This window comes from Momordica charantia, assembly GCF_013281855.1.
Source record: "Momordica charantia cultivar OHB3-1 chromosome 8 unlocalized genomic scaffold, Mcharantia_2.0 BLBB01000008.1, whole genome shotgun sequence".
Lineage (NCBI taxonomy): Eukaryota > Viridiplantae > Streptophyta > Magnoliopsida > Cucurbitales > Cucurbitaceae > Momordica > Momordica charantia.
In genome coordinates, this window is record NW_028275166.1 from 31001503 (window position 1) to 31072684 (window position 71182).

The 71182-nt window shown below is 33.0% G+C and overlaps 6 protein-coding genes and 1 long non-coding RNA gene across 17 annotated transcripts; 4 read left to right on the forward strand and 3 right to left on the reverse strand.

The window, feature by feature from the left end:
- Positions 1-4025: 4025 nt before the first annotated feature.
- Positions 4026-9721, reverse strand: LOC111020874 (Metal-dependent phosphohydrolase). Of its 2 annotated transcripts, XM_022297666.2 has the most exons (8): positions 9407-9718; positions 8996-9120; positions 8821-8858; positions 8551-8661; positions 8353-8432; positions 6318-6354; positions 5750-5791; positions 4026-4515 (listed from the first exon to the last, which is right to left on the reverse strand). In XM_022297666.2, exons 1-8 carry the CDS (start codon positions 9548-9550, stop codon positions 4412-4414), a joined length of 681 nt encoding a protein of 226 aa, XP_022153358.1. In that variant the 5' UTR covers positions 9551-9718; the 3' UTR covers positions 4026-4411. The 2 variants fall into 2 exon arrangements, with proteins under 2 accessions (XP_022153358.1, XP_087983531.1); XM_088127405.1 differs by lacking the exon at positions 6318-6354 and having other exon boundaries at positions 9407-9721.
- Positions 9722-10756: 1035 nt separating this feature from the next.
- TPR1 (Tetratricopeptide repeat (TPR)-like superfamily protein) lies at positions 10757-14916 on the forward strand. The gene is made up of 5 exons (XM_022297693.2): positions 10757-11130; positions 11972-12151; positions 13489-13615; positions 13775-13888; positions 14656-14916. Exons 1-5 carry the CDS (start codon positions 10876-10878, stop codon positions 14769-14771), a joined length of 792 nt encoding a protein of 263 aa, XP_022153385.1. The 5' UTR covers positions 10757-10875; the 3' UTR covers positions 14772-14916.
- Positions 14917-16188: 1272 nt separating this feature from the next.
- Positions 16189-20565, forward strand: LOC111020872 (uncharacterized). 3 transcript variants are annotated; one of them, XR_015792783.1, is made up of 6 exons: positions 16189-16410; positions 17405-17598; positions 18623-18707; positions 19526-19591; positions 19685-19999; positions 20168-20565. XR_015792783.1 is itself a non-coding variant. In XM_022297665.2 (5 exons), exons 1-5 carry the CDS (start codon positions 16327-16329, stop codon positions 19775-19777), a joined length of 522 nt encoding a protein of 173 aa, XP_022153357.1. In that variant the 5' UTR covers positions 16189-16326; the 3' UTR covers positions 19778-20074. The 3 variants fall into 3 exon arrangements, 1 of the variants encoding a protein (XP_022153357.1); XR_015792784.1 differs by having other exon boundaries at positions 20173-20565; XM_022297665.2 differs by lacking the exon at positions 20168-20565 and having other exon boundaries at positions 19685-20074.
- A 1130-nt stretch (positions 20566-21695) lies between these two features.
- Positions 21696-30382, reverse strand: ATG18B (autophagy 18 B-like protein). Of its 7 annotated transcripts, XM_022297646.2 has the most exons (13): positions 30251-30348; positions 30051-30128; positions 28690-28763; positions 27873-27946; positions 27639-27748; positions 26937-27029; positions 26740-26831; positions 26327-26439; positions 25801-25920; positions 25245-25390; positions 24161-24277; positions 23511-23573; positions 21696-22101 (listed from the first exon to the last, which is right to left on the reverse strand). In XM_022297646.2, exons 1-13 carry the CDS (start codon positions 30307-30309, stop codon positions 21960-21962), a joined length of 1281 nt encoding a protein of 426 aa, XP_022153338.1. In that variant the 5' UTR covers positions 30310-30348; the 3' UTR covers positions 21696-21959. The 7 variants fall into 7 exon arrangements, with proteins under 7 accessions (XP_022153338.1, XP_022153339.1, XP_087983546.1 ...); XM_022297647.2 differs by lacking the exon at positions 30051-30128 and having other exon boundaries at positions 30251-30376; XM_088127420.1 differs by lacking the exon at positions 26937-27029.
- Positions 30383-45090: 14708 nt separating this feature from the next.
- LOC111020816 (S-adenosylmethionine decarboxylase proenzyme) lies at positions 45091-46774 on the forward strand. The gene has a single exon (XM_088127833.1). It carries the CDS (start codon positions 45281-45283, stop codon positions 46451-46453), a length of 1173 nt encoding a protein of 390 aa, XP_087983959.1. The 5' UTR covers positions 45091-45280; the 3' UTR covers positions 46454-46774.
- Positions 46775-50706: 3932 nt separating this feature from the next.
- LOC111020819 (putative GDP-L-fucose synthase 2) lies at positions 50707-52202 on the forward strand. 2 transcript variants are annotated; one of them, XM_088127089.1, is made up of 3 exons: positions 50707-50866; positions 51010-51977; positions 52064-52202. In XM_088127089.1, exons 1-2 carry the CDS (start codon positions 50845-50847, stop codon positions 51963-51965), a joined length of 978 nt encoding a protein of 325 aa, XP_087983215.1. In that variant the 5' UTR covers positions 50707-50844; the 3' UTR covers positions 51966-51977; positions 52064-52202. The 2 variants fall into 2 exon arrangements, with proteins under 2 accessions (XP_087983215.1, XP_087983214.1); XM_088127088.1 differs by having other exon boundaries at positions 51010-52202.
- Positions 52203-60649: 8447 nt separating this feature from the next.
- Positions 60650-61805, reverse strand: LOC111020878 (uncharacterized). Its single transcript, XR_002602756.2, has 2 exons — positions 61064-61805; positions 60650-60909 (listed from the first exon to the last, which is right to left on the reverse strand). It is a non-coding gene; the product is annotated as an uncharacterized LOC111020878 (long non-coding RNA).
- Positions 61806-71182: the final 9377 nt, after the last annotated feature.

Genomic DNA, 71182 nt, shown 5'->3' on the forward strand with positions numbered 1-71182 from the left:
GTTTGATGATTTATTTATAATAAGAAGAAGTTTAAATTAAGCAAAACATTATTAATTAAAAAAAAAACCATTATACCTACCGACACTTTTGTAATGGCCATTTTTAGTAGCTAACACGTGGAAGATTTCTACTGGTTGAGTAAAGTTGAAAATAAGAGAGAGAGAGAGAAAGTGGAGATTTTCAAGACCAAAATGGACAAGCAATAAGCATAATGCCTATTTTTTTAACTAAATATTTTTTTCTTACCTTCGCAAAAAAAAAATATTTTTTTTTCCCTTTTTCTCTTCGTCTTTATTATTATTTTTTTATTTTTATTAATGTCATCATGCTTATCGTGTTTTTAAAAATTATAATAGGACAAATTTGTCACCGGCAACGTGATTGGCCGGTTTGTTTAAAACACGCGTGGGCCCCACTACTTTTCTTTTCGTGGCATCTTTTGGTTGATTTTTTCTCTCTCTCTTTTCTATCATTTATTTTGATTTAATTACTCCAGGTTATAAAAAATTATCGGAACTTATCCGTCAGCTGTTGTTTTGCTGGTCACTATTAAATTTTTTATAAGTTAGAAAAAAAAATACAAAAAATATTATTCTTTTCTCTGTTTCTATAATGTTGACCATTAAATATTAAGTATGGTTGTTTTGTAATATATATATATATATTTTTTGTCCAACCGATTAATGGAGGTCATGTTGGAAAGAACCATTTTTTCAATTTTCTTTTTATAATAAGAAAAAAAAGAGAAGGGATAACACATTGGAAAATTTTGGGGAATTAAAATGATATTTTCTTGGAAAAGATTTCAAATTAATTTTTTCTTTTTTGATTAACAAGGTAAAAATAATAATAATAATTTTTTTTTAAGTACAACATGTGGAGTGGGGATCAAACTGACAATCTTTTAGTTGTATATGTCAATTATCGCTTATCTATGTTCATTTTGATAATGATAAAAGAAAATAGTATCACAAAACGAAAAATATACATTGGTGAAAAAAATATTTGTCTTATCTAACCTAATCTATTTTATACTATGACAAAAAATTGTATTCAGTCAATTAACATACAGAAGGGGGAGAAAAAGGTTAATATGTTGCCCTATTATTACATAATAGAATTTAGGTGTGGTTTGATAAATATTTTATTTTTAGTTTTTTGTTTTTAAAAATCACCCTTGTTTTTTTCCCGATTTTATTCATAAGTTTCCATCTCTCTTGAAAACATATTTAAATTTCTAGCCAAATTTCGAAAAAAAATAAAGTTTTAAAACTACTTTTTGTTTTGTTTTTTTCAAAAAAAAGGGCAAATTTAAAAACAAAAATAAAGTTTTAAAACTACTTTTTGTTTTCTTCAAAAAAAAATTGCTAGATTTAAAAAAAAAAAACTGTATAATAATACAAAAGAACACATAGATCAGTCAATGGGGCAGCAGGTTCGGCATCCACTAGAAAAGAGAGAATCCAATTCAGATAACCACGCCTCTGCGTGGCGAAGGTAATATTTTTAAGTCTAATCTTTAAAAATAGAAAAATACAAAAACGAAATCCTCATCAACCTTTAAGAGGCATTTACTTAAATGTATAAAATAAATATGTATTTTTAAATTTTAAAAAATAGCAATATTTAAATCAAACTAACATTTAAATGTAATAGGAAAAATTGCCTATTAAACTTTTTCTATCCAAACAGAACTGTCTTTTTTTTTAGTACACTGTCTCTTCTTACCTATAGGGTCGATTTGAAATGAGATATTCTTATATTTTTTATTAAAAAAAAAAAGAACCCTTGACTTTTTGTAATTTTTTTTTAAATATTAAATCTGTTGATGTTAAGCAATCCCTTAAGTTGAATCAAGTAAGTGGCTATCATTTTCTTGGCTTCTTTTGATTTAATTCAATGATAGGGTTCTCACAACAACTTCTAAATAAAAATAGTCCCCCCTTTAATCATTATAATGAAATTTTTATATATATATTTTTAATTATTTTCCAAACCTAAGTTTTAGATATTTACAAATCTCAAGGATGAAGTGCAAAACACATGGTCTATACATAAATATATGTTTAAATTTTATTTTCCTCACTCAACTTTAAAAGGTGTATTTTACTCTTAGAAAAATAATCATTTTCGACCTTACTTTTATATTAAGTTTAACATATTATTGCATAGCTTAGGTGAAGGGCGAAGAAGGCCCCCTTCTGGGATGGCCCGAGCCATCAGTGAGATACCACTCTGGAAGAGTTAGAATTTTAACCTCAAGACCTACTGGCAACATATATTGGAGAAGAGTATTGGGTAAGTAGATATTAGATGGCAAAATAATATACCAAGGACAAAAAATGTTACTTTTTGTAAGTTTACGAACCAAAATGATTATTACCTTTAAAGTTCAGTGACCAAAATAAGATTAAGCCGGTTAAAAATATACTTTTGGTCTCGTTAAAGTAATGATTTAGTTCATGAATTTTAATTTGTAACAATTTAGTCCATATCCTTTGAAATTGGTAACAATTTAGCTCATAAACTTTAATATATAACAAATATAGTCCTTATTAATTTAAAGTTTGTAAGGATTTAGTTCCCATGGTGAAAAATGTTAAAATTGAATAGGGTTTCTTATTTATGTAGATCGATAAACTAATAAACAACCAAAATGTTTTAATAAACTACAAAACACTAAATCGCTATATAATAAAAATCAATAGTTTTGACGAAGTTTTTTCACAGTAGGAACTAAATTTGTTACATAATAAAATTTAGGGACTAAATTTTCACAAATTTAAAAACATCGGGATTAAGTCGTTAGTTTTACTACAGTACCAAAAGTATTTTTTAACCATACCATAAATATAATAGGTTAACTATTTTTGAAAAATATATGAATGATGGTTGGTTGGTGTTAGACAATCTCTTTAGGTTGGAGGAGGAAAGTGACAAATGAGTGAGTTGTCTTTTTTAGCTACCTTTGGTCATATTCTAATAGAAGTCATTAAGAATTAAAAGATTACCAATCTTAAATTAAAGAGGAATTAAAAATGAAAAATCCAAACTAACCAAAAATAGAAAAATTCAACCATTTTTTATTTATACTAATTTAACTTGTTTAACTCCATAAAATCATAATTCAGAGTTTAAGAACACAATTAAAACATTCTAAATTGGTACTTTAATTTAAATTCTAAAATACGTGATATCATTTTTGGTTAATGAATTTAAACATTTTGTGGTGATAAAATGTTTCTTTTAAAAAATTAAGACATAAAATATTAATACTTTAAAAATTATACTAAATTGAAATTTATTAAAAGGAGCAAAATTTTTTATATATTTTTATTATTTATAATATTAAGGCATTGAATTTGGAGAGGTTTTATTTGTTGATAATTACCTTTCAAAATTCTAGAGAAAAATCACATCCAAATTTAGGTTAACTAGAAGTGACATTTACCAAAAATTATTCACCTACTACCTATGATTCAAAAAATGGTTAAAAGTTCACATCCCTAATATTGGATACATTTTATCTAACTCTCGAGACATTCTTTGTATTATTCTTCATGTTATTTTGCTAAATTTGATCACTCTCATCGTTGTTGGCACTTAAATCTCTTCTACGATTCAAAATTTTTAATCCTATAGATACCCTAAAAATATTTATAAAAGTTGGAAGACCGAAAAACAAAACATGTAAAATATTAAAGTCCATAACAAAAAAATACATAAAAGTTCAAATAGTTTAAACTTATTAATTATTATTTTGAAACTCTATGCCACCTGCCTTAAAATTAATTTTGATATGCTTTGCAGCACCAAATATTATAGGATCAAGCAACCGTCCCTTGAAATTAGTCAAGGTGCGCATAAGTTGACCTAGACACTCACGAATTTGAAAAAAAAAATTATTACTTTGCAACTACCTTCCTTACATTGACATTAATAATGCCTTCTATTGGAGAACTATTATTGGAGAACTATTATTGGAGAACTATTCATCTATTTCAAAAAGGACTCGAGAAGAAAGTTGAGAAATACTCTTTAGATTGACATCTACCCAAACTGAGGGCTTTACTTTCCCAAACACAACCATTCAAGCAATATGTATCAACGTGCTCGGGCTTGAGCAAATATTTCTCGACTTCAGATAATGTTACTCAAACTAGGTGTTCTGTCTTGAGTGTGGTTAGGAGAGGGAAAAGTCCAAGTACCTTGAATTACTTGAGAGTTGATGTAGTTTTTAATCTTTCATCTTCCAGTATAATTTCAATATTTGGTTCCTATATTAGGCCTTTGAGCAGGATGCAAATATGGTCTCTTGCAATTTAACAAAGTAGCTAACAATGGATCATTGATGAGAGTTTTGGCAATTCAACAAACTGTAACCTCGAATTTTGGCTGTAAACTGATATGTTAATTCTCTGGGAATTTGGCTGTTGTGCCATCATTAGCATCCCTTCTTCTCCTTGATACTATTTCAGACGCCCAAGCTCGTCCCAACTCTGTCTGAAACTTTCCTGCACGAAGAACAATGGAATAAGTAGTATTCGGAACCGCATAAAGATAAATAATAATCAGCAAGACCGCTGCCCATTGTAGAACTCAAGTGGTCAAACATTAGTATCTCCCCTCTCTTCTAGGTCGTAGGTTCTCGACCCGTTTTTCACTCTTAATATACCACACAATATTACTGTTTTTTTTTCCTTATTTCTTTTGACTCTCAAGTGAAACTCATACAATAGGTCTGGGAGTTTCATTGTTTCTGTCATGAGAACTGTTCTGAAACATATAAACAAGAAACAAACCACAAGAAACCTAGAACTATTTTAAAGTGATTTTGAAAGATAATGAGTTCGTTTGGTGAGGTTCCTGTTTCTTGTTTTTCGTTTTTAATTTTTGAGAAATACAAGTGTTTGGTAATTGTTTTTGCTTCTCATTTCTCATTTTTAAGAAATGTTTCCAAAATTTTTATTCTGTAAAAACTAAATCAAAATTTTAGAGATCAAAACAAGAAACAAGAAATACGATGGATTGTATTTCTTTAAAGAGGAAAAAGTCCAAGTATTTTCAAATAAGAAACAGTTACCAAACATATTCCTTGAATTACCCGAGAGTCGCTGTATTTTTCAGACAATAAATGGTTACCAAACATATTTCTGCTTCTTTTTTTAATAAAAAAGAAATAACAAGAATCAAGAAAGAGTTACTAAACGCAATTATGTTTTTTTTCAATGAAAAAGAGGAAACGAGAAATAAGAAACAAGAAAAATGACATCGTTACCGAATGAGCCCAAAGTTTTCTACTTTTGAGGAAAACAATAGTTCAGTAGCAACATATTTAGTTAACTAGTAATGGGAGTATACATAAATGCCACTTGGTTTTTTTCTTTATTATTATTTTTTTTAAAACATCTAGTACGTTGACTTGTAATGGGGTTGGCCCCACTAAGGCCTAACCCGTATAGATCAGATCTCAATAACTGAATAGACAGACAGAGAAAGGCTGGACAAGAACAGGTATTCATGTTCCAGACATACCATCTTATCCCAGGATTTGACAATGTGAAGCCAACAGAAAAGCACACACGTGAATGGTGGATTTCCACATTTAAGAACAAGTATTCATGTTCCTGATACTTGTTTTTTGAGATATCACTTTTGTTTCAAACAGTATTAATCATTTAATTTAGAATTAAATTAGTAAAGGAGAGACTTAATATATATAAGACAGGAAAAGATAAATAAATGTACCGGCAGTTGACTGAAAAAACTCATCCAAATCCTTCCCTTGCTCTGCACATGGAGAAATAACTTTGATTACCTCGATCCATTGTAGTAAAAGATTTTAACTAGACGAGATATTTAAGAATAAAATGATCTAATAACCCTATTGAAAGTCAAAGGGAAATATTACAAGAAATATGTAAATCCAGCAGGTAGCCGTAAAAAGTTAAAACAGAGGGTTATTTGAAAGATGATTGTAAAACCAAATTAAAAGGTTTAGGTAGATTGATCCCAGTCTGTGATATTAGCACATGATATTATTAAGAACATGAAAGAAACAAAAATATCGTGACAACCAACAAGACTGAAATATTCCATACATATTCCCCCCGATCTAACTTTGGCACTCATTTACTGAATTGTGGTGGGTAAGAAATTTTATTGGCAGGTGCAGGCATAAGTTGCTTAGATTATGTTGCCTTTTCTCGCGTTCTTGCTTTTCTTAATGAACCCAGTTGATTAGATGAACCGGCTAAGTTATGACCGAGAAAGAGTAAAAATATGTGTTGGTAGATACCAAGAAAAGAAGACTGACCATTTTCATATTCTAAAGCTTGAAGAATCATCTCCACCTGAAGGAAACCATGAAAAAGTAAATAAAGGCTGGCCACAGCAAGCATCAAATAGAACTTCTTTTCTTTTTTTTTTCTTTGATAAGAAACCGAACTTTTCATTTGAGAAAAATGAAAACAAAACAGAATTACAAGGGCATACAAAAACACAGCCCCGAAAAAGGAAGCTAGCCTAGAGAAAGGGCTTCCAATCCAAAAGAATATGACTTAGCTGATAATTACAGAATAAATTCGAAACAGACCCCCATAAAGAAACATTAAACCTAACAAGGTCCCAGACAAACTCCACTCTCTTTCCACCCCCTAACGATTCTATTGTTTCTTTCCTCTCAAATACCCCACAAAATTGCAAAGAACCCCACCCGCCAAAAGAAACTCCCTTTCTCGCGAAAGGGAGAATACAACAACACTTCCTCCACCATTGACACTCACTCTCTATGACGAGCCCAAGAAATATCAAATATCTCAAAGAACCGGCCCCAAATGTTCTGGGAAAACTGGCATTGCCATAAAATATGGTCAAGGTCCTCGGAATCCCGCTTACAAAGAACGCACCACTGCGGCCCCAAGTAAAAAGAAGAACGCTTCTGAATATGATCCATAGTGTTGACCTTCCAAAGTAAGACCTGCCACACAAAATTTTTATCTTCTTCGGTATCTTCACTTTCCACAGCACGGTAAACACCGTGGCCGCAGGGGGAGAAGTAGGGGAACATAAGAGTTTAAAGAAGGAACTAGAGGAGAAGCCCCTAGAAGGGTTAGGGGACGAAGCACGGAAGTCCTTCCTATCACAAAAGAGAGAAACTGCAGAGAGCAATAGAATCAACTCAGACATTTCTCAAGACTATCTATCAGTTAAGGATCGAGAGAGACCTAGAGATAAAGACAACCCATCCTCCCCATTCCCCAACACCGAGGCCACTGAGTGCAGCCTTTTGTGTGACAAATGAAAGATGCGAGGAAACAAAAGACAAAGAGGCTTTTCCCCCACCCAAGTGTCTTCCCAAAAATAAGTATCAGGACCATCCCCCACTGTACAAGTTAGGAATTGAGAGAAAAAAGGAAAACCTGTGGAAATAGCCTTCCAGGGGTTATTCGAACTAGCCTTAAGCCCTCCGCCAGCCACCCAATCAAAGGGATGAGGACCGTACTTACTCACAATGACCCTCCGCCACAAAGCATTAGGTTCATGGAAGAAATGCCACAACCATTTAGCCAGAAGCGCATCATTTTTGCGCCTCAAGTTCCCAATACCCAAACCTCCAGCCTTAGTCGACTTGACAACTGTCTCCCAATTAACTGCATGAGCCCCACCCCCCTCATCCACCCCCTCCCACAAAAAATCTCTCATGATTTTTTCCAAAGTCTTGCAAACCGCCACAGGAGCTTTAAAAAGAGAAAAATAGTACGTTGGGATTCTGCTTAAAACCGCTTGAATGAGAGTTAATCTCCCTCCTTTCAAGAAAAAACTTTTCTTCCACAACGATAAACGCTTCTGAAACTTCTCTAGCATTGGGTTCCAGAAACAAGAAATTCTTTGCAGCCAGCATAATAATCAAATACACCTATCATGTTTACTACCTGGTCACACTGCTACATTCCAATCATGCTCACATGGAACACTTAAAATATCTTATTCTATACCATTCTCGTACAAGTTTTGATCAACCAACTACTGCGACAGCAGCCTGCCACTTTTTGCCCATTTAAGCTATGCCTATGGGCTAGCTCCATTGTCTACTGCCAATAATAATTAGCTAATGTAGATGAGAAGTTATTTATCTCGACATCTCTATTTTTAGTATTTATATTTTTATAAATAACTTTGATAAGAAGTGATGAAATTATTGTGCATAGTATACATACAGCATAAGTGAAAAGTGCTTGTTTGAAAGAACTAAAAAAAAAACATCAGTGGGGTCAAGAAGTGATAAAGCATAGCAGATATTGAGCATAAATCTTAGCCATAACATACTAAGCTTACATAGCTTTTTTTACCTTATCAAGATCCTTCACAATTTCAGCTTCTGGCGAACTATTATTCTCATAATCCATCCACAATTCACCTATTTCCTTGGCTGCAATTTACAGCGTATTTAGCTAAGAAAAAACTTGTTGACAGCCAATATATGCAGGAAAAAATACATCCTGACCATTGGGATTGAATCTCAAGAAATGATTGGCTGAATGGCATACCTCTTGGACCACCACCAAGCAATTTGCACATGTGGTCCAATGCTTCTCGTTCTCTTCTATTCTTTTCCAACTTGGAAATCCCATCAAATGGGGTGATATCACCAACAATTGCTGTCCAAGCAATTCACAAGTCATGGACAAAAGTCATTTAATAATAACAGTCCCAACAATTCAAGATAAATATGTTAAGGCTATCACTTGTAAGTACAAATGAGATTGAAGTTGAAGCATCAAAGAATAGAAGAAAGAACACGAGAAAGTATATCTCACCTTCTGCAATGTCATGTACAATTGCCATTTTTATACACCTGAAGATATATACAAAATTACAAATGTAGTATCAAAACACCTTCCACACCATTGCAGGGGTGCTAAAACTCACAACAAATAATGAATAATGAAACAGTTAATACGAGCCAATAGTAAAAGGTGACGAATATCAAACTTGTCCCTATCGATGCCTGGAATATCCGAACTAATGAGCGCCATTATTCCCATTCGATACATATGATCTGCTATGGATTCCGGATCCTTGACTCTTCTCTGAATCCATCCAGTTCTTTTCGTTGTCTAATCCAGATTGCAAGAAAATAACAGAATCAAACATTTAAACATAGCCATCAAGCAAAACCGGGATGAACTTCATACAGAGAACTCCATAATGTTCGCCCAATGAAGACAGACCAAGAAAACATAGCTAATTAATTGGTTAATTATGTAAAGCCCCGAAATCGCCAGTACCCCCCATCTCTGAATTCTATTTTGCTTCCTTTTCCTCGCATTTTCATGAGGAACCCACATATCAAACAAGTACAACGAGCTAATGAATTGTTTAAAGGGCAGCATTTGAGCTTACCTTGAGGCGCTGACAGAGGGTGAGAAAATCGATAGCCGAAGAAGCGGAAGCTGCAATGTCAGCGGAAGAAGTTGCAGAAGGAGGAGGTTTAAGAGCAGCGCCGCCGTCGACGGCCGCCGATGACGGAGGAGCTTCACTTGCCATGGAACAAGCAGGCGATTCAGAGGAAGACTGAGATGAATCAGAGTTGAAGCTCCGGCTGAGTGCAGAAGACGGTTAGGAGAACCAGCAGAGACCGAATTCCACACACAAGATCGAGCTTCACTCTATTGACCTTAACAAATCACAATTATTCGATCCTAAAACATGTATGAGTTTTTTTTTTTAAATTAATAATTCAAGGAATGGTTGAATTTAGAAATTAGTGTTTTGATTGATTAAATTATATTGGGTCATTCTCTTTCAACACGAGCAACTTAGCAGTAAAAGCACCTAATATTTTCAGTAATGACTGGTTTGATAACATTCACATATTTTGTTTACAATTTTTAATAAATGGTACTAAAATTGTGTCATTTTGAAAATAACACATAATTAGAAATACTGTTCTACCATAATTGAATATAAAAGTATGATAAATGTTTAAAAATAATATGACAAAAATAATTCAATATTTAATTTCAAAAATTAATCTCATATAAAAACATGCTATTTTTTATTTTAAAATTGTAGATAACGAAAAATAATAAACCATAAACAATTATCAAATGTAATTATGATTCTATTAATTTTAAAGATAAAATAAGAAGATAAAGTTACTCCACCAACCCTACTAGAAAAAAATGTAGATTTATTTTAACTATGGTGTCACCCACTTATGATTTAATATCTTACTAGTTATCTTGATAACTAAATACAGTAATACCAGACACTTGTCCCATAAAATTAATCGACATGCGTGCTTACATATGATAATAAAAAGGGAAAAAAAGAGACAAAGTTCATTTCGATAGGATCGTCATTTAACTTTTGCACCGAACCATATACCTTGGAGCCATTGCAAGCTATCTTTTGTGCTTACTTTTGATGTTCCTTTTTCTTTTTTTTTTTTTCGAAAATGATTTACCTATATTTGTATTTTAAGTTATATGTATCGAATTTGATGTGATTTTCACTCTTTTTAAGGTAATATATAATTTTATCTTTTTTCATTTTCATAGTTTTTGTGTCTCTAACAATGACAGGAATTTTAAAAAAAAGGGAAAAAAAAGAACCTCGGTCGAGGGGCAAATATTCAGGTGATTTGGGCCTGCTTAGCCCAATATATCATCAGAATATACACGAAGGCCCAAAGGCCCAAAAGCCTAAAAGCCCAAAAGAATCTATTAAGAGGCTTCTGGAAGCCGAACGTCTCCGCTCTTCCAATTTTGTCGAGACTCGAGTCTCTTCTTCTCTTCCTAAAACCCAGAGTCTCTGAACCAAATCATTTCAAAATCTCTTCCGATTTGTCTGTTAATTTGTGGAAGAAAATGGTTCGTATAGAAATGGAGGAAACTGAGGACGCAGTTCCCAGTCCTCCGAAAGCCTCTGCATCGACCACAAAAACGATGGATTCAAGCGGCGGTGCTTCAACATCTAATGCGACCAAAGACCCATCCGATGGCTTCGAGACTGCCAGCGATGGGGAGCTTGGTGACAGTGGCGATGAGCGGCAAGAGCATCCTGATCAACATCCACAAGAGGAGGAGAAAATTCCCGAGCTCACCGAGGATGAGATTAAAGAGGTTTTCCCCACCTCTGAGCTTTGTTTAGTGCTGTTTTTTTGATTCGCAACAGTTTTATATTGCTTTTTGCGATCAGCATTATCGGAGTTGATGATCATGATTGAATTCTTCTTGTACCGGTATCAAATTTTTGACTCTATCTAAAGTAGTCCACGTTTTGATTTTCTGTTCCGTCGATTTTAACTTTATTTGAAGTCGCCTATTCTTTTTACCTCTTGGTAAGTAATGATGTTCAGGTTCTACATTGAAACTTTTTTATGAGAGTTGATGCATGCACATAAGATCATTTATAGTACAAATTGGAATGATTTATGTTTGTGGCGGTGCTACTTCTCCTGAATGTGAAAATGAATTACCTAATTATCGCCTTGATCATGATACCGCGGACTGTTGATTTTGTGTTTTCACAAGCGATGAGAAAAACCTGTTTAGAAATAACTTCAGTTTGTGGGGGATCAAGTGGTGGATAAAATGTGTTGGACCCCAGAGAACGGTAAATATCGTGTTACTTCGTGAATGTGTGGACCATTGGTTATTTGGTTCTTTCTTTTTTCCGGTGTAACTGTTTAGTATCTTGATTTTCCCAGTTGGTTTCAATATAAGTGGCTAAATTGCCCATGATCTACTGACATAATTCGTTAATAGCTTTATCTTAGAATATTTTAAAAAATATATATCAGAAATAGTTCTCTTCTATAGAAAAATCAATCATTTGATCATTTAAGCTGCTGAAATTTTCTTACTATCATGGTATGTTTTTTCTTTATGTGGATTTACAATTTTTTAAGCTCAGTTTTTCTTGAATCGTACGGATCTAATACTATTATTACATATCTGGCAGAAAGCCTTGGCTGAAGCAAATAGTGCAAAGTTAGCGGGCAATAAACTGTTTGGAGAAGGGAAATATGAGGAGGCTATATTAGAGTATGATCGTGCTTTGCAGATTGCTCCAGACATGCCCTCTGCAGTGGAGTTACGGTCTATATGCCATGGAAACCGTGGCGTGTGTTTTCTGAAACTAGTATGTGCTAGATCCTACATTGAAAAAGAATTGCAGTCTGTTTCCATTTTATAGACGTTATTCTCCATCCTTCTTGATGCATTACATGCATTACCATATTTTTATCATGTTTCTACAAATGTCAGTTGTCACTATAGGGTCAATAGGAGCTATTCCTACTTTTACTAACTGTCTACTTTGTTGCTTCTTCTTGGGGGTTGTGGACAAAAACATTTATAATTAATCTGATTTTTGCCAATTGGGGAGGTCTTTTGCAATCCACTTGCCCATTTTCGAGTAGAATTCTCTTTTACCCTTACCATTACAATAGGCATAGGAGAGCATTACTTATTAGTTATGTATTTAGTATTCAAAAGGGGTGAAAAACCACCCAACAAGCAAGCCAACCTATTCGGGAGGGCTGGGAACTCTCCCATACTCTATTTCCTACCAAAATAATGATATATCCAAGCACATGTCCCTCTCTGCCTGCCATATATACTGGTCCCAAAAGTTTTAACTAACTTATAGAGAATCAATTACCCTTTTTACCTTTCCTAGCATAAACATTCTTGATGGAAGCCTAACAGATTATTGGTTTGGTTTCAATATGTTAGTTTCTTATCCTTGAAAAGAAAAAAAAGATTGAAGCCACTTGAATCTTCAGAAGTCACTTGAAAATTAATGTTCTTCAACAAGTGAGGACCTTGAGGATTATTTTGATGTCTGTTCCACATCTGAAATTTTTCTTACATATTAGGCACTAAATATTATGCAATATCTTTTAACTTTTTGTCGTGTAAACTACGCGCGTTTTCAATTATGCACAAAACTGTCGTTTTTTTAACTGTTAAATAAGTTCCAAATGCAATTATACTAGTCCTTCGAGTTTGGCCTATTTTAGAGGTCGTCCAAAGGTCAATCCTCAGCCATTGTTTTTTTTAATACAACAAGTAGGGTGGAGGATTCGTACTCGTGACCTCTTGGTAAGAGAAATGTGCCAATTAGCATTGAGCTAAGCTTGTATTGGCCAATCCTCAGCCATTGTTGTGGATAGTAATAGTCAAATTCGGAAAATGACAGTTGTGCATATCAATCATGATTTATGCAATCCTCTATGTCTATGGAGAAAGTCTAGCATTTTCTGGTATTGGAAATTTTTTTTGGAGGTTGTCTTCTGAAATTACTTTGTTTGGTAAACATGATTTATGTCTGACTGCTGCCTTTTTCCATTAAGATAAATCGAAACTAGAACTTTCCTCTGAAATTTTGCTTCAATTCCACATTTTATTTCATGCCAGCAGGACAGTATGTGTTTGCATATTGTAATTAATTACATTGATGGTAAACTTTTGTAGGAAAAGTATAATGATACGATCAAGGAATGCACAAAGGCAATTGAACTGAATCCTGCATATATCAAAGCTTTGTCTAGAAGAGGAGAGGCTCATGAAAAGCTTGAAAATTTTGAGGAGGCTATTCATGGTAAACTCTGCTTTGCTTATAGTACTGTTATTATGGTCAGTCTGTATGGCAGTTGTTTTCTTTTGTTCTTTCCAGCATGTCCTTGAACTGTTAATAAGCACCCTTTCTCAATTTTTATTTACCAACACATGGGGTCATATATATTTCATTTACTTGAAGATATGAAAAAGATATTGGAATTGGATTCCTCAAATGTGCAAGCTAGAAAAGCCATTTGTCGCCTGGAACCACTGGCTGAACAAAAACGAGAAAAGATGAAGGAGGAGATGATTGGTAAGCCTTATACTGTTTTCCAATTTTCTTTTCTTTTCTTTTTTTCTTTTTTCATTCTTTTTTTTTAAAATATCATATTGATGAAGGAGGAGATGATTGGTAAGCCTTATACTGTTTTCCAATCTTCTTTTCTTTTCTTTTTTTTTTCTTTTTTCTTTCTTTTTTTTTAAATATCATATTTCATTCTTTTTTGTCTTCAGAACTCGCTTCACCTGCTATTGGAAATTTAGCCAACAAAGTTTACATTCTTAACTGAAAACTTTAAAAATAATAATTCTTTTACATTTATTTATTTAGAATGAACTAGAGGCATATTGGTGTAGTGGTATTGGGTATGGGTTTGGTGTTGAGGGACTTTGATACTCTGCCTAGTGCCTACTTAAGATATTAAGCTGAATGTTGTAAAGGTGAAGCTGACTCTAACCGTCACAGATGTAAAGAAAATACATGCCACCAGATATTTTTTGCATTCAGCATGTGTATATAGATGAGAAAATACGCTGGGCGTGGGTGCCCTTGGGTATAGGGGAGAAAAGTTCCGGCTCTCAATTATAAAAAATATATATATAGATAGATGAGCAAATATGCCTTTATTTATATATTATTATTTTTGAGATTTTCCCTTCCTCAATTTCTACCTACCCTTGTTTTAGTTTTCCCCCTGGGCCTGTTCTTTTAATGGAGAAGCTGTACATTTAGAACTTTGTGTTTTTACATCTTTAGTAGCCCTCAAGGAATCTGAAATGTTATAATTTCTGTTTGAGCAGGAAAGTTGAAAGATGTTGGCAACTCTTTGTTGGGTCGCTTTGGTATGAGCGTGGACAACTTCAAGGCTGTCAAAGATCCCAACACTGGTTCCTATTCAATTTCATTCCAGCGATAGTTTGTCTTATACTCGATTTGTCGATTTGTATTTACGTCCATCGTAAGAGAAAAGTATACGAAAAACCGATACCCGTATGAACTGGGGCATTGTTTATTCCTGGATTTAACGATTAATTATATAACTGATGGTAGTGTTTGAATTCTGGGATATGGTTTACTTCGTTTTGCAGATGGCAAATTGGTGCTGTTTTCCTGTGGATGGCACGTTATTTATTGGTTTATGCCTTGTGATTGTGGACTCTATTCATTTCTCTTCAATGACAAAGGTGTGATGCAAGCTTTCTTCTAGATTTTTTCGGTGTCTCGGGGCTGTAATTAGATACGAGTTAAATGTACTCTACTCGTAGCAGGAGATACCATCGTGACTTGACTTCGTGAGAAATGCCATCTTAAATCGTTTTTTTTAGTTTTCTATTGTTTTCCCTTTTTTCTTTTCAGTCTGTTCTACTTTAATTGGTTTTTAGTGAGCTCTTTTTTTCTTTCAAATATATATAATGTGAAATTTCGACTTGGACAAATTTTGATTATGTTTGCAAATGGAAAGAAACTAAAAATCTTGAGGGCATCTTTAAAATTTGCTAAATGATAAACCTCTCTTTTGTCAAATCGTTTAGGAAAAAAAAAATGCGAATGTTAATCCAAATATATCTCTACGGCTTCTTCCCACCTAATTTTTATAATGTAATATTCTAAAAAGAAGATAGTGATAATTTTTTTACAATTTTGAAGTATATTTCATTTGTCTATTACATCCTTTTTTTTTCACATTTCTCGTCTCATACGATGAAAAGTCCTATAGTGTGTTCGGAGAAAAGTAATTTTTAAATAAAATTTGCCAACAATCTTTTTTTTTTTTTGAAGACTTACTCGAGGGTGTGTTAAGTGATTTTAAAGTACTAAAAGTTATTTTAAAAAAATTTAAAATTTTCGGTGAAAAAGCAAAGAAGAAAAACTTAATTACTTTAAAAACCTTCTTTTTAAAAGAAAACAAGCAATCATATATATAAAATAAGGTTTTTAAAGAAAACAATCATATATATATATATAAAAGACTTACTTTAAAGTGGTTGAAACTATTATAGTTCATGGAGGTAAGATGATTATTAAAAAGCGCACAGAGAAATTATTAAATTTAAAGATACAACCTCAAATTTTGATTATATTTATTATCGAGGTAAAATATGTAATCATTAAATAATATTTATATTTATAGCATTAAGTTTAAATTTTACAAAAACATCATAATTTAAAAATTTATATAATCACGTGACAAAAGTCATTATTATGATTTAAGAAAAAAATTAAGTAACAATATTTTTATAAATATATATTTATTTTATGACCATTTATTTATTATTATTTCCCTTAAAAAAAAGGAAAAGTCTAAAATAAAATGCGAACAAATTTATCCTAAATTCTCTTTTACATCTCATGGTCTTACCAACCCCGATTTGCGCGTGAAATCAGATGCGCCATTGTTTCTCCTCCTCGCTTCATTCTGGTGCCCTGCTGCAATAGCTAACAATTTGCTTCTCCGAACCGGCAAAGCGAAGATGGCTAACCAAGGTGCGAAGAAGCGCAAGGAAGAGAATGTTCGTCACATGGCCAATCTCCGCCGCCTCATCATTGCCTGCAACGTAACGATTTCATTCAAATTTTGTTCAATTTTATATCCGTTTCATTATTGCTATTAGTAATTTAGTATTCGTGTTGATAATGAGTATACTTGTTGTAAGATTTTCTGGAGTCCAAATTCAATCGGATTTTCCTTAATTTTGACTTGGAATTCCGAGCTGGAAGCAATTTTAGGATGATGTGCTTGTTTCATTACGAAGCTTCAATCAATTGCGTCCTTGTGTTGATAATCGAGTTATACTTGTTATAGTCAAAATTTTAATCCATTTTGTTTTCTTTGCACACTTTTGAAATTTGACTTTGAATTCCGAGCTAGAGTAATTATAGAATGATGTTGATACTCGGTTGCGTCCATCCTAGACTTCGAATTCGGAGCTAAAGTAATTGTGGGATGATGCACTTGTTTCGTAAAGAAGCAACAATCGATTGCGTCCTCTGTTCGTCAGCTGAAAATTTCAATTATCAGATTGATTTTCAGTACTTTGATTTCTTAACAAAACGGATTCATACCGTAAAGTGTAAACATCCAATGGTGAAGGCAGTTTTTACTTATTTATTTATTGGGTAGAAATCTGCAAATGTATGATCTCTAGATCAGGCTGTTGTAAATTAAAGTCGAGCAGGTGTCAATGCATGCACGGGAGAAACATAGGAATGTAGGGTCTAGAGTATTCTCTTCACAGCAATATGAGATGACTCGATAACTTTAAGGATGAAGAACTAATTTAGGTTGTCTATGTTACATGCAGTACGCTTAGGGTTTATTTTTTATTTGCAAATTCTTATAAGGATTACTATTTTTTTGTGTCAAAGGGATAAGCACTCTTCTGTGAATATTCTGGAACTTCATCATGTAATTTAGTCATTTAGTTTAACTTTTTTTATTTGAACTGTAACCATCATTCATAAAGCCCAAGAGCACCGTGTTGCTTATTGGAACTGGTATGACTTCATTGTTTTGTTGTTTATTTTATGTAACTTGAGTTGTTTATGCAGGTTATCTATATCATGGTTCGGCTGCTGATTTTTCATTCAAGTTTCACTTGGAAACATTGGATTGGTCTGATTGTCACATCAGCAGCTTATTTTATTCCTTACAATCAACTTGCCAAAATGGCTAACCCAACCTACGGTGATGATGGTGAACTTCTAGATGGTGGGTTTGATATGAGTACGGGTGGAATTTGTGGGTATGTCTTCAGTCTTCTTCATGTTTATCATTAAATGTCAGTTTTGTGCATGTTTTTATCTTCTTTATATAGAGTATAATCTTTGAATACAGATCTGACTTATATAATTGTTCCGTGACCAAATCTTAAGTGAACCATAGCTCTGGAACTGGAACATGCTAAGAATTGGTATGATATTGTTAACCAAAGATCAAATCTTATTGGGGAAGCTGAAGGTATTTTCATGGTTGTCATTACAAAATTCAATACTAAATGTGAGAAATGGTAGTGATGTGCAAATTGGATTCACTGATCTCCAACTACAGTATTTTATCCTATTACAGTTCCCTCTCTGAATTAAATTTCCTTCCCTCGAGTTCATGACCCAAATTGACTTTCATTTATTGCATTGTAAATTGCTATTTAGTTTACTTGTCAATTGGATTATTGACTCTCAATAAAGACAATATACATAAATATCATGGTTGTTTGACCAGTTTCTTTACTATTATCTTTGTCTTTTCTTGCTTGAGGAAATCTCAAAATGGATATAAACATATAAGCAAGCTTGCAGGTAAAGAGGTATCAGGTTTAAATTTTTTGGGAAATGGTCCCGCTTCACTGATTGCTTTAAACAATTGATGTCAGTTAGATCATCAACATGACTTGTGTAGTCAATCCGTACTGCTATTTTTTACCTTACAAACAATTGATGTTAGTTAGATCATTAATGTGACTCGTAATTAAAGTAATTTATATGGTGATTGCTTTGGGATTTCTGGTAAAGCTACACCAGCTGTGGATCATAGATACCAGTCCTGTGAAGCCTCATGGCACTGACATTGTGTGAAAGATGCACCTGGGACAGGTGTCACTGCCATAGTGAGAGTTGAATAGGCAGAACTTGTATCGGGTTAAAATCCCATATCTCCTCTCTCTATAGTGGTTTGCATTATATCTATGTCTAGCCTTCCATCCATAACTAGTTTCTTGGTATTTCAATAATTATGTGAAACATTTTCATGGGTCATCTTGTTTTCTGCAGCTACTTGCATGACGTGATCTACATTACAAGCTTTGTGCAAATAATGTCAATTGTCTCTGGGAAGTTTTGGTATACCTACCTTGTGGTAAGTTCCATATAATTTTGAGACTGAACTTAAGACAGATTTAGTATAATATATAGCCTAGACCTCGCCATGTTATTTGGGTGTGAAATATTTGAACTTGGGGTCTTGTTCGATTCTGTCTTCATTTCTAAAGGATATAATTATTTAATGATTTCTTTATGGCTAAAAGAGGTATAAGCATCATCAGCATTATATATTTTTGGCAAAAATTGGTAGGAATTGTTGTACTGCGAGACTAGCATTTTTTTTTTAATATTATTATTATTTTTTTTATATACATGAGTCAGCTTGCGTGCAGCGAGGTTAGAACTTTCTTGAGACCAGATGACTAAAATATTGTTTCACAAAGTGCATTCGTATGGCTGCATAACTTTTCTCGACTGGATGATATATACCTCGTGCATTTGCTTAAAATTTGTATTTACTGCCATCGCTTCAAACTATTTCTATGCAGTGTTCTCGGCAATAAATACAAAAGAATCATTGCACTTGGCCTAGACTATCTGGCTAAATGCCAAATCATAATCCGTTAGTTTTTAACTGATGAATAACTAGAGTATTTGGCTGAATGACTACAAGAAGTCTCCAAATATTTTGAATCTTTCGTCAAGTTGAAAGTACTATGCCAATGATGCATCTTTCTGAAATGACTTTAATGTTACATATTTACATATATTTATAAATGTTGGTATATCTCTAAACAGGATTTTTATATTACTTATACTAATAAATGTCTGTGCATCTGACGGGAAGAATTCAAAATTATATGCTGTACGACCGACAAGTTATTTAATGCTCATTTGCTCTTTGTTTTGCAGATTCCAGCATTTGGGGCATACAAATCTTCTGGTTTTATTAGGGGACTCTTGTCGCAAGGTTCAGAGGTAATCAAACTCTACTCCAAACGTGATTTCTGAATTTAAAAATGGTCCAATCTTCTCTCTTTTCATTTTGGCGTATACCGGTGTGTCATATAGGATGTAGCTGAGGATGAGAAAACTCGCAAGAAGAGAGAAAAGATGGAGAAGAAAGCTTCAAGAGTGAAGTTTTTGAAGACCAAGAATAGATAATCTTCTTTTCGAAAATCAACAGAAGCAACTCGATGCAATCAATTTGACCATAGACGCTGTCAAGTTTTAGGTATCACTGGAAGTTAGTTTGAGCGAAAAGTTTGTGTATTGATCTGACTAAATATAACAGGAATAAGGGGCAGAAGTGTATCATTGTAACCTCCATTCTGTCAACTGAGCATTTAGAAGTGCCCTGTTTCCTCTTTCAAAATGACATCACAGGTTCACCACTTTTACAGCTTTGATTTCATTTTGAGGGATATATATCAAAACAATAGCTTGAAATTTTGTTCTTCATATACATTTTTGCTCCCCATTTCTAATTCTTGGACAATCTAAAGCTCAGCCACATAAAGATAGAGATTATAATTTGATTTTGTTATTTACCAGTAAAGACTAGATTTGTGAGGCACACCATTGGCATGGCAGTCATGCTCTTGAATAAAGCAGGCACAGGCAGGCTTTTTGAATCATGGTGGGTTCAAAAGATTTCATTCAATTTGCAAGGACCATTTGGTTGAATTGAAGGTATGCAAAAAATACTCTTTGCAAGTATTGTTTAGTGCCAATCGACCATTTTGTTCAAATAACAAATTTTCCTAGGAGAAGTTTCGCTCTAAAATTTAGAATTTTTTTACTTTTAAGATTAATGTGTCAAAATTCAGTGTACTGCCTCAATGGGGCAAGGATTCTCCATCTTAAAAGGGAGATGGAAAATATATATAGGCTTAAATACTATTTTGGTTCCTGTACTTAGCTTTGGTTTATTTTAGTCCATTACTTTCAAATTTTGTTCATTTTAATTCCTTTACTTTCAAAATGTCCATCCATTTTGGTCTATTTTGTTTCATTTTTATCTCATTTTTTTATCGTAATTTAGCATGACACTTCACTAATTAAATCTCTTTTGAAATGTAGCTATAAATTTGTAGTAAAGGTTTCTATCATCATTTATAAAATTTGTTACAATTTTATAAATAGGGATCAAAGTAGTCACTTTTAAAAATTAGATAACCAAAACATATGATTTAAAAGTATGGAGAACTAAAATGAATAAAAGCTAAAAGTATGTATGTATGTGTGTAAACTTCCAAAAATAAACCGAGAAAATCTTCGACTTATCTTACAGGAACTTTTATGGGGACGATAAATGATTTTAGGAGCGGAAATTGCTTTCCCCTGCTCCATTGACACCACTACATATAATAGTTTCATACATGTTTTACAAAAGTACTTTCACCTAAAAATCAACTAGTAAAAGTATTTCAATGAGTGCAGACTTGGCTCGATCAATTTCTCTCTTTCAAATGCTAACTTGAGTGTAGTTAAATTAGTTACCCTAGTAGGATATTTGGACAAATGATTGAGGTGGATGAAAAGATCTTAGTTTCTTTCTCACAAAGGAAGAAAGAAAAAGGTAAATCTATCTTAAACTTTCAAATCTGTACTATTTTGATCCTTCAGACTTTTAAAATATCCAAGTTTTTAAACTTTGAAAAGCAACTATTTTATTTTTGTCCCCAAGTTTTAAGACGACTATTTTAATCTTTTAACTTTCAAAAAAGAAAATCATTTGTTGTTATATTATTTTTCCTTTCCACCCAAAATTCGCTTATTGAATACTCAATTTCAATCTACATAGTTTGAATATTTCACATTAACACATTATTACATATACTCAAAACCATATTAATTTTTAGAATAAAATAAATAAAAGCCTGAGTGGTTACCTTTTCAAAAGTCCCAGAAACCAAAATAAAATAATCAAAGTTCAGGACCTATTTGAACCTAAAATTAATAAACAATAACTTCAAAAGATATTTTATTGGATTGCATTCAGAATACAGAATAATATTAAGTGACACCACACATGAATCATTTAAGCAGGAAATGGTAGGAAGAACAAAAGAAGTTACAGTGAAAAAAAATGGCACATTTCATTTTAATTTACATATATATATATATATACACGTATTCCACGTTATAATCAACAAATTCCACTAATTCTACTGTTATTTCCTTTTTCTATTTACGGAATCTTTTTAAAAGTCTAACCGTATTAGACTTTCTTCTGAAGTTGCCCAGGCTGATTAGTTTGTGCACGAGGGAGCCTTAGCTTCGTCAATGGCGACACTCGCTGTTTTAAACAACAATCTTCTTGAAAGTTAACGAGGAAACGAACTCATGAAATAATGTCGTTATTGGAGATCGCAGTCAACAGATTAAATTCGCGATCCAAACTTCTCGAGAACTCGTTCTGGTTATTGAGACTCAAGTTATACTCCTGGAAGTAACCACAGTAGGTTATGATTGATAGTGTGATCCTGCATCAAAATCCAAAAATTCAAATTCAAAATATTAAATCAAATTTTAAAAAATAAATAAATAAAAAAAGATGGTATGATATGACAATTGACACCCCAAGAAAACAGGCTATTTTTAAGAACCATAAGAAGAAACAGAGAATTTTCTAACTTGTTTGACAGCCTATTCTACCAGATACCAATTCAATCTTCAGTTCGCACCATTGCATGGCCCTCTTCGATAGTGGAAAATAATTCCAATTGTTGATCGCTTTGATCCGTGATCAGTCTAGGCGTAGATGTTCTTATTTGGGCATAAGGAACTTGAGACTTCATCATGCTAACTTTACTCACAAAAGGAGAGTGGCAGTTCTCTTTTGGAGTCGGAAACTTTGTGCATAGGATTATATATTGTGTAACGACAATCCTCACCTCACCCACTCAAATGGGTCTCAGATAGTGGGATTAAAGGCACTTTCAGAGGCCTTGGAAGCCCATTTTAGCTTTCTTTCTTTTAGAATTTACTGGGGATGGTTCGATTGCTTTAAAAAATATCTAATAGGTCCCTAAACTTTCAATTTTGTATATATAATATATCATTGAATTTAAAATTTTGTATTTGATAGGTCTTGAATCTATTCAACCATTTCTTAAAATTCATGAACCTATTAGACAAAAAATTGAAAGTTTAAGATTCTATTAGATACAACATTGAATCCCTAAACTTTCAATTTTGTATATAATATATCATTGAATTTAAAATTTTGTATTTGATAGGTCTTGATTCTATTCAACCATTTCTTAAAATTCATGAACCTATTAGACAAAAAATTGAAAGTTTAAGATTCTATTAGATACAACATTAAAAGTTCAAGAACCTAAGAACCTATTAAACGTAAAACTGAAAGTTTAGAGACCTATTAGATATTTTTTAAAGTTCGGTGACCTATTAGACACAAACCTAAAAGTTCAGGCCTAATCTTGTAATTTTAACCTTGTTTAGTTAGTATCTTTGGTCACAGTAGATCTTGTTGTTCAAGGATGATGTGTTCCACCTGCCATTTTGAGACAATAGGGCCATTTGGTTTGCTGATTTTTTACTGTTTTACTTTTATTTATGGAACATTTAGCCAAAGAAAAATAGAAGAGTTCTCACTTCTCATAGGGGTTGAAAAAACTAGGGGACATGTGAACCATGAAGAAGTTCAACGCCTCCTCTGAGTGTTTGTGACTTGGAAGTTTTGAGGTTATCTTTTTGTCTCTTATTCTCAAGAATTAGAGCCTTCTTATTAACATTATGTTTTTTGTGTTAGGCTTTTTGTAATGCCCATTTGTATGTGATTTGTAAACACATTTGAAAAAGACAGGAGGATAAGTTGCTGAAATGGGAGCACTCAAGAGTTGCAAATCATAAATTATAAACAACTCACCTGCAAGCTACAGTTTCACTTGAAGCATCGGCCACTCTCCCGACCTTACGTATCACTGCATAGCTGCGAGACAACACTTCCATAAACTAGATATCCAGGTACAAAGGATCTCAAAAAAATAGGATGAAACTAAAAAAGAAAGCTACAAATATCGTGTCAAAAAAGACCTTGAATGAGCCTAGACAATAAAAAAACTTGTGCAGACCAACTTAAATCTTATAATTGTGAAGTTTGTGGTTGACATTTTCAAATTTATTTCCGAGAATTTGAATGCCAAACAGAATGGAAATCCTGCTAAATTATCAGAGCAGGTTAACATTACAAACTTGGCCTTTCACTCATCCATTTGATCATGCAAGGTTAGAACATGAAGGATTAGGGATGCTAATGTGGCACTCTTCATTATGCTTCGAATACTTTGAGCAAACTCGATGAAGTAAAAAATGTGGCTTGAAGATGCTTGTCATTTCTATTTGTGTTCTACCCCTTTATTTCCTTCTTTGGTTTTCTTTTGTTTTTTTAGGGGGGCGGAGGGTGGGGGAGGGTTTTCAGAAATAGAAGTGTGTGATTCCTTGAATAATCCAAAAGTACAAGACTGGTTAAAAATTACAAAAGCATTATCTCAGTTAACATCATTATTCAAGTCATACCTTTTGATTCCTGCTGGTACAGCATTATGAACTATGTGATGATTAGCTGGATCCAGTGCATCGCTGATGGAGTCGGGCATTATTGATCCAAGAAAGCCACCTGATCTTCTGCTGCTTCTGAGAGATTAAAGGAACCAGGTAAGATCGAGCTAATGAGCATAGGGACAATCAGATCACCAATGAAATCCCCATGGAATAAAATTTATGACTCAGGATGAGAGAGTGAACCACTTCCATGTTTACATAATACCATGAACAGATTATAGCAAGAAAGAAGGGAAGATTTGACTTGGGAAAAAAAATTAAAGGGTTTTGAATATAAGAAACAAGGCACTTACAAAATATCATTATTGAATACATGCAAAACACAAACGTGCTCCACGAAAGAAGACAAATATTTTTAAACTAAAAAAGATAAAATAATAACAACACTGAAGGTTTGCATGAGAAAACAACTAAAAAGCAAAAAGTAAAGAAAACATCAAAGTAACAAAACAAAAGAAGAGAGACTAAACCCACAATTGAAAATTCAACGTAGGCATGACATTCTTGAAAAGAGTTAAAAATAACCTCATTAACTTTCACAAGATGAATTTCTACCAATGCAAGCAAATTACCATTTATCATCATAACTTCACAAATCTTTTCAACAAATAATAAGCCTCTCCACTAATGTTCTTTTCTATGACATTACACTCCCTCTATTTCAATAATTTCTAATCCCCAGAAAAACTGTCTGTGGCAATCGATCTTGCATCTCATATATCATAGTCAAGATCCAACAGACTTGCAAGATTTATATGTTTCTAAGAACCTTAAATTGTGTGATGAAACATAGAAACAACAAAATGAAGTGATTGAGGAAAAAAAATCAAAGGTATGTTGGTAACTGTAAGACTAGCAGTTACGAATAGCAGGAACATGATGAATAATGCATAAAAGTGGTTCGAACTTCAACCAGCATAACTAGGAAGCAGAACAAATGTGTCTAAAGCCTAGCTGTGAAGATCGCCGATTAACAGATCCCACAAATGTGTAAATACTCATACAACAAAATCACGAAAAACAGATGCACAGTAGTTACCTTTGGTTTATAGCAAATCCCAGAGGGAAAACGTGAACAGAACCAGAGGAACTAGTTGCCACCAGAATTTCCGGTACTTGAGAACATGGCCCAAAGGACAAGGAAAATATAGTTGATGGATATGATCCTCTGCGGAAACTATATGACTGCCAAAAATTTTGAGTTAGATACCATCTATAAAAGGGAAGGAAAAAAAGACCCCAAAGATTCAAAAAGACAGACTGAACAAAAACAAATAGTAGTTACTGCTTTCGAGATGAATAAGCTTGATTAATCAGGAAATGTGCAAATTGTCAAATAATTTTAAATGTGTCAATGCTAAAATCTCAAACCAACTTTGCTCCAGTAAATTTCCCAGTCAGACGACTGATATTGTTCTGACCACTTCAAAAACCATTGAAGAAGTCTTATTAAAGGATCTGGAAGGGATAGGATGGTAAAAACCCATTTTCTGATCATGATTTCAAGAATCATCCCGAGCATCTTATGTGGTTGGGAGTAAATAAGCAATATAAATGTACAGAGCCTTTTGAGGGCATGGTATAGTATTCTCCACCTTAGTTGCTTCCAATACCAAATGCACTCTAATCATAGTTCCTTGTTCTGATGCTGTTGCTATGTACATCCCATTTGAAGAAAGGACCATGGTGGCCAGCGGTGTAATATGAGCATCTATCTGCAGTTAAATTTCCGCACAAGAATAAGCTAAAATTGTTAATGGATTAGGAAGAATATTGCCAACTAAAAAAAGATATATATCATAAATTATTGGCTATAAGGTCATGGTCAATAGATAAATAAAACCCAAACCATGAGTATCGGCAATAGGGAGGAGAAGGGGGGAAAAGAGAGAGAGTACAGACTGGATGATGCATGTTCCCGATATTCCAAACGTGTGTGCATTTTTACCCACTCTCACAGATGCACATTTACTAAGTTGCATTGCTAACCATGAAAATTTACTGGTAGCCATAAAACAAAAGGCAATTTCTAAAAACTACAGGTCATGTCAGGCACAGTTTATGATTGTATCCTACATATTTTTCTTCCTTCCCCAAAACAAAGAAAGATGAAGCCCAAACCTCACAGTGTAACTGAAGCTCCATGACATTGTATAACAATAGAGATCCCTTAGTGATGCTGGCCGGAAGAGCTAAGAAGCAACCATCCAAACTGGGGGAGAATGCACAGATTCCTGACAATTTTAATTTTTGGAAAAGAACCTCAGTCACTTAGCAAGTTTTTGTTACTCAAGCATCAAAATCAAAACCCAACTTATTAAGCAAGTAAGATTATTTATAATTTTGAGCCATAAATATAAAGCACGACACAGTTAAATGCCCAATTTCCACTTCCAAGCACTGCAAGGAGCAAATGACAATTCTAGTACAGAATGGCAATGTAAAGAAATGGTAGAAACCTTGAAAAAATTCTCTAACATGAACATGTGGTGCAGGACATAGCAAGTAATTACAGGAATTTGTACCAACCTGACCTTTTGAATTTGGTACTGTATCAATTGTGTCCAAGATTGTGAGACTATTGATGTCGTAAATATATGTCTTATCTTGAAGTAGTACAACAAGTCTGCATTTTCCATCAAATCTTAGAGTCAGCACAATTTAAAATACTGGTAGAAAGACAAAAATAATTTTTTACAAGCTTTGATTATATGTTATTACAATTACTGACACAATTATTCCAAGCTTTAATTTGCTTGTCAAGTTCAGTCTGTCAATGTTCTCGATGAACTCATGAGCTCCTCTTCTCTGAATGAGGATGTATCTAATGCATACATGAATAAACCTATTGATCACATTTTCTTTGTTTTTCTTTTGTTTAAGAACGCAAGTACAACCAGAAAGAAGCAAAAGAAAAGCACAAGCCAAACACCGAGGATTGGAGCCACCAAAATGGAAATTACAAGATATTGTTCAAAAAACTAGTTGTGAAGAAAGAGGATAACCAAAAATGTCACAAATATCCAAGACCTTAAATTAAATTATAGAAATATGGTTTCTTGGACTATCTAAACAGGCTTGATACATGGATACCAGATTTAAAAGGTAGGTAAAATAGTTGATGGTTACTGTAAGGAAATGTCAAAGATCTGAGACGTATAGGTCAACTATCAGTATCCTATTTATCTTCCCAGATTCATCTCCCAAGTGCATTTACAAAATTCTGTCACCTTAAAATTAGCATACAAACTGACTCCGGTACAAACTTATTCAGGTTACTATCAGCAGTTGCGAATAAAACAAATACACAAGAAATTAAATATATTAATTTTTTATTATTTTATGGTTATTATATAATAATAAATTTCAAATAAAATATGATAATCATTTTTAAAAACATAATGCAACTTTACAGATAGATTTTTTTCTTTACCTTTTCCTATTCATGCGAACAGCTAGTATTGAAGTTAAAAAATTCAATTCTCTAAGAGCATTTCCACTCATTGTATTAAACAAGCAAAGGCGCCGTGGGGATAAAGATGGCTGTGGACAATCAAAGAAAAATATTTTTTCATTTATTAGCAGCCAGAAGCATATAATGTGAAATTCTACAAATCACAATAAGCAAAAGTATAGAATTGCAGCATATAATTAACTTATAAATCACCTGTTCACCTGCTCCAACAATGGCGACAAGATTAGAGCTGAACAACATCTCAACGATATTAAAAGCACCAAGAGCTAACAAAAGAGAACACAAAAAATATCAATTAAACACAGAGTGGACTCGAGTGCTTCATTGCTTCCAAATACTAAACGGTAAAAATAAACAAAATTCATAACTTTCAAGCTCATTCTTTTATAAGTAAAATACAATGAACTTGATTGAACCAACAGGGAGTCTCGTGACATTAGACATCAACCCATTAAAGAAAAATCAAAATTAGTTTTCCTCAACATAAAATTGAATTTTGTGTCCTTGTGTCCTTTTGTTCACTTATATGCGTGAGACAGAGAAAACAGATGAAAAGAAATAAATTCTTTTTGCAAATATGTAATATTCCTAATTCCATGCCTTAATAGTAACACTTCATGAACTAGTTCAGTTACCTTATACTAAATTTACCTTTTCGCGACATTAGACACCAACCTTTTCTGGCTGTAGACATATTTTGTGCATTAAACATATTTAATAAAAATTTACCTTATACTAAATCTACAAAAATCGTGGCATTTGTCAATTGTCAGGACAATTCAAGGCTACAGCAAGAACTCTACTTTAATTACCATGAGTATCTTATCAAAAGAATTACCAAGTCTGAGTGTGTTGCAAATCTAATTTATTACTGTTGATAGCACAATACAATAAAAATTCATTGACCAATTTCATCTTTTCGTTATTTAGTTCATCATAAATGCAGTTTCGCCACCAAAATCAAAACTAGGAAGGAATAGAGATGAATCATCTAGTTTAGAAAACATACCTCGTTCATAGCAGAGCCTTCCATTATTGGAATCAAATATTCGGAAACCATCTCTTGTGCCTATTGCAAATAAACTGCCAATTTCAACCAAACCAATTTCTTAAAATTTTATCTATTTATTGTTGTTATAATTATTAATATTATTATTATTTGCTTCTACTCGTTGGAAGCATGGGGAAAATCATAGAGAAAATTGAATCAATATAAGTAATGGAGAAGAAACAAAGCACTTGTGTTCAAACTCTTTACAAAATGACAAACTTTGTTCACCAATTCTTTCAAATTTCTTTGGTTTTCTTCTCCACATACTTGCTTCAACTACATTAAAGACCAACATATTTATAGGACTTCAAAGAAAGTTCTAGACTCCTATAATAATTCTAGTATTGTGAATCATACATACGTGCATGATGTTCCACTGTTTAATTCACATGAAAGATCAAAATACATGAATCCAAATTCATGGGTAATGTAGAATGCATATCAGATAAAACATAATTAATTTCTAACATTTCCCTACATGTATACATCAGTTTTCTTTTTTTCTTTTGGAAATTTGTTTCGATTCTCTCATCATTTATGGTCTGACCTTATCTCTATGTTTCATTCATTATGGCTAATAATTTTGAAGCATAATATGAATTTTATTCGAATTCCATCATATGTAAGCCTCACAGTCACCTCTCCATTTTTAGAGAAAATTTATTGACTCAATAAACAACTTTACAAGAAATATACAAAGTTTATCGTACTTGTTTGCAAAGTAGTTTGTAACAGAAATACTCTCAAAATTTGCATCGTTAATAGTTTGATGAATTAGATGAGGGCCTTCTGATCTTGTCTAGTTATATTTTGTAGAGCTTCTCTCAAACCTGTTTTAAGATGGCTTCATTTTCTAGTTCTATATCGCAAGTTCTCATGCATTTTGTGAATCAAGTAGAGGCTTCACATGAATACACCAACAATTACAATTTCCGTGGGTAAGTCGGAACTCTTAGAGCTAAGTTGTTGCTTTTTCTTTCAAGACTTAAGCTCTAACAAACTTCTGCTGAATGTGTGACATGAACTCAGAAAGGAAATTGAAACAAGATAAATAATTCGGACCAAAGTAAGTCATGTACACTCAAACTCTTCACGTAAACACAAATTTAGTCAACCAATCCTCTCATATCTCTTTGTTTTTCTTCCCCCACACACTTGATACAACGTTACTAAACGCCAAACTATTTACAGAACTTCAAAAAAAAACCCCAGAATCCATTGATAACTCTAATACTATGAATTTACACATACCTAACGTCACCAGAAAGTTCACAACAACTCAGAAACATGGAATGCGTAATTAGAAACAAAATTCGTACAAAGTATATAGTTCAATCAACATAGAAACACTGCTTGATTTCCAACACTCCTCTTCGTGTGCCTCACGATAATCATACCTCCAGATTACAAATTACTCGATCAAAACAGTTTCGCAATAGCTAGAATTAGAGAACATCCAGACCGAAAATAATGATCAGGCCGATTCCATACACAGAGAAATAGAGAGAGAGAAACATACCTGGCGTCCTGATTGAAGGAGGCGCAGAGAATTGGGTAAGAGGAGGGTTGATTTGCCATGAGAGAGAGAGAGAGAGAATCAGAATACAGAGACGGATGTTCGTTGATTCTTAAAAATCGAAGACGGTACACTCGTGCGTAATTGCGCGCATATGCTTCCATCTCAACCGTTCATTTACGCAACATATGAACTACACGTGGACGGCTCTAATAAAATTAGGCCTATTTAAATGTTTTTTCACTTTTTAAAACCACTTTTATTATATTTTAGACAATTTTCTTAAAAAAAACAAAATTTTGTTTTTTAATTTATTTTGTTTTTTTTTTTTAATTTAACTATGATTCAAAAGAAGATTTGAATGGAGATTGAAAATAAGAAAAAAATATTAACAGCATGCCTTTGCAAAAAATATATATATACACATATATATATATATATTTAGCATGTTCTTCAAAAAGTAAAAATTATAAATCAAAAAATAAAATAAGATAGTTATCATAGGGCTCCTTAGTGAATGAGCATTGTTTTCTAAAAACGTAAATCGATAACAAAAATAAAATAAAACATATTTGTATTCTGTCATCATTATAAAACGTTGCATTTTTTTTCCGATACAGGAAGCCTTGAAGATCTTGATGATAACACCCATGTATCTGGGAAAATCAAATAACCTAAAAAAGTTTTGATTACGAATATGCCTTCGAATTTAAATACAACGAATCTGGTATGGAATCACATGTAATTAAAATTATGGGCGAGTTCCACTTAATTCATGGCCATGAATTTATTAAAGTACCACCAATTTATTAATTTCCCACCAAAGTTTTGTACTATCATTTAATATATAGCCATACATTCGCATATATTGCAGAGAATAAAAGTACATTTTAGTCCTTATCGTCCTCATGCACTTCTTTCACCTTTTTTTGAAGAACTTCCATATATTTTCCAACATGTTTCACATCTTGAATACGAAAGTCAATTTTTCATCTTTGACATCTTGAACGAGTTTAGTTTTAATATTGTTTTCGATTCGTCTCTTATGAGTATTTTTGTGGGTCAAAAGTTACGTAAGTCAATGCCCGTGGTACGATCGTAAATTTGATTCTGTCGAATTTCAAGGTCACGACCATGGTCGTGGTACGACCGTGAATTTGGACAAAACGTAAAGTACATCTAATTCACGGCCCCGGTCTTAACTTTCAAGGCCACGGTAAAGCAAACAATTTGTCAAACTTTGCCCATTAGTTGTCTTTCATGAACTCTACAGGCCGTGGTGTATTTTCATGGCTATGGTCAAGCTAACAATGAGCTAGGTTATTTTCACGACTCTGGTCAAGCTAACAAATGGACTAGGTTTTCATGGCTATGGTCAAGGTAACAATGGGCTAGATTATTTTCATCGTCATAGCCCATTGTTAGCTTGACCACGGCCATGAAAACCTAGTCTATTTGTTAGCTTAACCATGGCCGTGAAAAATAGTACCACGACCATGATGTTCATGAAAGACAACTAATTGGCTAGGTTTAACCGTGATTAAATTGTTTGCTTTACGCCTTGAAAGTTAAGACCACGGCCGTGAATTAGATGTACTTTACGTTCTATCCAAATTCACGGTCGTACCACGGCCATGGTCGTGGCCTTGAAATTCGACAGAATTCATATCCTCGTTCAATTTGCACGGGGATTGAAATTCGACAGAATCAAATTCACGGTCGTATCACGAGCATTGACTTACGTAACTTTTGACCCATAAAAATACTCATAAAAGTTCAGAAATTTCATTCGCTCCAACTACGTACATCATATTCTGGACGAATTGAAAACAATATTATGAACCAATAAAAAACTAACATCGTTCAAGATGTCAAAGATGAAAAATTGACTTCTTTTAAGGTATTCAAGATGTGAAAAATGTTGGAAAAGGTACGGAAGTTCTTAAAAAAACGTGAAAGATGTGCATGTGGACGATAAGGACTAAAATGTATTTTTATTCTCTACAATCTGTGCGAATGTGTGGGTATATATTAAATGATAGTACAAAAATTTTGTGGGAAATTAATAAGTTTGTGGTACTTTAATAAATTCATGGTCATGAATTAAGTGGAACTCGCCCATGATTTTAATTACACCAACTTAAGTGATTCCGTGCCAGACTCGCTGTAGTTTAATTAATTCGGGAGTATATTCGTAATTACATACTCTCTAAAATATTAGAAAAGTTAAAATTGGGTCAATTGAGTCAATTTTTATAATTAAGGTCAATTGAGCAAACTATAAACTGTTTTAAGTTATCTATGCCATTTTTCCTATGTATCTTGCAGCTACGCCAACACCCTTAGAAAGCTATAAAAACTTGCATTAGAAAAACTATATAAAAGTAGGAGAAGTCTTTTAACTCAAATATATAAAGGTTCAGTTTCTTTAAACTCAAATAAATTTATAAATTTTTCTCTCATTTTTTTCAAGAATATTGCAAGGGAAAAAATTACTTGTAGCCTAAGTTCAAGGTACAAATGGAACAAAAAGACTTCCAATTTGCTACATGAACACCAACAAGAAAGATACAATAGCAGAAACTATACCAATAATAATAACTCATTTATGAAAATAAATCCTAAAAATATCCCATTAGTGGTCGAGATCGCTATCTTACCAAGTAGCAAACACAAGCATAAATATAGCTCTAAATAATACCTAAAAATATAACTGATGTCAAATGACTAAATGAAAAGCACCCTTATAAATTATTGAATTACGTTCTATCTATATATGAAATATAGAGGTTGTCTGAGCAAAGCAATCATCCATGTTTATCTAGACAAATCCATGCTAACTTGCGAGAAACTTACCAATACAATCATATAATTTAGATATTTATTGATCAATTAAATAAATAAAATGTAGGTTAAGTTTTTGTTAAATAATTCATTAAAAAGTATTAATGGCAATACTTTTTAATTTTATGATTAATAAGATTAAAAATTGAAATACATTAACCATGAAATCTTCCAAAATAAAAATAAAATTTAAATCTATTAATATCCTCACAGTGACATTATTTTTCTCATCAATCTCAAAAGTTGAATCTTCAAAAAACATATATCATTCTTTTCAATCAACGTGAAATCTTTTGATTTATTGAAATATGGACAAAAATGTCAAGATCAAAAAAAGAGTACAAGCAAGTTGCAACATGATTGATAATGGTCCTCCACCAATGAAAGGCCAAATAAATCAAACAAAAGAAGAAAAAACCAGATTTGTGGGGAATGAAATTGGATTAATTATAAGAATTATTCCTTTCAAAAAAAAAAAATTGTGCGAAATTCGAATGCAGTAGAAAATGAAAATCTTTGGATTTTGAAGTGATGGATGGGTTTTACTGCCTTGCAGCTGGATTGAAGTGACACTCCTTTACAAAGTTTTGGCCCAATCAACTTCTCTCCCTTTTAGACAATGACACTTTTATCCCCAATCATTGGCTCTTTTGCTTTCTTTCTAAGCTATATGTTTTAGAAAACAATATTTGATTGTTTTTATTTCCAATACTTTCATTTTAGTCCTTTATATTTTAAAATTTTTCAGTTATATCTTTTGTATCACTAAATGTTAGAATTGGATGACAATAAATATATGTGACGTGATAATTTGCAAGTAGAAAAAAATTTAAAAGAAAAAGTATGCCGCATAGAAGAGGAAGAGTCGAAATTTCGGTTAAAATCTAACACTTCCAAATATATCTTATTCGTCAGTGGACGTTAAAATTGGTATTTGCAGTATTTGGGGAGGTTCGTTCTTTAAAATTTTTTGGTATTATGTGATTTAAACGGTAGAAATCCTGAAAACAACTTTTTATGTTTTGACTGTTTACGTTAAAAATTGATAAAAACTTTGATAAATATATTACATCTTATTATAAACTCATTTTATACTTGTTAAAATTAAAACATGTAAAATATGATCTATTTTAAATTATATAACCTTGTAAAATAATAATTATACAAAATTCATTAAAAAAATGTTGATAAATTAATTAATATAAGTTTAGATTAAACTAAATATTTAGTTTATAACTACTATTGAACAATTTTTATTCAATTACGAAATTTGCTACCAAACACAAACTGAAAATACTGAAAACATATAACTATCATTTTAATTGAATCCATTGATTTTAAATTTATGTTTTCTGATTACTAATCAAAAGCACTCTAAGCCACTTGGGAGAAGAAATTTTAGAAAGTTTAATTTTATGTCTAGCTTCTCGAATGAGAAATCAATAACACTTCCTATCTTTTTTAGTACAAATAAGTTTACAAAAAAACAGGAAAAAATTAACCCGAATTGGGTAGGTGGTTCGAAGAACTTTTTCTAACCAATTTGATACTTTTTAATAAAGATCTCTAAATATTGGTGTCTCCTTTGCATGAACCGTTAAAGTATTTAACAGCTTCATTCTTTTACACTCAGAATTTTTCGAACAAGCATATCAGCAAATCAGCTACAGCTAAATGAAACCAAAATCAAAACTTAATTGAAATAAAACTGAGTAAAGCATTCTTTAGTATTATTTTTATTTTTTATTTTTTTGTGCCCTAAAATTTCAAGTTGTACATCTTTTAAGTTTGCATTTTAAGAGTTCCAAATAGGTTTTTGGACTTTCAAGATTATGTTCATATGATTATCTATTTGGTTTTTAACTTTTTTATTTATTCTATTTCAGTTTTTAAATTTTCAATTATTTTGTTTTAGTTTATAAACTTTGCAATGAAAGATTATTATAAATGCTGGTTAATTTCTTTACAACTTGTTGGATAATTTTTTATATTTACAATGTTGTTTGTAGGGTGGATAAGTATTTGAAGCTATCTATAATAAGTGAAGTGTCGAGTTTCAAAATGAATTTGTTTTTTCCTGTTAAATAATTAATAAAAATAAATTTTAATATAAATTTTAGGGAGTAAAATAAAACCTGTAAAAATATGCAGATGAAAATATATAATTAGATACCAAATTAAAATTTGTGGTGAGAGGTGGATTCACCTGCTCATATTTTAAATTTTCTTTACTTTTATGGTGTACAAAAAAGAATTTAAAAAATAGAGAAAAAAATAAAGGTAGTTCTCATTTTTCTTTGAATGGAGTTTCTTCTTTTGTTATTTTTTGAATAATTGAAATGTAACATCTTTCCATGTTGGTGTGATTCTTGCCAAAATTTGAGAATAAATATAGTAAAATGCGTGTAAAATTAGTCTTCTTTTATTTTTTGCCTTTTTAAGACAAATTATAAATCAAAATCAATAATATCTCCATTTTCATCCAATTATGGTGATATAATTTATGCAAATATTAATAGTATAATAGTTAAATTATAAATTTAGTAGTTAAAGCAGTTAAGCTACAGAGAATATTTCTAACTAGAATTATTTTATGAACTTTCAAAATTTTTAATTTAAACGTTGAAATTGAGAAAATAATTATCCCCTCAATTTTGAATTATGATGTATTTAAGAATTTATATAGTCTTTTCTTGCATAATTTGCATAATTTGTATAGTTTAAGTGCATAATTTTTTAAACCAATAAAAAACTAAATGGTAGAATATTTAAAGTTTAAGAATTAAAATTATTATTTAAACCAAAGTAATAGCGATATTACTCATTAAATGGTTGGAAACAACTCAGCGAGCAACTAGAGATGAAAGGAATGGATGTATTATTCCACATTTTAATCCTAATTTTATAATTGTGGGGTTTAAGTAATAATAATGTTGTAAATCAACTTCCCTAACTATTCATCACTTCTTTTTAATTCAATAATTAACACCATAAGGCCAACCAAAATCAAGCTTTCAAAAAGATGCTAGATTTTAAATCGTGTAAAGATGCCTTTTCTCATGTCAAAATCATCCTCTCAATTTTGGTGATAAATTCAATGGAAAAGAGAGGTGAATATTGTTTAAATTTCTTTTTAAAGGTGTAAATCCACCTTTAACTTAATTTGTATTTTTAATATTTTATTTTTATTACCGATAAAATAAGTGCAACACGTGATCCCCTTCTACAAGGATTTAGCTCAGACACCCTAGAAACGGAGAGGAGGACCCATGTCTTTAAAAGCATAGTTCAACTCGACTCCGACTTACAGAAGATTCTAACTCGTGAGAAATTTGCCTAGCATTTAATGGAAGGAAAATGTCAGATAATATTCCAATTGTCAGTGGAAAATCTGGTGAACCACAAGAAGCAGAACCACGTTAGAAATCTAAGATCACTATGACATATCACCTCGACTAGAATCGTGCATCAACAATTTTATCCCTAAATTAGATTTGTGTTTAATATCATGTATAAATTTAATAATAATATCAACTTAAATGATAATTTATGATATTTTTTAATATTCAAAGTAGAAATTTTAAAATTGAAAAGATGAAGAACATAGGAAATGAAAGTTGAGAGGTTGTAAAAGAAGTTAAACTTCTTTCTAATTAAAAAATTAGCATACTTTATATTAATGTTCTTGTTCTTCGATAATATTTCATAAGAAATGAATAAGGTTAGGTGAGACTTAAATAAATTAAAAGTGTTGGTCAAAACACTATCCAATTTTTAAACATGGACTCCTAAAATATACCATTTTCATTTTTCTTATATAAAAAACTTCAAATAAATAAAATACTATATGACACCCCCAAGAAAATAAAAATAATAATAATAATAGCAGTAAACTCCATATCACTATAATGGATCAAAAAGCAAGCATGATCATATTCAATTATTCCCATTAGAATAATTTTTGGTTTTAATATTTGCCAAAACTATGGAAAAGGTATTCAATATAATAATTCTTATAATATTGTCCATCTACTAATCCAAATATGGGTTGGACTTACCTTTATTATAACCCAAATAATTGTCTCCATTACCTTATTATATCCAAACATCTTGAGATCTTAATATGAAGATATTTCCTTAATTTATTAACATACCCTTTCCATAGAGATCAAACCAATATTACTTTTATAATATGAGCTTTGAATGAATTTAATATATTTTAAGTTGTAGGCTTAGTGGGTCATCGCACTATAATATTCTTTTAAAAAAATAAATTACATTTTCGAGTCATATCATTTTACTTTAATTTTAATTTTCATCCTTTATTTAAATTTGTTTGGAAGCGTATTAGATTTATGTTTCATTTTGAATGCAACCACAAATAACCTATCATGTTAATTATATTGTTTTTACGTTTTATTAGTGACAATGAAGTTTAGTAAATTTTAATAATATATGCTCCTATGTAAAATTTCTAATATATATATATTAGAGTAATTTATAAGGTATAGAAACTATATTAAAACTAGAGTTAAAATATGAGGACAAAAACACATAATGTAATATAAAAATGTAGTTAAATTATATCCCATTAATCCTCATATTTTCATGTTCAATTTGTGTCAATTTAATATCTTCGCTATTCTTATAATGTTCAATTTCGTGGATTTGTTTGCTGTAAGAAAAATAAAAATTCGTGGATTTATTTTAATTTATTAATCTTAATACTCTATATCGGGTGTTAGATGTAATAAAAGTAACCTAGATCAAAAAGTACAAAATAGTTTTTTTTTTTTTTTTTGCAATTAGTATAAAATAGAAATTAATAATTCAAAAAGCACACGGAACATAAAAATATAGAGATAAATTATATAATTTAATCCAAAAATATAGATTCAAGCCAAAGTATTAGTTCTGGTTTTTTAGGCTGAGCTTAATTTCAAGCATATGTTAATTAGTACCCTAATTTATATCAAAATCCCTTAGATTTTGTTATAGGCAGATCAAGTGAGGTTCGATGAAACAAAAATTGGGTCGAAGGTGAGAAGGTCCAAATAGACAAACCAAGCAGGCAAGTCTTATCGACTAAGGATGATCGAAGCTCGACGTTGACCAGTTCTCAGATGTCGGCCGAGAACTCAGACAAGGCCTCTCCAATCATTCCAAGCAGCCTAGCTCACACCTATCTTGTCTTGGTGAAATTCCAAACAAGCCAACAAGCTCCACAATCCGATCAAAAGACCGCAACAAACTGCATTGGCCCAAAAGGCATGATCTCTTAAAAGTATCAGTATTTGAATTCTAAAAATAGTAGGGTAAAACTAAACCTTGAAGGTTTGCAAAAATAATCATACTTTCCATATTTTGGCTATACTATATACTAACATGTTATCGGTGCTATTGGTTTTTGGAGGATCTACATTCGTTATCGTTTTCATTGGGTGCGGATTTGGAGGAATGCGAAGAAGCCAAAATTCAGCACCAGCAGATTCCATTTGCATCTTCAACTTTCAAAATTCCTTAATTAAGATTGTTTTGGGTTGATAATTAAAAAAAATACCATTTCCCATTTAAATATATGTCCAATATTTTTTTTTTGGTTTGATAATTAAAAAATTGCCATTTCCCATTTAAATATATATATATATATATATATATATATATATATATATATTCCAATAAATAAATAAATAAATATATATATATATATTTATTTATTTATTTATTTATTTATTGGACTTCTTTTCCACTCAAATATAAATCATTAAATTATGATGTATTGATTGTATGTGCTATTGTGTCTTAATATGGCATTAGGAATCCAGTGGCAACTATAACTAGAATAACTATTTAAATTTTTTTAGAGTCAATAGATCAAGATGAAACCTATTAAATTCAATTGTAAATTTGAATAAACTATGAAAATAATGTTACTCGAAAATATATATAATAACATTTTAAGAATATAAATTATAAATTTATAAGACAACTCCCTCAATAAATTAAGATATATATTATCAATCAAATCTCATCTATTGTTATAATAAAAAAAATTCTTAAAAATAGAGAATTTTTAAAATTTTCTTCAGATTAGTTGGTTTGTACTTACTTTGGACGAAAACTATATTGACCTCCCCTACTTACACCTCTCAATTTTGCAATCGTATCGGTCAGTCATATATTTTAGAATTAATAATAACAATAATTACACTTTGCATAAACTAATATTAAATTTATATAAAATAACATTGTACTAACAACTTAAATAATTGTAGGATCCTCGAAATACAAGATAGGGACAAAGAAAAATATAGTACGTGACAAAAAAAACAAAAAAAAAACCATTCCAATAGAATTGATTCATGTCTTAAATTCTTATCTTAATAATTAATTTAAATAAGTTAAAATATGGTCAAGTGGGTGCTGAGTATGTGCCTAAGAGGATGCCATTAATTAACAATATTAAACTGCAGCCAAATAAGAAAATTTTGAAAAACAAGACAAAAAATAATCCTTAGAAAAATGAAAATTATAAAGGAAATTCGATCCTTTATCCATTGTTTTTTTATGACCATATAAAATATGGCATAGGTCAAACTTTTTTCAAATTATTGGAAATTTGAGTAAGTTGACGCCATACGAAACACCATCAGATAAATCTTCCTTAACTTGTCAAAATGACAACGGTAATTCACATATATCTCCAATTAAAATATTGTGAGTTCGAATCCATATCCACACATGTTATACTAAAAAAACTTACTCTTTAACTTTTAAGAAGTCAAATTTTTTTCTCGGTTCGATCTCCTACGCTACAATTGAACTAAAAAAACATTCATTGAATTTTTTTTAAGAATAAACATTAATTGAAAATTAAAAATAAAATAAAGTGTAAAATACCCTCATATCTCGTCTCCCCTCTTCTCCTTCTTCTTCTCCCCCTTCTCTGAGAAATATTGCCACTGGCCTTACCATTGACTATCGTCGTTGTCATTTGAGTCGTCCTGAACGATAAAAAAATACAACACATCTATAATGTTCCACCATATCTAGTGGAATGAGTTCGCTCCCCATTTCACATGGATGAGCGATGAATGTTTCGCACTCATTTTAGATGTGGAATGAGCGTCATTCTATATTTGTACTGGAACAAATGGTCGTTCCAATTGTTTGTTCATCATTTATTCTCGAGATCTTAAGACGATATGGCTAAAGATATGGTGATTGGCGCGAGACAACAACAACAATTGAGAAATGATTAAGATCTGGTTGTTTAGAGTGACAGCAAACGAAGAGCAATGGCAAATAGTGGGAAGTGTGGGAAGGGCGTCTGCGGCAACAGCGAAGTTTGCCGAAAGATAAGAGAAAGAGAGACAAAAAAGAGGGAAAAGAGAGTTGAAATCTAGTCACAAAAATAAATACTGAATTGATATATTTTCTCAAGTTAGATAATAGTAATTAAAATGTAATTGTTATTTTCTAATAGTCAAGTAAGGATTAAATGAGCTAAACTTTTCAAAACTATTTTTCAAATTTTAAAGATTAAAAGTGTAGCCTGTGACAAGAATATTATCACTTAATTTCTTGGGGGAGGTAATAAGAAGTTTTTTGGAATAAGTGTTTTTAAAATAAAAAAAATTATTTTTCTATTTAAATTAAAACAAAAAAAAACGTTCAAGAAGATCTTTTATTCAATTTATGATTTAGTCCTTCAATTTTTTTTTAATTCTAAAATCAAAAAATCTCAATTAGTCATCTCATAAAAAAAAGTTGTTATTACCAACAGAGAATTGATGCCTAATTAGATTATTATTTTATTAAATATGTAAATACAACTCACTATTAATAAAATTTCACCGATCCATCAATAAATTGTTATTTTTTCTAAGTGACATGCTTATATATCCAAACATATCAACAAAATAATAACTTAATGATAAATTGACTTTTTTGAATAAATTTTAACATGTTTTTTCAAGGACATATTAATCGATTTTAACATATTATAAATAAAATAAAAAATCAAGAAAATTATTACCAAAATAATAATAACTTAAAATATTATGTCCCATTTGATATATGGAGGGAAAACAAAAAAAAAATCAATAATAAAATATATAACTGAGTTTAACTAAATTTAACTAAATAATTATTAAAAAGATCATAAATTTGAATATCTCGTCTTGAAGATATACCTTCTGTTTCAAAAAGAGAATAGAAGGGCCAAAACAAGCATAGCTCAGCGGTAGTTGGCATATACCTCCAACCAAGTGGTTGTGAGTTCGAATCCCCTCCCCAACATGTTGTATTAAAAAAAAATAGAATGACCAAAAAATAAATGAGGCGATGACAATTTATTATTATTTTATTACAATTTTATCATCATAATTGCCCACTATTTTATTGATTTTGTTATTGTTATTTTTTTAAAGCATTATTTTATTGATTTAGATTTACTACGGACGATATCCCTCAACTTTCGGCGTATTTTGGGGGCTACGCCCAAACATTTATGCGATACGGACAAACTGAAGTACCAATATATATATATATATATTATATATATATATATATATATGGTCTGCATGGTCAATTTTTATAGAAAAATAATACCAATTTAATTTCAATTTTTATTTTTATTTCAAAAATTCATTTTATTTTCCTGAAAATCAATCGGTGTACAAATTTAAAAATAAATAAATAATTGATCCGTTAAAAAATTATACTATGGAGATGGTAATGTTAGAATGTTTAAGAAGAACATAATCCAATTGAAATTGGTATTTTCAACATTAACTCAACGATAATCGTCATAAAAAATAAATAGATATTAAGTGAAAAGAAATATATTAGAGTCAAATGATTATTTATCGTAAAATTAGTAGTCGAGGTACACGTATAAAATAACTTAAATATTCATGAATATTTAAAATAAATAGGAAAAAACCAATTTATACCTGCCAAACTTTAGGGGTTGAATCAATTAAAACCCTAAACTTTCGTAAATAAATCAATATACACTGAGTTTCATTTTTGAAAGACGTAAATCTCAATATGGACAGTTTTTGTCTTTTCTTATTTCTCTATTTTTCTCTGGATAAAAAGTCACTACCACCCACTTGATTAATTCTAATATCTCCCCCACTAAATAGCCACTAAATAGTCATATGTATGAAAATTTTGAAATAAAATTTGAAATTAGATCCTACCAGAGGATATAAATTGAATCACTTACAAAAAAAAAATTAGGATTTTAATTGAAACAACTGTTACTTCAGAGTTTTAATTGAAACAATTATTACTTTAGAAATTTAATTGATTCAACCTACAAAATTAGGTAGAAACAGATTTTTTAAATATATATATATATATATATAAAATAAAATAATAGTTCACTGTACAAAGAAATCTTTAAATTCTTTTTTCTTTACTTTTTAGCCCCATATGTGAGGGTGGAAGATCGAACTTACAACATCTTAATTGAAGATATATATATATGTCCATGCTCGCTGTGGCGAAATCAAGAAAATCAAATCTTCAAGCCTTGGAAAGATAATAAATATTTCATTCAAAAAAAGAAAAAAAGAAAGATAATAAATATTGTTTTCACTAAAATTCAAAATTCATTGAAATAAATACACATGTAAAATCTACCTTTGCATGTTTTGCATACGCGGCAGGTGCGGCAGGCCGCGGGCATCGATTCGAGGTGTAACGTAAAGGAAGCGGAAGAAAAGGAATATCGGATCAGGTGCCTTGCCGCTGTCGACATGTCGTAGTGGACCTTTTTTTCTGTTTTATTTTTAATCTTAAATTGGAAAGAAAGTGAAAAAAGCATCTCAAAGTGCAAAAATCCAATTCTTCATTAATTTCTTTCAATATTTTTATTCTCTTATTTCATTTTTCCAAAATGTAATTATTTACTCCTCCAATTTTGTTTACCTCTTTTTTTTTAAAGAAAAAGAAAATGATGCATGCATTGAAAAAAAATATTCTTATTTTAAGATGTCATTAGTCAACTACTAAAAAGACAAGTAGTTCATAAACCGCCGTCCCAAAAAAGAAGTAGTTTTTAAACCATTAATATTTATGAAATAATAAAATTTCTTATTGATTTAATTAAAATAAATATTAACACAATAATACATTTGTAATTAATTAAAAATAACAAAAGAGTATAATAGTAATATTTGTAATTAATTAGAAATAACAAAGGAGTATAATAGTAATTGTTATATATCTTACTCTTTGATCCTTATGGTAAACAACATCAATGAATAATAATTATTCCATAATATTTATAGTAAATAACATCAATCAAAATGAGAACATTTTCATTTGAATTTCTTCTTATTCTAATTCAAGTAAATAAACCTGAGTAGGAGGAGTGTTTATAAACTTAATTTAAGAGACCTTTGAGAGCTTACACCAACTCCAAGAAAATGTTTTTTTTATTAAAAGAAAATGTTTTTTTAGTACTTATTGGTAAACCATCTAAAGAAATTTGATTATAATTTAATTCCATCACAAGTACAAAGTTCATATTCCACTATTTTTTTTTATCCAATTACAATGATATTATTGGTAAATTTTGATTAAAAAGTTTGGTAGCTTATAAGATAAAATCAAATATTTTTATAAAAACATTAAAGACAAAAGAACTTGTTAAATTTAGGAATGAAATCGTATATTTAACCTAATTTTTAAGCATCCAATTTATTTATCATTGGAAAAATACTTTAATATGGAGCTCAGCATGATCCAAAAGAAACTACAAAGAATAAAAAAGAGTGAAATTTTTTTAATATCAAATCATATATTTTGTCTAATTTTTAAATATCTAATTTATTTATCATTTGAAAAATATTCTTAAACCAGACATGAGTATAGTTGAACCTGTAAAAATATCAATTATCTTCTTCATAGGTCGATAGTCAAATCATTTTGTAGCGTTATATGCTTAAAAAATAAATAATAAAAATAAAAATTTAAAATGTAAAAAATAAAAATAAAACCAATGATGTTATCAGGGTAATTCTGATAAATAAAATTTGAGTAGGGGTATATATGCAAAATAAAAACTCTAGATTGATTCCTTTTTCCTACTCTATTTTGGGCCAAGTAAATACTCGACGTGCCATGGTCTACCGCTCGCCTTACTGCCACGTGGACAACCCACGTGCGACGAAAATTGCTATCCCAAAACTCGCGGATACGGGCACTCCCCAACTCAGTACTCTGCACTCCGTTCCGTTCTTTTTTTCCACTAACGCCACTCTTTGCGGCTGACGCAAGCTTTAGGGGCACCCGCCCGGCCTTCATCTTCGCGCCTATAAATAGCCTCTCTCCGATTCCCTCTCATTCTCACAAGCTAAATCCTCCGTTTCATCTGCATCTACCGTTCTTGAGCAAACCCTTATTCGCTCTCCCAAATTTCTAGTGGTTACCTCTCATTTCTTTCTTGGGGAATTGCCGAGGAATTCTTGGTTTTCTCTGTATTTATTCCGCCATTGACGAAGATTATTTGTAAGTATATCCGGTTGTTAAGGTTTCTAAATTCATCCTTTCTTCTTGGCAAGGTATCTCTGAGCTAATGTGTATGCTGGTTTTTGAGAATTTTGATCTGATTTGCGTTGTGTTATTGCGATGAAATTTGTTTGAATTTGAATTTGAATTTGGTCGTCTCGAACACTGTTTTTTTAGTTTCGTTGCAGAGAGGAATTGTGGATGTGGTAATGGAGACGAAAGGCGGTAAGAAGAAATCTAGCAGTGGTAGTAGCAATAGTAGTAAACGACAGCAATACGAAGCTCCTCTTGGCTACATTATTGAAGACGTTCGTCCCCACGGTGGAATTGAGAAGTTCCGATCTGCTGCGTATTCCAACGTAAGATTGTTCTTAGATTTCTACTTCCGAGTTATTGTGTTACTTTAATGATTCTTGTGTGGTAATTGCTTTTTTCGTCGATTGATTCTTCTGCAGTGCGTGAGGAAGCCGTCCTGATACCTTTTCCGGCCTTAATGACTCCATCTGTAGAATAGAACATCCGATTTTCGAATTTGCTTTGTTTCGTGATAATAAATTAGGAATTTCTTCTTCGCTTTGATCCGAAACCTTCCAAAGTTCTCTGTCGATTTTGATTTTGTTGATTTTTCGTGCTATTTTGAGGCATTCGATTAACTCTGCAACCATGACTGTGTTAACCAAACTCACAGACTCATCCGCGCCTCCGGCGCCGGAAATTCCGCCTCCTTCTCCAATCGGCTTCGAAGGCTTCGAAAAACGCCTTGAAATCACATTCTCGGAGCCGTCCGTTTTCCAGGACCCGGAAGAACTCGGTCTCCGAGCTCTGAATCGGTCTCAACTCGACTCAATCCTCGAACCTGCTTGCTGCACTATCGTTTCTCACCTCTCCAACTCCGATTTCGATTCTTACGTCCTCTCCGAGTCGAGTCTCTTCGTTTATCCACGAACAATCATCCTCAAAACTTGCGGCACAACCAAGCTTCTCCTCTCCATCCCGACGATTCTCCAACTCGCCGACTCGCTCTCACTCGCCGCCGTCGCCGTGAAATACTCCCGCGGAACCTTTATCTTCCCAGACTACCAGCCGGCGCCTCACCGGAGCTTCTCCGAGGAAGTAACCGCGCTAAATGTCTACTTTGGTCATTTCCACTCCGAGGCCTACGTGATCGGCGATCCGGCTGTTCCGAATCGCAACTGGCACATCTTCTCAGCCGTAAAATCGGCGTCGAATGGGAAACGTACGGATCTGGTAACTCTGGAGATGTGTATGAAAGGGTTGAACAGGGACAAGGCCGCGGTATTTTTCAAAAAAACGGGATGCCACTCATCTGCTGAGAAAATGACGAAACTATCCGGAATTTCTGAGATAATTCCGAATCACACCATCTGCGACTTCGAGTTCGATCCATGCGGGTACTCGATGAACGGGATTGAGGGTGCAGCGTACTCTACGGTGCACGTGACTCCAGAGGATGGCTTCAGCTACGCGAGCTACGAGGCCATGGGGTTCGACGCAGCGGAGCTGCCGTTCTCGCAGCTGGTGAAGCGGGCGCTCCGATGCTTCTCCCCGGCGGAGTTTTCTGTTGCCGCCACGTGCGCCGGTGGCTCCCGCACGTGGGCGCTTGAGCATGCTGACGTGGATGGGTACACGTGTGACAACGTGGTGAAACAGGAGCTGCCAGGTGGCGAGTGCCTTGTCTACAGAACGTACACCGTGGACAGAAGAGGGTATGCGGAGCCTCCGCCGTGCAAGGCGTTGCTGATACAGTGCTGGAAGGAGGCGGCGGCCGATGTGGCGGAGGAAGAGGTGGTGCTCCGGTGTGTGTCGTCGGTGTAGGGGGGAATTATTCTGGGTTACCGGGCGGTGGTGTGTTCGTGAGTCACAGCCAATCCCGATAGTGGGAGTCGGTTTTTTTCTCTTTTTCTTTTTTTCCTTTCCTATTTCTTTTTCTGAATAAATTGTAGGACTGTGCTTGGTGTTGTGTCACCGAGTTTCATATGGTGTAATTTGATTAGGTTTGTTTTGGCGTTGTGTCGACATGTCGTCTGTGGTGTTTTGGGGGTTGGTATGATTTTAATTACGGTAAATGGTTTTGAATCTGTGATGTAGTTTTAGTTTTGAATTTGGAATAAAAATTTGTGCGCTCCGTTCTCATAATTGAGCCAGCCTGCAAAATCTGGTTCAAACTAATAATTTTTATTAATTAAAATTTTTTATATATATTGCCCACGTGACATAAATTTTAGTTTTAGAAACTATAATAAATAGTTTACAGAAATTTGTCTTTTCTATTTTACACACTCCACCAAGATTTTGATTTAGAGTGCTATTTTAGACTTGAATTCTTCTACTTAAGTTATTACCATAAAAAAAATTAATAAGTAACGTTTTTGTTTTTCATTCATCGTTTATCTTTAAAAAAAAAAAAAGAATCGTTTTGGTAGTTCTTTTTGTTTGTTTCTTGAAAGAAGTAAAGTTTTATATGAAAGTTATTTTATATTATATTTATTATTTGATATTAAGCAAAAATTATAAAATAATGTAAATAACATTTTTATTCATGTGTTTTGATAGTTAAAAAATTAAAAATAGAAACAAAATACATTACCAGACGTGCTTTTGGTGAACCAATGAGATTTAAGGAAAGTTAATTTTATTGTTTTCTAATACCAACGGCATCAAATGAGTTTAGTTATAATAGAAGTAGAGACCATTTAAATTAGAGAGTAAACAGTATTATATTTTACTATTATAAAATATTTTTATTTTTATTTAAATTATAAATTTGATTTTTTTTAGTACAAAGTGGAATAATTATCGGTAAAGGAATAAATAATCCAAATAAAAAGAGGGAGAATTTCTTGAGAGTTGTAATGGTGGGATTCCCAATCTTTAGACTTTTTGAAGGGCATGAATAAGAAGGTGCTCAATTATGTGTTTACAAATTCTCAAAGATTTGTTTTGGCCTTTTGAGCAAAAGTTTATTGGCTTATGGTTTTGTTTCGACTTGGTGAGGGTAAGAGAGGAAGTGATTTTGGATTTGGATTGCACTCTGAAGTTTTGAGCATTCTAATTCTAAGGTGGAAATTAGATTCTCTTATTGATGGTTAAAAAAACTGATGTATTGATTTATAAAAATTAAGCATTTAAAAGATTTTTTTTTTTTTTGAGAACATTAATTAAGCATTTAAAAGTTGATATGTAGTTCCAACTTTTAGAAAATTGAATATGAAACCAACAAAATTTATCCAAAATAATTTGAACTTTTATGATTTCAACTTGTTTGTGATTCTTTACTTTTAATCTCTTCCTATAATTTAATCACGGGTTTCACACCATTTACGAAGAGATGGATGAGACCAAACGAATTTTATATTTAAATGAGTGGTAAAATTAATCTACTCCCAACATGAAATTAAGAATTTTATATGAAATCTATAAATAAAGCACAAAAAAAAAATTAATAGTTTTAGCACCTAAAAATGAAATGAACATTTTATTAAATGAATTCTAAAAATCTAATGTGTTCCATTTATGAACAAAGCACACCCATAAAATAAAACATACTTGACTACTTGACTTTTCGATCAATGTTAATATGAATAAAGTCAAAGCCAGAATAACTCAGTGGTAATTGACATATACCTCCAACCATGAGGTTGTGAGTTCGATCCCCCACCCCTACATGTTGTACTAAAAAAGAATGTTAATATGAACAAAACTAATTTGTTAAAACATATATTCCACCAAAATGTCAAATATTAAGTCTCTGAAACTAATATTATTGAACAAAAAAAAAGTTATTATACTTAGTTGATAGCCTCAAAGTTATTTTAAAATTCACACATCATTATTTCACAATAAATTTTTATTGAAATTTCAAAAAGTTTATTGATGAGATTGGAAAGATAATACAAATATTATAAACTAAATTATATATTTAGTCCAAGTTCCATTTGTTAATTTAACCGTAAATAAACTACTTAAAAAGAAAAAGAGAACAAGGTCAGAAAATTAGAAAGAAGTTCGAAATTATAATTCTAATTTTAGAAAGTACATTTTTGTTTGAAACTTCTTCGCAGTTTCCTCGTTGGGTTTATTACTATTTGTACGATGCTCCAAAAAATAATTAATGTGAATTTTGAAGGTCACGTGAAATGAAACGACAAATCGAAATCCGTGCAGCGACATTGTCGTCTCCAGGGTCCAGACTAGCCGCCCTATCAGACACCTCCCAAACTTAAAAAGATTATTCTCTTTATCGTTTCTGATCAAAATTAATATTTGCTTATATTTTAAAAAGTTGATTTTTTTTTTAGGACAAAAGGGGCTAATATTTGCATTATTTAGTTTCCATATGTCCCCCGAGGGGGGCGACCAGCAAATGCTGATCCATTTTCGGTGAGGTCACCATTTTAATTTTTAATTTTTTTTTATTTCGTTTACAATTTTAGAATGACTATTCTCTCATTAAAATTTTAGAATGTAGCAAAAGGTTTTTATATGAAAAAAATTTCACTGGGTATAAAATTTTACAAATAGAAACCGTAACTTTGAAAGTTACCTTTTAAAAGTACATGTGTCAATATACAAGAGTTAAAAATACAATAACCAAAATGAACCAAAATCGAAGTACATGTACCAAAGTAGCATTTAGACATGTTCATTTTTACCCTAACCAAAATTGAATAATATGTCATATATTTAAATACGGTAACAATTATGACCATGTATGTTGTTTGTTTGAATCACAAGGATAAAATTGAAACTAAACTCAGTTTACAGAGGTAAATTTTTAACTTCAAGACTTATTTGGCACAACATTAAGTTTGAGAGATAGATTTTGTTTGTAATTCGACATTTATCTTTATTTGTTTATTTAAATCTTTTTAATACAACAAATTGAGAATATGGTGGTTCAAATCTTCGATTTGATGAGTAAATGACAATTATCGGATGTTCATGTTTATTTTTTATTTATTTAAATTGGTAAATTATTTTAGAAGAATGAAGTAGCGTTTAAATTTTATCTTAGTCCTCGAACTTCATTAAGCAAAAAAAAAAAAAGAAAAAAGCATTTTAATAGTTGTTTTTAATATTTTTGTGTAAATTATTTAAAATAAACTTCCTATGGTTATGAATGAGCTTAGTTGTGCCTTGAATGGTATAGCTTTTGGGTTGGGCCTTTTGGCTGGGCTGTTCACTTATTGGGCCTGGCTAGGACATCTCTCAGGCCTTGGGTGTTCAGTTACCATGGATATTTTCAAGAATAGCGATGAGGTTGATAAATCATCCGACATAGTATAGTACAGTGGATAAAACACCTATTGTCTTAAAATTATTGAAAAAAGAAACAGACGAAGTTGATAAATGGTCAAAATTTGTTAAAGTACTTAAACTTATAAAAGTATTTATCTTAAAAATACTATAATCACTTAATAGTAAATCAACAATGGGTCAGGTGAGAATTGAAGTTTGAACCTCTTAGTTCAAGACTACTTTATGCCTTAATCAATTAAAGTTATGTTTAGGTTGATCCAAAAGATATTTATTAAAGCGTGGCATATACTTAACCATTCGTAGAACTCAAATTTATTTTCTAGTCTCCAATATATATTTTTTTATATTAACAATTCCACAAGGATCCAAGCTCATTCAGAAAAAATAACGTGGGCTCGTTGTTAAAATTAGTAAGCTTCAGTGAACTTATTTATAAGCCAAAATTAGTTTGGGCAAAACTTAATTTTACATTAAATTGATGAACATGCGTAATTTTTAGGTTAAAGTTAGTGGATGAATTAGTGAAACCGAATAGAATATAAAAATTAATATTGTCACACTTAGTGGGATGAAAATTAAAGTTTAGAATACAAATGACCAGAATTAAAAAAAAAAAAAAAAAAAAAGAATACGAATTACCAAATCTGGGGTTAAAAAGTGAAATTTTGCCTTGGAGAAATAACCATCAAAATTCCACTTCTAAATATTTCTCAAAAAAAAAAAATTCCACTGCTAAATTTACAAGTCTCCCATCAATGTTCTAGTCAACGGTGAGGATAGCGTAGAAACGGGAGCAGACGATAACTCCTCCATTAAGGAGAGTTGAATCCTCCAATAAAACCACACTGAATCTGCGACCCTATCGTTTACCATACGCCCTCACACATTCATTCTTCATCTTCTCTCCGAGCGCCGGCCGCCGACGATTCTCTCTTCCACCTCCTAGGATGGGCGGCGCCGCCGACAACGGTACTCTTTCTCCGATCTCACTCTACATTCCACGAAGCTCTCTCTGATCTTTCTTTCTTATGCGTTTTAATGGCGGTTCTGTTTTCCTAGATCCACCGTAAATCGAGATTCTGAAATTTCTCTTTTCTCCCTTCCTTTTGCAGCTTCATCGGGATCCTCGTTCCTCTCCGATAAATCGGCCAAGATCTTCGTCGCCGGTCACCGTGGCCTTGTCGGTTCTGCCATTGTTCGCAAGCTACAACAGCTAGGGTTTACTAATCTCCTCCTTCGTTCCCACTCCGAGCTTGACCTAACTCGCCAATCTGATGTTGAATCGTTCTTCGCTGCAGAAAGGCCTCGATTCGTTGTCCTCGCCGCTGCTAAAGTCGGCGGCATCCACGCCAACAACACCTATCCGGCGGATTTCATCGCCTTTAACCTTCAAATCCAGACAAATGTCGTCGATTCAGCCTACCGCCATGGCGTCGAGAAGCTATTGTTCCTCGGCTCGTCGTGCATTTATCCGAAGTTCGCTCCACAGCCGATCCCTGAAGACGCATTGCTGACTGCTCCGTTGGAGCCGACGAACGAGTGGTACGCGGTGGCCAAGATCGCCGGAATCAAAATGTGTCAGGCGTATCGAATCCAGCACAATTGGGATGCGATTTCCGGGATGCCGACGAATCTGTACGGTCCGAACGACAATTTCCACCCGGAGAACTCGCACGTCTTGCCGGCATTGATGAGGAGGTTTCACGAGGCCAAGGTCAACGGAGCAAAAGAAGTAGTGGTGTGGGGAACCGGAAGCCCTCTCCGGGAGTTTCTCCACGTCGACGATCTGGCCGATGCCGTCGTCTTCCTCATGGAGCAATACAGCGATTTGAGCCATTTGAATGTCGGAAGTGGGAAGGAAGTGAGCATCAAGGAGCTGGCTGAATTGGTGAAGGAAGTGGTGGGATTTGAAGGAGATCTTGTTTGGGACAAATCAAAGCCTGATGGAACTCCAAGGAAATTGATGGACAGCTCCAAACTTGCAGAATTGGGATGGAATCCAAAGATTTCTCTGAAAGATGGCCTTGTGGATACTTACAAATGGTATGTTCAAAATGTGCAGCAATGAGAAAAAATGCAGGTGAGTCCACCATTTTCAGTGATCTGTTTGATCCTTTTGTTGTGATTGTAGTTTATAAATTTGTATTACTGAATCAAATTTGCTAGATCTGAAGCTCTTTTGTCTATGGAGATCACTGCTGTCAGATCTTTGTTTGCCAATTCTGTCGATCTTGTTATAGAGTGAGCCAGTATGTAGTTAGAACAATTGAGAATAAGAATGCAGCTTATGATCATTGCCCTTCAACCTTTTTCTTCCCCATGTTCTGGTAAGCTTTGAATCTGTTAATAGATAATTTTTTCTTCTTACATTTAATTTTCTAAGGCTTAGGGAAATTTGATGATGATGATGATGATGCTTAAGGCTGGATTTGAAATGCTTGTTGGTGTGTCTGGAAATCTGTAGTGAGTGATATTTGATCTTTAATGGAAGAAAATTCCCCATTCGTTCTTGTATGAGGTACCTCTCATGGCAATCCAAAATTGGCACTCTTTTTTTCCTTTGTGGGTACAGCATCTAGGGTCGGGATTTGAATTTACAATCTTTTGGTCGGTGATAGATGCATTACCAGTTGAGTTATAGTCACGTTTGCCCAAAATTTACCATTAGAAGAAAGAAAAAGGGAACCCCTTTTTAGCAGAGGATGAGGTATTTTTGACATAATTGAGTTATCAAAGGATTATGGTAATGTTTTCATTTATTGTTTCAAAACTTTTGGTAACTATGTCTAAGAAATTTTGAAAATACAAAATCAAAATTTTTTTTTTCACGTTTTCAAAATTTTTCAAAACATATATAAAAATATTATTCTATCCTTTTTTTTATTTTTCGAATGCATAATTTATATAAAAAAATAAATATAGTATAAAATTTTTGAATATTTAATTTTAAATTTTATATAGTACTTTTATATTTTTTTAATCTAAAATTTTAGAGAGGAAGAAACAAGAAGGGGTCGTAAACATGTTCTAATAAGAAAGGGTTACCAACCATAATTAATTGACTTAATTCTATATTTTTTTAATTGAAAAAAGAGAAAACGTAAAATAAGAAACATGCGGAAATTATCAAATAGGCCCAGAAATAACGGTGTTTCACACGTTTTGTAGGGGGAAATATAACATTTCTCATAGTGATTAATAATGTATATATATTTTTTAATATTGCATAGATCTTTTTACGATATAATGAATTGTTGATTTATCAAAGAAAAATCAATGTAAACATCAACGGTCAGCGAAAATCTAATACCTATTCACAAGGATAAAATATTTGTTTTGGTCCCTATTTGTAAAATTTTAATACAAATTTTATACACATTGGGAACTCTTTAATACAAATTCGTTATTATTTATGTTTATATCTCAAGAAATTTAGTGAGTGAAATATCGTGCTAAAATTATGATTAAAAAATGAGATAAAAATAAAAATGACAAACCAGGTCACTTTTTTAAATTCCAGATATCAAATATAGATGTTTTGAAAGTAAGACTATGATGAATAAAATTTGAAAGTATAAAGACTAAAATAGACATTTTAGAAGTATAATGATCAAAATGAACCAAACTCGAAGGTAGATCAACCAATCTAGTATTAAAACAAACAAATTCATAATGAAGTATTATAAATAGATATTTCAAAAGCCATTAATCGTTCCGTTACTAAAAATTTTATTAAGAGTAAAGATTTTGATTAAAAAATGTTGAAACGCTATAACACCAAATTTAATGAGGAGGTTATATTTTAAGAGTTTGATGATTTATTTAGTCAAAGGAGAAAAGAAGTGGTCAACAAAATTTCTGAAGAAAATATAGAATGATGGATTTAAGCAGACCAAGTACTAAATTTACACTTTCTCAACAAAAAAAGGAAAAAAAAAGTACTAAATTTACACTATATATTTGAGAAAAAGAGTAGAAAAATTCCAAAATAGATCCACAGAAAATAACAAAACCTTAAGACCCATCATTTTCACTAAAATCTTATGTTCCCATGTAATCTCCACCATCCTTGCACTTTTGTCCACATGTACCATCCACCATTAAATAAATGTCGTGAAAATCGTTCGGACCAAAAAATTGGAAATTCGAATTTCGATCGTGCAAAAAAAAAAACCACTTATTTCTTGGAGACCCAGCAAAGTACCTACGAAGAAAATGGATTTCGAAAGGTGCATAACCGTATGGATAAGCTCACACCAACTTATTAATGTTGAATCCAATTTAGAATTTTTCTTGAGAGGTATCGAGAAGGAATTAGAATGTAATAATATTGACTCATACAAATGTAGAAAAAGAAAAGGTATCCTCCAAGGTAAGAGTTTTTTTTTTTCTCCTAAGAAAATGTTGAAACTCTTTCAATTTTACCTTTTTGCTGGCAAAAGAAAAAAACGTGATAATGTCACTTCAATCCCTTTATAATAAAGTGTTTAATACCAAATTATTTTTTAGGTTTGATTTTATATTTTTAAATGTTTCAAGTTAAATATTTGAACCAAAAACACTCTACATATGTTTTGCCTTTTTCGTAAAGCATTATTATAATTTTGTGTGAGAAGTATTTTGGAGATGGTACAAATACTTTTTGTCCTTACCAAAACACGTATACCCTAAGTTAAATTGTAGTTCAAAACTTTCTTTGGTTGAAAAATTGTTAAATTTTGTTAAACAAAAAAATATAGGTAATATTTAAATTATTATTTTATTAACATATTTAGATACACCGACATGTAATTGAGAATCCTATTTGACACATGAAATTCAGTCCTCCCATCAATAAAATTTGATATGCTCACCAACAACATCCGTTCTCACGTATCCAAATATTTAACCAAACAATAATTTAATGACACATCAACTTTTTATTAACAAATTTTATTGATTTTTTTTCCCTTTGTCTTTTTAGAATTTTAGAATTATGTTTGAAACCATGAAAACAAAAATGTTAAAAATGGAAATTTAGAATGGGGCTTTGGGGGTCCATAGACCAGATGGTTCAGTCTGTCCCCTGAGACCCTGACCCCCTCCCATCAGTTTGCTTTGTCACTTCACTATTACCCATTTTCAAAAAACCAAATTAAAAAAAATATATTATTATTTTTACCAAACATTTAATATATATATAATGTTAGAAGTTCACCTGTCTTTTAAATTTGGAGATTTATTTTTATTTGATCTCTCAGTTTTAAAAGTTCATAATTTAGTCTAAAAAACTCTTAGAGTCAAATTGTTGTTAGTGTCACTCATGGAATTGGCATTGGCTGACCACATTGTTGTTAATGTGACTCATGGAATTGGCATTTATTGACATGGTCAGTCGATCACCAAGTTGTAGGTTTTTTTCTAGTGTGATAATCATGTTAAGTAGGAGTTCTTAGGTTTTTTGTTTTTTGTTTCATTTTTTTTTTCTTTAAACTCAAATGCCCCATCATTTAAAATTAACACATAGCAAATGTCATTTGGTCCCTTACAGAGTTAGCATTACGTGTGTGACACTAATGACAATTTGACTCCAGAGACATTTTATAACCATTTTTTAAATGTTGGGGATTAAGGTCTCATTTGGTAACGTTTCTGTTTGCTTCATTTTTAATAAATAAAAATGAATTGCATGACCTCAACATTCATGAATTCAGATATGATAAAACAATTTTTTTACTTATGTTTTGGAACAAATTGAAAATTGGGACAAGAAAGGAAAAACTTTTTTGAGATATGTTTCCAAATTTTCTATTCAATTTTGAGAATGTTCCAAAAAAAAAGGAGAAACAAAAAACCTACAAAATGCTTACATTTCTTAAGGAAATTGAAAACGAGAAACAAGAAACGGAAACTTTACCAAATGTGTCCTAAACTGTCAGCTTTTGAAATATATGGACCAAATAAAAATCTAGTCTTAAATTAAGGGACTAAAAAGTATACTTCTACCCTATTTTGTAGTTGATGTTGAATAAATAATTGTCGATTTTTGCCATCAAATAATACTTGTCTTGCATTTAAAGAAATCTCATATTGCCCACTTCCAAATTTGTCGTATTTGATAGCTAAAACACAAGTATCAATCGGTATTAAGCAAGATCATGAAACAAAATATCTATCATCATTGAAATTTTCTATTGTTATCTTTATAAACGGATGCGAGTCGATTGATAATTTTAATATATCATTGAAACGAGGATGAAATGTAACTTTTTCTTAGCAATTTGCATATAAATGTTAATGATAAAAATTTATGACTTGATGGATAAAATACTTATTTATTCATTCAAACAATTTTGGTAATTTCTAAATTTTCATGATTTTTCTAAACATATCTACGTGATGTTTATTGATATTTTCAAATAAAATATTCAATATATTTTTGTGGACAGAAATATTTTGAAAATTAAATTTCAAATTAAAAATTAAAAATATATATGTTATATTTATTTTTTGATATTTATTATTCAAGACAAAAATGATAAGATGATATTTTTGTCCATGCTTTTGCCAGAACAAAAAATCAGAAATTTGATTTTGTTGTTTATAAAATGTATACACTCCATAATCTTACGATAATAATAAATAAATAAAAATCAACCTCGGCTATATATATCTCTCTCTTTTATTATTTATTTATTTTTCTTCTTTGATAAGTACTATAACTCACATTTAAAACAAGTTACTTGAAAAAGAAATAAGTGAATTTCAAACTTTCTAAAAGGCATAAGAAAATGATGGATTTGATTGTTTTTTTTAAACAAAATTATGGATTTGAATCTAATAAAGGCCTTGTGACAAGAAAATTTAATCTTGAGAATTTAAATTATATATTGAATATTTTGAATATTTTACTTTTTTATTTAAAATTTTAGATAACAAGAAAAAGTAACCAAAAAAAAATAGTTACTCTTTTTTGTTCAATAAGTAATTACCGAACACAATTATATTCTTAACTGAAAAAGGAGGCAGCAAGAAAACGATAAAAAGAAAACGAGAAACAGGAAAAAAAAATACCAAACAGGCTGGAAGTAATTTTTTCTTATTTTTTATTCCTTTCTTAATAAAAATAACTGTTCTTCGAATCTTTTAAATAAAAATTCTACTTTAATTCCCTCACTATATATATGTGTGTGTTATTTTATAGTCTAATAGCACCTAATTTTTAAATGGCAATAACCCATTTTGCTCCCTGAATTATTTTAAATTTAATTTAACTGAACTTTCAACTTAAATAAATAATAAAATCAATATGTTATTTAAAACTAAATTAGAAATCATCTAAAAATTACCCCCATGATCCACGAACATAGTTCATTTGATTAAGTCGTTTTTTTAGATATGTTTAATTAAGAAAATAATTATTTGATCGCTAAAATTTGAGTAACAAAACATTTGGAATCTAACTAGCAAAAAGTCTAACCTTCCAAATCAAATATTAAAAGAAGAAAACAATGGGTTCAATTACCTAACATAAAAATATCAAAATTTAAGAAAAAAAACGACATATTCACTAATTATTGCAATTTTGAATATATTGTCAATAATTTATGTCAAGTTAGTATCATGTCAAATTAACATATTGCATTAATGTGAGTATTTATATAATTTATAAAATATTTTTTTTATCAATAATTAACGTAATTTTTTAGAATGTGGGATGGAGATTCCGAGTCTGCCAAATTAGATTATTTGGCCCAATTCGATAACAATTTTATTTTTACTTTTCTGTTTTCTAAATTTATGTATAATTCCTCTCAATTTATATGATATGCTTTTCATGATGATTGCAAACACTTCTGCATTCCTAGCAAAGTTTAAAAAGAAAAACATAATCTTAAAAACTATAATATATATATATATATATATAATATTTAATTTAGTTTATATCTGGAAACATATGTAAGTATTAATAAAACAAAAATGAAAAATGCATGGGTAGAACTAAGAGGCCTTTGAAATACTAAAAATTGAAATCATACATGTATTACAAATTTAGATAGTTATATTTGTTTTGCAATAATATTTATATAATGTTTGGAAGTACTTGCACAGTTATGTTCATTTAAGAGATTTGTACCTGGAAATTACATATTGTACCAACAATATTCTTATCAGCCATTATAAATTGTTTAAGATATATATAATATATATATATATATATTTTTTTTTTAATTTAATTTAATTTAAATTCATATAAAAAGATTGCTTTAATTAATTTAATATTATATATTTATGTCAATTTAATTTATACTAGGTGACTATTGGAATTATTGGAATAGTAAAATGAATAAAAGATTGCACTAAATTTTAGTGGAAAATTAATTGAGATGTTCAACCATGGACTAAAAATTTATTTTATATTAAGTGTGGCATTTAAATATAATTGTATTTAGTAATTTATCAATGAACTAATGCATACATTTATTTTTAAAATAAAATAAAGAAAAAATAAAGAAAATCGAGGAATATATATATATAATAAAAATGACAAAGGATAAAATTGTCAAAAGAATCTATGCTCGACATAGAAATCTTAAAAACCCATGTTGTAGAAAGGCATTAAAAATTGCTTTGATGTCATAGAGCATTCATTTCAAATAAACACAGGAATCTAGATGCCCGCTTCATAAGAAAAAAGTGTCGTTGTTGGAGGTGATTTTTCACCATGCCACGTGTCAACATTAATAAAAGGGAAACAATTGAATCAATGGGAGAACTGGTGCATTGAAGTAAATGAACTTCGGACCTTTCCAGAAAGGCTGAGCCGACCTCTTCCTCCTGCCTCGGCCGCTCGAGATCTAAGCCAAGCCAAGGTCGTAATATCTATAGCGGATGCCTGAGTTAATAGTTGTGTTGAACAAAGAACACTCCTTCAAGAACTGAACTCCGACACAATCTACGACAACACACCGCAATTCTCGGACTGTTGGAGAGTCGTTGGAGGCTTGTCAGAAGCTCCACCTATAAATAGAAACCTTGCATCATTCTCAGGTACGCAAAATTATATTCTCTCTCAAGTATGGATCGACCAACTGACTTAAACGTTTGGAGTGCTTAATGTTTTTTTTTTTTTTAGGTTTCCTACTTTCACATCAGCTTATCTGTCTCAACTATCGCCTGAATCGAACTTACGACTTGATCAAAATCTTGATCAAATAGTCGTCGCGAAATAAACTACTCCTAAAGATTATTAGAAAGACTTGAATAGTTGAACTGTATTTTACCTCTTTCATTGAAAAAAAATAATAAATTATCAAATTTTAAGTATTTTTAATTTTTATAAATAACCTAAAGATCCATGGATTACGCATCAAATTAATGAAAATGTCTAATGTACCCTTAAAGTTAGTATAAAATATAATTTAAAAAGATAAAAATTGATTCAATTGTCAAACTAAAAAAACAAAGGAAAAAATACATTTTTGTTTCTCAGGTTTCGACTGAGTGTCTATTTGGTTCATGAAGTTTAAAATAGACATTTTTAATTCATGTAGTTTAAGAGATAATTCTAAATGGTCTTTTTAACTCATTTGATTGTTAGCTGACCTAACAGAATACTTACTTAATTAGGTCCAATAAATATGTTAACTGCCATGTAAGCATTTTGTTACGTCAAATAACAATTAAATAAGTTAAAGGGTCATTTAGAACTATTTCTCAAATTTAAGGGACTAAAATATACATTATAGAATTTCAGGATCGAATAGACACTCAGTCCAAACCTCAAAGACTAAAAGTATATTTTTTCAAAGAAAAAAAACAGAACAAAACAATTCAACTCAATTGTCGACATTCGAGAATAAAATAAAAATATCTCCATAACAATAAATCTTTTGTTTAAATTTTTTGATTGATAAAATTTCTTATTTATTTTATTTCGGTCCCAAAATTTTTGACATTTTATATAATATCAAACTTTAAATGTTTCATATCTATCTTTAAAGTTTAGATTAAAATTTAATATAATCTTTATAGTTTCTTTTAATTAATTATCTAACATAAATATAATTTCATATCGAAACCTAACATAACTTTTATAATTGATTTCAAACTTTCACTAATCCTAAAATAGGTGAGCGGATAAGATACCTATTATTATCTTTCTAAAAAAATACTTATTATTATCTAAACATTAATAATTACATCCATGCACCATAATTATTCAACTCAAAAAACAAATAAAAATGTTCATTCATGTACATATTTATTTGTTAGATAAATAAATAAACAAAGCATATCCTTAACCAGTATATGTTAAATAATTTATTTAAAAATTAATAAAAAAAAACTAGTACATCTAAAAACTTAGAATATTAGATAAAAACAAACATCGATATTCAAAAACTAAAATAAAATTGGAGCCTAAATTCAAGCTTTATCTACTTCAATTAATCTGTCCAATATTTGCATCCTAATCAATTTTCGTCGATTTTAATATATTTCCACAAGAACATAGACTATATAAAAATCAATCTCAATTATTATTTTTTTAGAGTCGAATCAACCCAACTATAGAAAAAATAATAAAAATTAGGAAAAGAAATAGTAACCAAAAGTTGTGATAGGGCCACAAGTTCTCGTCATCTACGTCGATTCCAAATACTGATTTTGGTATCATTACCAAGTTTCCATTTTCAATATTTTTATCTAAATTTATCATTTTATTATTTAAATAAAAAACAAATTCCCTTTTCTTTAAAATAAATATATATATAAAAAAGAGGGTTTTTATACTGACATACTGTAGAGCCACCGTTCCCAAGAGCTTATATTAATTGCAAGACAGAGCGACAGAACAGTGCCCCAAACCAAAATTTTAAAAAAATAAAATAAAAACTCACAATTTATTTATTTCTAATTTTAAAATTGGTAATACAACAGTTCGCCGGTTGGACCTCCGCCGCCGTGTCCGCAGCCGTCATCCACCCACTCGCCAAAATCAAGCTTCATACCTCAGGAAGAGGAAAAAATGACTAAAATTTTTGGTGAGAAAATAAAATGAAGGTAAAATAATATAAACCCATTTCATTAAAAATTAAAAAAGAATCACAAAGAGAGGGCAAAATGTACCTAAAATGAACAGAAGAGAAGAAGAGGGAAACCCCAAAAAAAGAAAAAGAAAATTACAAGAGATTGAGCCGGTCCGCCAATATCACCACCACTACCGCCGCCGCGCCACGGCGGTCAAAGATCAACGGAAGATTGCCTCCGGAAGAGCCTGCCGGAGCTTCACCAAACCCAGAGCCAGATACTCATTTTCGGCAGAACGCCGCCGTAGATCCGGGCGTATTCCGCCGCCGCCGCGGCCTAGTGAGACTGAATCTGCCATATCCGCGGCCGAAGAAGGCAGAAAACGAGAGGAGACAAGGGAAAAAAAAAGAAAAAAATGGGTGAAATGGGGGAGAATTTGTGAAAAAAAAACTTAAAAAACACTCAAAGAGAGGATGTAAAATTGGGGAGTGGGTCATGATAGTCAAAAGAAATTGGAACTAAAATCCAAAAAAAAAAAAAACAAGATGGGGAAGAGGGAAACATTTGGGTTTTGGTTTTGGGGGATTTGTTTGGTGATTATAATTTTCTCTCTCTCTCTAGATTTCTTGTTGTTCTTCTTCCTCTTCTCTCTCTCCTCTTGTTTTTCATGTAAATGGGGGGTTCCTGTTTTGGTTTTGGTTTTGGGTTTCTTCTGTTGTCCTGTCAAAGGGAGGAAAAAAGAGGGGAAATTTGCTAACAAGGAGAAGAGAAGAGGCTGTAGCCTGTGATTGTGAAGTGAAAGTGGGAGAAAGAAAGTGAACAAAAGTGGAATTTTTTTTTAAAAAATAAAATTTAATGATATAAAAAAAAGTAATACAATTTAATGATAATTTAGGGTCTGTCCCTCTTCCTCTGCTCTGAAGGGCTCTGGCTTAAACATAATGAGGCCAAGTAAATGTGGGGAGGGAGGAACTTGTTGGATAAAAAAAAAGGAAAAAAAAAAAAGGAAACTTGTGGATTTGGATTCTCTTTTTTCTAGTTTTAAATGGTTTAATTTGATGATCATTTATTTTTTGTTTTCTATTTTAAAAAATAATGCTGGTTCTTTACAATTCCGTAGTAAGTTTTTGTTTTTCCTCTTAAATATATTTTTAATTTTAGTCAAATTTTGAAAATACAAATAAGTTTTTGAAAATTACTATTTTTGACTTATATTTTGAAAATGTCTGTAAAAGCTACTTAACATAACAAAATAACTCATAAATAAAAGGAGCAATATTTCTAAGTTGAATTTTAAAAAATAGAAAATAAAAAACGAAAAATTTATGAAACACGACTGTTTGTTTTTTTGTGTGACATTGTGGGGTTATTTTGTTTTTTCTCTTTTTGTCATTTGACTAATTATTTTGAGGGAGGGGTCTTCTTTTTTTCCCATTTTTATTCGTTTTCAAACTAGAAGTTTTAAGCTTGCATAAAAGTTTGTTTTTTTTCCCTTATGATTTTCGTTTATTTTCAAATGAAAAGATTGGGTCAACTAAATTACAATTTGTGCACTGCTATTTTTCTTCGTGGGTTGTCAGTTTAAATTATTTTGCAGTATTTGTGACTTAATATCCTAAAAATGCGGGTGAAATATAGGTGAGTTGTTTCAAATTTGATTTTTTTAATAATTAAATGGAAAAAATAAACCGATATTGAATATTTTTTTAATAAAATTTGAAAGGCTGACGTCAAAATTGTCCTTTTCTTGGTCAATAAAATAAGAACCAACAAAATCAATTATCTAAAAGAACAAATAGACGAATCAAAACTAAAAACAACAATAAAATGAAATATCCATTGAATTTCAAAAATATTTTAATTCTACAACGCAGAAAATTAAACCCGTAAACACTTATTTATTTATTATTTTTTAAAATATTGTTTCATAAATCAAGAAAGAATACTTCAAATTCACAACTTTTATAGCTATTTAAACTATGATAATTAATCGAGTTTGTTCCACCTATTATTTTATTATCTTTAAAAGGAAAAAAGAAGGAGCTAATTGATTCCAAATTTATTTTTGTTTAATTGGGAAAAATTAAATACCAAAGTAAAATATATTAGTTATGTTTATTGTTTTTCTCAAAAAGAAAAAAAAAAGTATGTTGGACGTAGGGATTTGAAAATTGGGATTAAATGTTCTTAAAGCATTTTAAACCGTTGAACTTATTCCGACGAAGACCAGATTAGCTACATCTGCCAAGCAACCACCGTCCTTTTTTCTTCGCTTTTCCCTTTTTGACCCTTATTAACTTACCTAATTACCATCATATCCCGTTCTTTACCATTCAATTTTAATTTCCGAAATACAAGGATCACGACACATCTGAACTGAATCGAACGTAACTCAACCGCATATTATTATACTAAAAAAATAATTTTGCATGAAAATTACTAAAATTACTCATACACTGTAAAGACTGCTATGATCACAACTCTCAAACTTTTAATTTGATCAACTACTGCCCCTAAATTTATGAAGTATTACAATTAAATCTTTTAATGTTGTAAAATGCATCAACTACATTTGGATTGTTAGTATTGTTACGATTAAACCATCGAACTATATGATTGTCACTATCAAGCCATTTTTTTTATATATATATTGAGACCTATTATTAGCAAATTTGAAAATTTAGAGATTCGTTGGATACTTCTAAACTGACAGCGTCTAAGATGAGTGGTTCCGATGTGCACACTACTTTTCAATCACTAAAAAAGACTCAGACTTGAAAAACATTACAACAAAATTTTAAGAACTTTTTAAAGTTCAAAGCAAACTTTCAAACTCCATGAACTTTTAATTTAATCCACTGTTTTAAAAGTTAAGTTTCAAAAAGATTTAAAATCGAATTTTTTTTTTGCCATTATACTTTCGACTTTGTTTATTTTAGTAAATGTACTATCAAAGCATCTGTTTTGATATTTATACTTTTAAAAAATTATCATTTTAATCATTATTTGCAAAGTTTTTACACAAAGTATCTACAATGGAAACCATTTTATACAAATTTATGACTACCTTTCAAAACGTTTAATGAGTGGATGATGCTGAAATTTGTATTACAATAAATGAGATAAAAATGAAATTAAAGAGACAAAAATAATCATATCTTTAAGATTTATGGATCAAAACATTACAAGATTAAAATGCACTTGAAAGCACATGAAACAAATGAAAGTTTTAACGAAAAAATAAACAAAAATCGAAAATAGATGAATCAATAATTTTTGTTTTAGTATCGCTCAATTTTTAACATTTTTTAAATAATACTCATTCGAAGTTTCAAAATTTCTCTGTGTCGATATATACTTTTTTTTAAACAATAATTTCTAGCGGATAAATTCTCAAAGTATTGTTTTTAAATAAGCTTCTAATTATTATTATTTTTAAAATAAATTTAAAAGAAAGAGGGAAAAAAAGAAAGAGTTTATTTGGAACCTGACTCAGCGGCTGACTCCACCTGCAGCCAAACAGGCACTAACCCCAATACCCCTTGGCCGTCACCAAAGACCCTAATCAATAGTAGCTCTTGGACCAACATTATTTTAGCCTCCCTCTTTTAAATAAATAGTTTTTCTAATTTTCAAATAATTTCAAAAGAGTTAAATTACAAATTTAACCTTTAAATTTTGGTTGATTGATTTTCTAGGTCTACATAATCTCTCAATTTAAAAATAAAATTAATTACATTCCTAAATTTTGAGTTAAGGTTTTATGTGGTTGTTTTATTATTGCAATGCTTGACTAAATATAATGGGATGATACACACCAGCTTATTAATCAATTTGACTAAATAGCATGAGATGACTATCAACATAATACAAATGAAATCAGTAGAAGAGATTTAGTACCGGTGGTTATTTCTCACCAACCACATATCTACATCTGATATGTTCAACAATAATGAGTCAATATTGTGACTCACATATGAAATAAATTATAGCTCGAATTCTCGTAGGGTCGAGTTGAACTATTGGAGACTGTCGTGACTCATGTTTCATACCAAGCCGACCGGAGTTTCGCACTTCGCATGCTTGAGATATTAGCCGAGCCGACCAACCAGGGTGTACCTCGATCACCTGAGTTATCAGTCGAATTGACCTGGGCACAGACCTCCAATAGAATTTACGACAACATGCCATGATTATCTACTAGTTTGGAGAGTTAGCTCATCTATTACCAACATTTGCATACTTGGTCAATTAAAGATCAAACACTTAATATAAGTTGGGGATTGAAATAGGGTGTGGGGATAGGGACGAAGATGACTTTCTCGCCCCTGTCTCGCCTTGTGATCACTCCTATAATTAACTAGTATTTTCATACTTATTGGGTAGAGATTAAATCATCGATTTATATAATGGTAATAGGTTCCTTATTTAATGTGTTAAGCTTACTGTATTTTGATTTAAGCCAGCAAAAATTATAAAGCTTTACATCTCAGAGAGAAAATTGATCATAAACGCACGGTTCTCTTCTCATTCAATTTATGATCAAATACAACTATTTATAATAGGCTATGAATACAAGATAAATTACACTTTTAGCCTACCAATCAACCTTTCAATATAATTGATACAACAGAAATATAACTGCCTATACATCTTGTTTAATGTGCTCTCTTAACAAAAATTATGATAAAATAAATGAGTTTACATATGGATAAGAAATGATCTAGAAATGATTTGTGAAATTTAATTAAACCGTAGAAACTAAATTCAAATTAGAACAAATTTAAAATTTTAAAAATAATAGGACAAGCTAAGTAGAAAGCATGGGACCATTTTGTTTGGGGGAAAGAATACCCTGGACACGTGGAGGACAGCCATTGGTGCCCCAAGGTGACCATGAGTCATGTCTCAGCTCAGACCGCTGAGATCACCACCACTAGCGTTGACAGATGCTAAGTATGAGGGTCGAGGTGAACCTGGCCGAGGTCCGACCTACCGGAAAGCTCGGTGGGGGCCCATGTGAGCTACTGTCAGCGGCGTGATTATCGAGTATAACCGTCGGTCCCGAGATTACCGGGTGTAACCGACGGTCCCGAGATTATCGGGTGTAACCGTCGCGAGATTAGCGGGACTACCACCCATAAGTAGAGGACTTCACTCCACGATCAGGTACGATGATTTCTGACCTCGAACTAAACTGGGAATCCGACCTATACTGACTTGATCGTCAGAGTGCTCACCTTTTTGTGCAGGTCCGCCCAAGTATTCAGATCGGTCCGGAGGCCGAGTTCGAGCTGCAATCTGAAATACACTGTTGCGCATATCCTTGCATAAACATTTGGCGCTGTCTGTGGGGACGACAATCTAAGTCATCCCAATCATTTTAAACCAATACGCGAGCGAAAATGGTTCAACCAGCAAACTCGACCAATACGGCAGATCGAAGGACTCTAGCTGCCAGCGATGCCCACCAAAGGGAGGTCGGAGCAACAGTGGTAGAGGGGCAAGGTCACGACGGCCTAGCAACAGAACCCCTCCGCAGGTCGGCACGAATCACCGCGCCTGTCCTACCACCTGTGCACCCAAGGACATCCAAGGCCACCCGTGGCCGAGGTGGGACCTCTAAGAAGGGTGCCCGGGGTCCAGCCCCGGCTCCACCAAGTGAGAACTTTGACGCACTCCAGAGAGAAATGGAGGCAATGCGCACACAAATGCGATCCATGAGGAAATGTATAACGAGATGATACTAGCTGCAGGCTCAGGGTCCCGATCTGAAAATCGAATGACGCGCATTGACATACGCGAGCAAAGGGGTTCCCACCTCGGCCCAGTCGAGGAGGAACATCCCGAAGACAACGAGAGCGAGGGACACACTCGCCAGAGAGGAGACTTAGTGAACACTTCAACAGAAAGAGAGGCTCATATCTCCGAAAAGGACAGTCACCATCCCACTCACACAGGAGCTCCAACCAGCAGGCTGAATCCTCTCACAACCCAGCAACTCCCGCAGGGGTGATCACAAGGGCGGAGTTCGACCAGCTGAGGGGTAAGCTCGACGCTCAGGTGGAGGCCTTAAAGGCCAAATGTGAGCAGAAAGAAGGTTCACTGAACGATGGTGACTTGGGAGAATCGCCCTTCACCTCGGACGTTTTGGAAGCACCGATCCCTCCGAAGTTCAAAGCTCCTACCGTGAAGCCTTATGATGGGTCGAAGGACCCCAAGGATTATGTTGAGGTCTTTGAAGGTTTCATGGATTTCCAAGCGGCATCAGACGCAATCAAATGTCGCGCCTTTCAGATCGCGCTTACTGGCAGCGCGCGATTGTGGTATCGGAGACTGCCAGCCAGGTGGATCTCGACCTACTCTCAGCTGAGAAGGGAGTTCCTCGCCCAGTTCTCTTCTCGGCATTATGACAAAAAGACAGCGACCCATCTCGCCACCATCAGACAGAAGGAGGGTGAGACGCTGCGAGAATATGTCACCAGATTCCAGGAGGAGCAATTGAAGGTCGCACACTGCTCCGATGACTCGGCCATGTGCTATTTCCTCACCGGTCTAGCCGATGAAACCCTCACGGTAAAACTTGGAGAGGAGGCCCCAGCCACCTTCGCCGAGGTGCTTCAGAAGGCGAAGAAAGTCATCGATGGACAGGAGCTCCTCCGAACCAAAACCGGCCGACCAGAACGAAAGATCGGCCGGGGCAGAAGTGGAAAAGATATAGAAAAGGCAGATCCCAAGTCCAAGGACAAGGGATCATTTTCCAGCGGCCGAGCTGAGTATCGAAGGGCGGAGAACCGACCTACCAGGAGCCGACCTTACGAACGCTTCACCCCAACCACGATTCCAATTTTCGAGATCCTAACGAACATCGAGGAGTCTGGAATGGAAAAACTACTCAAGCGTCCTGAGAAGCTTCGGGGAGCCCTGGAAAGGCGCAGTAAGGACAAGTATTGCCGCTTCCATCGGGAGCACGGCCATAACACGTCGGACTGCTGGGAGTTGAAGCGTCAAATTGAGGATCTAATTCAAGATGGCTACTTCAAGAAATTTGTGGGAAAGCCCAGGACCAGCTCGGCAGAGAAAAAGGAAGAGCGGAAGCGTTCGAGGACGCCGCCCCTGCGCATTGACCGACCTGCGGTCATCAATACCATTTTCGGAGGGCCAAGCGAGGGTCAGTCCGGACATAAAAGAAAGGAGCTAGCTCGTGCAGCCAGGCGCGAGGTGTGCATCATCAGGGAGCAGAGGCCGACCTGCCCAATCACCTTTGACAGTACAGACTTAGAGGAGGTCCACCTGCCCCACAATGATGCACTTGTGATCGCTCCATTGATTGATCATATGGTGGTCAGGAGGGTGCTGATAGACGGAGGCGCATCTGCTAACATCCTGTCCTTACCGACCTACCTCGCCCTGGGTTGGACGAGGTCGCAATTGACGAAAAGCCCGACACCGCTGGTTGGGTTCTCTGGAGAATCGGTCATCCCAGAGGGTTGCATTGACTTGCCGGTCACACTTGGGCAGGACCAAACTCAGGTCACCCAAATGGCCGAGTTCGTGGTAATTGACGGTAGATCGGCCTATAACGCCATCTTTGGGAGACCCATCATCCATTCATTTCGGGCCATTCCCTCGACACTTCATCAAATTTTGAAGTATTCCACCCCCAATGGCGTGGGCACGGTCCGAGGAGAACAGACCGCTTCGAGGGAGTGTTATGCCTCCGCACTCAAAGGCTCATCGGTCTGCGCCCTCGAAACTCTCGCCGGTAGGGATGGGACGTTCGAGTTCGAGGCCGACCTGCCGAGGAGGGAGTTTGCCGCACCCACTGAGGAGCTCGAGCTTGTTCCTCTGCTTAGTCCCGAGAAGCAAGTAAGCATAGGAACCAAGCTGGGGGCCACCGACAGAGAGGAGCTAATCCACTTCCTCAGATCCAACTCGGATGTCTTTGCGTGGTCCCATGAGGACATGCCTGGCATTGACCCGAAAATTATGACGCATCGCCTCAGCATAGATCCGTCATTCCGGCCTGTAAAGCAAAAAAGAAGACCTATAAACAAGGAGCAGAGTGATGTAATTTTTGAGCAAGTTAGCAAACTTTTGAAAGCTGAATACATAAGAGAAATTTCGTATCCCGAGTGGCTCTCCAATGTTGTATTAGTTAAAAAATCTAACGGAAAGTGGAGAATGTGCGTAGATTTTACGAACTTAAATAAGGCATGCCCGAAAGATTGCTTCCCACTGCCGAGGATTGATCAGCTCGTGGAAGCCACAGCCGGGCACGAACTGCTCACCTTCATGGACGCCTACTCTGGGTACAACCAAATGAAGATGCATGTCCCAGATCAAGGTCATACCGCATTCATAACAGACCAAGGTCTGTACTGTTACAAGGTCATGCCCTTCGGGTTAAAGAACGCAGGAGCGACCTACCAGAGAATGGTGAACAAAATGTTCGCCAAGCAGATCGGCCGGAATATGGAAGTGTATGTGGACGACATGCTTGTCAAGAGCAAGCAGTCTAAGTCGCATCTCTCCGATCTGACCGAAGCCTTCGAGGTTCTGAGAACATATCAAATGAAGCTCAACCCAGCTAAATGTGCCTTTGGAGTCTCTTCGGGCAAATTCCTTGGCTTCATGGTGAACAACCGGGGAATCGAGGTCAACCCCAAAAAGATTAAAGCCGTGCTCGAGATGGAGGCACCTAAGACGCTGAAGCAGCTTCAGTGCCTCAATGGAAGGATTGCGGCCCTGAACCGGTTTGTTTCAAAATCGACAGATAAGTGCCTTCCTTTCTTCAAAGTCCTACGGAGGAAAGGGCCGTTTGAATGGACAGCGGAGTGCGAGCAAGCATTTCAGCAGTTGAAAAGCTACCTCTGTTCGGCACCTTTGCTCGCCAAGCCCATGCCGGGGGACAAGCTCCAATTGTACTTAGCAGTGTCTGACAGCGCCGTCAGCTCGGCCTAATCAGGCAAGAGGAAGCGCGACAAAACCCGGTCTACTACACAAGCAAGGCTATGACCGAAGCCGAGACCAGATACCCTCAAATGGAAAAGTTGGCTCTTGCTTTAGTCACCTCGGCCCGACGGCTTAAACCATACTTCCAAGCCCATACTGTGGTGGTGCTCACTAACTTGCCCCTAAAAAACATCTTTCATAAGCCAGAAGCTTCTGGACGCCTGATGAAGTGGGCAATGGAGCTAAGTGAGTACGACATCCAGTTCGAACCCAGAACTGCGTTGAAAGGACAAGCAGCGGCAGATTTCATAGCCGAGCTCACACCACCTTCCGAGCTGAGCGAGTCCGACCTACCGTGGACAATCTATGTCGACAAATCCTCCAATGAGAAGGGGTGCGGGGCCGGGGTCCTCTTGCTCGGACCAGGAGGCGAGCGATTTGAGTATGCCTTGCGGTTCGGCTTCCGGACTTTTAACAACGAGGCTGAGTATGAAGCATTTATTGCTGGCCTGCGAATCGCTAGAGCATTGGGGGCCTCTTGTGTTAAGGTCTTCAGCGTTCCCAGCTGGTTGTGAGTCAGATCAAGGAAGAGTACCAAGCCAAAGACTCTTGAATGGAGAAGTATTTGGGCAAGGTCAGATCGTACCTCGCCTAGTTTCGAACTTACGAAGTAAGCCGGGTTCCCCGAGCAGAAAATTCTAATGCTGACGCCTTGGCCAAGTTAGCATCGGCGTACGAGACCGACCTGGCCAGGCCGGTCCCCGTCGAGATCTTAGATAATCCCTCGATCTCAGAGCCAGATCTGATGGAGATCGGAGCTCCAGAGTCCTCATGGATGGACCCGATTGCGGACTTCATTAGGGGCAATTCACCACAAAACCCCAAGGAGCGCAGAAAGTTGGCAAGGCGAGCAGCTCGGTTTGTGGTCCGAGGTGGAGCATTATACCGACGCGACTTTTCCCTGCCTCTATTGAGATGTCTAACCCCTGAAGAGGGCCTGTACGTCCTCAGAGAAATCCACGAAGGAGTGTGCGGCAATCACTCAGGCGCCCGATCGCTGTCAGCCAAAGTGATCCGACAAGGATACTATTGGCCGACCCTCAGCCAGGACGCCAAGAAGTTTGTTAGAACTTGCGACAATTGCCAACGCTACGGAACCATAATCCACCAACCTCCAGAGCTGCTCACCCCCATCTCGGCCCCGTGGCCATTCGCGCAGTGGGGGTAGATATCGTTGGTCCTTTCCCTTTGGGCAAGGGCCAGACCAAGTTCGTTGTGGTTGCTGTGGATTACTTCACAAAGTGGGTCGAGGCCGAGGTG

Excerpts from the sequence above, each read along its gene's own strand:
- TPR1 (XM_022297693.2), top strand. The coding sequence starts at position 10,876 with ATGGTTCGTATAGAAATGGAGGAAACTGAGGACGCAGTTCCCAGTCCT. Across the intron at positions 11,131-11,971 it reads CCGAGGATGAGATTAAAGAG|AAAGCCTTGGCTGAAGCAAA; the intron begins GTTTTCCCCACC and ends CATATCTGGCAG. Across the intron at positions 13,616-13,774 it reads TTTTGAGGAGGCTATTCATG|ATATGAAAAAGATATTGGAA; the intron begins GTAAACTCTGCT and ends ATTTACTTGAAG.
- LOC111020872 (XM_022297665.2), top strand. The coding sequence starts at position 16,327 with ATGGCTAACCAAGGTGCGAAGAAGCGCAAGGAAGAGAATGTTCGTCAC. Across the intron at positions 18,708-19,525 it reads TTTGGTATACCTACCTTGTG|ATTCCAGCATTTGGGGCATA; the intron begins GTAAGTTCCATA and ends TTTGTTTTGCAG. Across the intron at positions 19,592-19,684 it reads TCTTGTCGCAAGGTTCAGAG|GATGTAGCTGAGGATGAGAA; the intron begins GTAATCAAACTC and ends TGTGTCATATAG.
- ATG18B (XM_022297646.2), bottom strand. The coding sequence starts at position 30,309 with ATGGCAAATCAACCCTCCTCTTACCCAATTCTCTGCGCCTCCTTCAAT. Across the intron at positions 26,832-26,936 it reads TTAAAGCTTGGAATAATTGT|ACTTGTTGTACTACTTCAAG; the intron begins GTCAGTAATTGT and ends TGGAAAATGCAG. Across the intron at positions 26,440-26,739 it reads TACAGTACCAAATTCAAAAG|GAATCTGTGCATTCTCCCCC; the intron begins GTCAGGTTGGTA and ends TAAAATTGTCAG.
- LOC111020819 (XM_088127088.1), top strand. The coding sequence starts at position 50,845 with ATGGGCGGCGCCGCCGACAACG. Across the intron at positions 50,867-51,009 it reads GGGCGGCGCCGCCGACAACG|CTTCATCGGGATCCTCGTTC; the intron begins GTACTCTTTCTC and ends TTCCTTTTGCAG.
- LOC111020816 (XM_088127833.1), top strand. The coding sequence starts at position 45,281 with ATGACTGTGTTAACCAAACTCACAGACTCATCCGCGCCTCCGGCGCCG.
- LOC111020874 (XM_022297666.2), bottom strand. The coding sequence starts at position 9,550 with ATGGCAAGTGAAGCTCCTCCGTCATCGGCGGCCGTCGACGGCGGCGCT. Across the intron at positions 9,121-9,406 it reads CCCTCTGTCAGCGCCTCAAG|ACAACGAAAAGAACTGGATG; the intron begins GTAAGCTCAAAT and ends AATCTGGATTAG. Across the intron at positions 8,433-8,550 it reads GCTTGGTGGTGGTCCAAGAG|CCAAGGAAATAGGTGAATTG; the intron begins GTATGCCATTCA and ends TGTAAATTGCAG.